General features: G+C 39.2%; 1 protein-coding gene and 1 long non-coding RNA gene across 3 annotated transcripts in view; both read right to left on the reverse strand.

Annotated features, from left to right (window-relative positions):
* The window catches only part of LOC307007830, a 7,167-nt gene extending 2,774 nt beyond the window's left edge, over window positions 1-4,393 (reverse strand). Inside the window, exons 1-4 of the long non-coding RNA XR_013799688.1 lie at window positions 4,268-4,393; window positions 3,934-3,985; window positions 3,128-3,179; window positions 1-2,998 (exon numbers count right to left, since the gene is read on the reverse strand). The exon at window positions 1-2,998 is cut by the window's left edge and continues 2,774 nt beyond it. This is a non-coding gene — a long non-coding RNA (uncharacterized lncRNA). The remainder of the gene's footprint in view (window positions 2,999-3,127; window positions 3,180-3,933; window positions 3,986-4,267) is intronic.
* Window positions 4,394-11,451: 7,058 nt separating this feature from the next.
* Window positions 11,452-37,771, reverse strand: fhdc2 (FH2 domain containing 2). 2 transcript variants are annotated; one of them, XM_079631021.1, is made up of 12 exons: window positions 37,566-37,771; window positions 30,655-31,092; window positions 28,778-28,839; window positions 24,047-24,149; window positions 23,819-23,904; window positions 18,940-19,040; window positions 16,973-17,043; window positions 16,787-16,894; window positions 16,590-16,660; window positions 14,611-14,728; window positions 14,362-14,526; window positions 11,452-13,327 (listed from the first exon to the last, which is right to left on the reverse strand). In XM_079631021.1, the coding sequence occupies exons 2-12, from the start codon at window positions 30,967-30,969 to the stop codon at window positions 11,918-11,920; spliced, it is 2,610 nt and encodes an 869-aa protein (XP_079487147.1). In that variant the 5' UTR covers window positions 30,970-31,092; window positions 37,566-37,771; the 3' UTR covers window positions 11,452-11,917. The 2 variants fall into 2 exon arrangements, with proteins under 2 accessions (XP_079487147.1, XP_079487148.1); XM_079631022.1 differs by having other exon boundaries at window positions 11,770-13,327; window positions 16,590-16,657; window positions 37,566-37,700.
* Between the last annotated feature and the right edge of the window lie 31,412 nt (window positions 37,772-69,183).

Below are 69,183 nucleotides of genomic sequence, written 5' to 3' on the forward strand. Positions count from 1 at the left end.
CGGCCTGTCGTCAATTATTCCTTACGTTGTTAATAGACTTTTGTTCTGTTGGCAAGGTTTAAAAAAAATTATAATTTTATTTACGAGATGGTGCCGTTTCCTCAGGTTTGGTCTATAAAGCGAATACTCACTTTTTTCCTGTTTTCTGATTCTGCATATTAATATTATGTTAGTCAATTGGATACATTTTTGTGTAATTGTTTTTGTGTTGCTGTGAGTTGTGTATATTTACTAATTCAATACTTAACCATTAAACAAGTCATACAATAATGAAAGTATGTTTAAATTAATGTTTACAATATGTAAGACAAGATAAAGTATTGACACACTTTAGTAAATCTTCTTGCCAGTGAAATCCTCATATGTTCATATGTATATTGTCATATAACTCGAGCTCTGTAACATATAGCATAAGCAGCTGTTTATATATTCATGCATAATGATTGACAGAATAACACAAACTAGATACTTTTAAACCGTTATTTAAATGGTTTACTTGGGGATAAAATGGATGAGACTTCGATGTCGAAGGCCTGAAAATACCATAAATATAAAACTGAATGTTTTGATTCAAATTTGATGATACGCACAATTTTATTTAGGCTTAACCCTGGCTTAATCTAAGCTGTCTGTGAAACCAGGCCGTGGGACTTTATTTACAATGGAAGTGAATAATTAGCCTGGTTCTACCAGAGTCTCGTACATTTCATTTGTACAGAGAGTCTGGCCTCTCTCCATTGACAAGCGTTAACTTCCTTGTAGGCGGGTCCTCTGTTGAAGTTTAAAACTATTGGATCTGCCCAGAGCCACTCAGGATCTGCCATAACCAATGGCTAACGTTTGGTCGTGACGTACGTCATGTGAATAATCAGAGGATTGCGTTTAGAATAAGATGTCTGTCAACGAGAACTGCAGGTTTTGTTCTTCGAATTTAAGAATTCACGGAACAATTTCTAAATGTATATTTGACACTAAGGACAGTGATAATGTATTCAGTCAACTGTCGATGCTGGGTCTAATCATTGACAATACGCCGCTGCGCTCGGTTCGGATCTGCCGCAAATGCTGTGTAGTGATCAGTGATCGCTCGCGTCTTTCTCCGCTGCCATTACTCAGTCCCTCCAGAAAAACGCGATTATGCGATCGCATGATTCAATGCAAAATCAGCCAAAGTCTGCATATTTATGCGGGGGGCGCATTTTTTCGATCAGTGATCGCTCGCGTCTTTCTCCGCTGCCATTACTGAACTACAACTCAAACTAACGCACGACATCAACGTCATCGTTCTCAGCCACTCCCTCGGTTCGCTGATTGGACCAGTGAAATTTTGATTTCAGAAAACCAAAGAATACACCACAATCCCAGACCTAGTACTGAGGGAAAAGGAAAATTGAGCGGAAGTACGTAGGAGGGCGGAGCCAGGCTAGTGAATAATGGGTGTTTCTCAAAACCAAGAATGCAAAGAACGAACTTGTGTTCTTGGGGAGAACGCTCTCGCTAGTTGTTCTTGCAAGAATGAACACACAAGGTGACGAGCACACAGAACGCTGCTGACAGTTTGAGACGATGTGTTCTTGCACAATAATACCCCCGCACAGACGCCGTCTGCAATAACCAAACATAATGAGAATTATTGACGATAACAGCCAGGCTTTATCGCCCAAGCCTACCCTCACCTCAAGTGATTAATCTACAACTATACACTACAATGTAATGTATATTCATATAACAATACAATACATTCATTCTGCTTCTGTTGTCTGTGTATCACTAGCCAACGGCGGGGAAAAACACCGGTAAAAGGCAATGGTCTCCTGACTGTGGGGTAAAACGAGTCTGTGAGCAGAGTGGCCGGCTAACTTAACACCCGCAGGCGCTTATGGAGATTCTTCTCACTTCCGAAAACATTTGAGCACATTTGATTCGGCATAAATTTTCATAAAAATGGCAATATTTGATATCTACACAGTTGATTTCTCACATCAAATGTTCTCAGAAGTGAATTTAGTGATGAAATGGCATACGAAATAGTAGAAAAACAACTTTCTGTATTGACCGGCCTCTCCTTCCTCGAAATCTGAAATGAATGCTGGGATATTTCTGCCGTCAAGTTCACAACCGATGCATCCTCGGTAAAATGGACATGTCAAGAACACTTCCGGGATTTTTAACCATTCTTGCCAAAATGCAAACTTGTGTATTGGGACAGTACTTGGGCCACAAACGATGACGTTTCACAAGAACACAGATTGAGAAAGGCCCAATGTGAAATACTATAAATATATAAAAATGTAAGGTATCTCACCTGGTTATAATCCCAATATATTGGATTATTTTTAGCACTTTATTTAGTAGAACATTTTTACTGAAATGTAAAGAGTGAACTCAGTCTAAACTCATCCATTGACATGTAACTATCTTACCAAAGACACTGACAAACTGATTACAAGATAAACATTTACAAAGAGTAACAATCACTTCAGCCTTTATTTCAAATTCATCTCATTTACAAATAGTGCAAAGAACATCCGTTCAGTTTATTTAACATTTCATACACCGAAAACACAAATACAGTGACTATCTCTGATGATCTGCAAGTAAACTTGTTAACAGCAAGCACTGATCATTTAAATAATCAAAATAGTAAAAAGAAAGGGGGGGGGGGTGCTTTAGATCTTCACACACACCTTTCCTACAACGAAAGGAAACACCGTCAAACACACATTACGACATTAATAGTAAATTAAGAGAAGTGTAGCAGGCTTCTTTGTCAGATTCTTGTAGACCATCACAACAAAAATCAGTGCCAACCCTGCAGATGCTCTTCCAAGATTACAGACATCACCACAGAGGAGCGCTTCTGCGATGATGGTATCAGCTTGGGTCTCAACACTGAAGAGCAGATTAAAGGTTACCTGCGGATCTCCACGGGCCTTGTGTTCATCCATCGATCTCTTCCTGTTCATTCATTTCTTCCTGCTCAACCATCGATCTCTTCCTGCAGAGAAGGGGAAAAGCGGAGTCACAACCTGCTTTACTTCCCTAACGTGACCGCTATAGATTGTGCATTAATGAAAGGAGCAAGTTAAATTTCATGCTGACTTTAAAGGGCCAAAACTACACTTACCTCTCAACACAACTGGCCATGTGGAAGAAGGCATCTTGGGGTCTCCTGTGCCCTGTAACAACAGCATTAGCTAGTTACTCTCAGGATCAAGCCAGTGACTGTGAGAAGCGCACACACACGCGAGTGTGAGAGAGAGGAGTGTGGGCCCTCAGACTAGGGCTGGGTCACATGATGAGCTCAGTCCACTCTCAAGAGGGCCCGCTCTGCCAGTGCTGACCCGCAGGACTCACTAAAACAGCCAGACCTGCACCAGCAACAGACGGCAGAGCCTTTCTCTCCCAGCAGAGTAACACTGGCTCAGGCACGGGGTGGCCCGTCAGCTGACTACCGCTGGGTCCACACACACACACACAGAGCAACACTGGCTCAGGCACAGGCTGGCCCGTCAGCTGACTACCACTGGGTCCACACACACACACAGCAGAGTAACACTGGCTCAGGCACAGGCTGGCCCGTCAGCTGACTACCGCTGGGTCCACACACACACACACACAGCAGAGTAACACTGGCTCAGGCACAGGCTGGCCCGTCAGCTGACTACCGCTGGGTCCACACACACACACAGCAGAGTAACACTGGCTCAGGCACAGGCTGGCCCGTCAGCTGACTACCGCTGGGTCCACACACACACACACACACACACACAGCAGAGTAACACTGGCTCAGGCACAGGCTGGCCCGTCAGCTGACTACCGCTGGGTCCACACACACACACACACACACACAGCAGAGTAACACTGGCTCAGGCACAGGCTGGCCCGTCAGCTGACTACCACTGGGTCCTCCACACACACACACACACTTACATTAAAGACGCTTCATCTTCATCTGGGGTCATCGCCCAACACACTCAGCCACCTGAAAGAACAAAAGACCAACAACATGACCAATACATATTAGTGCTGATTTCACACATGAGTTTTAACTATAAGCTTCACGGGAGATATGTGACTTCTAAAACACGGTATTAAAATTGTTAAATTTCACACGGCCAATCAAATTCGAGGAAACACACCACGTGCTACTCAAACCCGCGCACGCACAAGTTAACATTTATCAAACGTCATAGATAAAACTGTAAAACTGTTCGAACACTTGTGTAACTCTACAAATTGCACGCCAAAAAAATCGTTGTTTTACCTTCTGGTCGCCTTCTGACTTCCTCATCTCCGTGTGTTCTGGCTCTCTTCCACTGAGACATCGCGAAGTGAGGGAACGAACAGAGGAGTGCGCCGCTATTTATAGCGCTCCTCCATACCAGCGAAGAAGAGCGAGCGTGACGTCACCCGGTGACGTGTGATTCGTTCGGTCTCATGAACTAACTGATTCATTTGAATCGATTCGCAAACTCAGTTATTTTTTTGGCTCTACTGTAGCGATGACTTTACCAACGTCCAGATAATAAATAACCATATATATACCATTATGTATTGAAACAGTCCGTTGCTGAAGTACATTCTGTAGTTCAGCTGTACAAATATATTTTCAGACACACAGTGCATCAACACTAGTCATTGTTCATAAACGTGGAATTTAGAGACTGAAATACAGTCCAGAGTATGTGTATTGTTCACTTTCAGACAGTAGATGGCGCTGTACCTTTAGATTTGCATTGTTGCGATTAAGCTGAACAGTATCTGTCTGGTAGCAACAGATAAGTGGACAGCATTGCTGAGTATTTTCTGCTTAAAACTGCAGTGAACCAAAGACAGTCTCAAAAACACGGTTTGAAATCGCTGGTGTTTCTAATTTTATAAATGTAAATTATTTCAGAAAATGACTATAAGCTACTACATGTTTTGGTAGCAACGATTTATGGTAACATCCTAAAAAAAAAATTAATAAAATTATAAAATCACATTTAAAAAAAAAAGCCTTTTTAACCGTTGTAAAAAAAAAAGAGTAAATGAATCGGTAACGACGCTTTATTTTACAGTGCCCTTTGTAGCCTACTTACATCTATCTATCTATCTATCTATCTATCTATCTATCTATCTATCTATCTATCTATCTATCTAAAATTGGAGAGTGAGTGAATAGGTAGGCTAGAGATGAATGGATGTTTGTTATTTTTTATTTTTTTTATTTTAAGTCAAAACATATTGGACACCAAAAAAAATAAAATAAAAATTTCAGTTTTGACATAAGCGAGTACTTATATTTGTGCATATTATGAATGAAAACTACATAATAATTGAGTTCAGAGAGGTCTAATGCCCATAGCAGGCCTGTTGTATTCAATTTCCAGCGTCATACATTTCCCACAGAATAATGATGTCATTGACGACTGATCAAACCAGCGACGGCAGAATGACATCAGCCGCAGTTTATTGCCTTTCCCAAGAGTCCTGGCGTCATTCTGTCCTATATAAGGATCGTTCCCACTGAGACGTCTTCCCCCATCCCGAATCCCACTGTTCGGCTGTGGATTCCTGAGCGGGCCTGAAGCGTCACCATAGCAACGGTCACCAGTTGGGAGTGCCGGAGTCGGAGACTGGGATGAGGGATGAGGGCTTCGACTGCAGGATAACAGGAGGTTCGGGAGCCTGTGCTTCTGTCGCCCATCCTGACCTTAAAGATTCGCCTCAAGTCATTGATAGAGTGAGAAGAGACACAAACACAGTAGCTGGCGTATTATTAACAACACCACGAATCTTCACGAAATCAGCTTTTTATTATGGCAGCGATAGAAGTGCAAAAAGTTGTTAAATGCAATTTATACTTGTATACAGTCAAACCAAAATGTATTCGGACTCCTTCAACATTTCTCACATTATCAGTTTATTCGCTATAGTTTAGAAAATGGTGATAAAATATGAGTTATGAACTCAGTGGATATTTGACAGGTTTTGTCCGTCCTTCTGTTAGACTGTCTCACACACACACACACTTTTGTTAGACTGTCTCACACACACACACACACTTCTGTTAGACTGTCTCACATATGAATTATGTTGAATATCTGTCAGCTGGTAAATTTAACTACACAATTAGATAATACCAGTTTAGCTCAACCAGTGACCAAGCAATGCTTCATTGTGTTCAGTGTGTGTGTGAAAAGAGCATTAGCAATTAAAGAAGAAACTCTTCAGCAGAACATGATCAGCTCAAAGTGTCAATTATTTTTGGTCCCAAATGTTCATAATTTGACTGGTAGTCTCTGTATGAAGAGTTTATGGGTATAATATGTGTTGGGGGAAATGCATTACAAGTAACTTTAGTAACATAATCAGATTACTTTTTCAACTAACTATAAAAGTAACACATTACCTTTACAATTTACAACAATATATCGGAGTTACTTTTTCAAATAAGTAACGCAAGTTACTTTGTTTTCCCATTTATTGACTGACAGCTCTCTTGTCCTCATGTTGAGACGGTGTGTGTGTGTGTGTGTGACGGTGTGTGTGTGTGTGACGGTGTGTGTGTGTGAACATGTTTATTGTAGAACTACAAGAAATAATAGAACTTTCTAGACTAAATGTGAGCATTTACTCATCTCACTTGCACAAAAAAATATTCAATATTCCTCAAGATGAATAAAATCAGTGCAATGCAGAATCAGAATAAACCTCCAATAACTAAATATGTGAAATAAAACATACATTTTTATGCATTTAATCTCACTTTATTGATCAATGTGTTTGCTTCTGAGCTTTGATGATTCAGTTAAATAAGCAGAAATAACTATAGATAGATAGAAAGGTTTGCTGGTGTGCTTTCCTCTACTGTACACACTTCCTTCAGCCGGAGGATTATTATTTCACTTTTGGTGTGAAAGGGTCTTTACATTTGCCCAAAAATATAACTTTTGTGTTATAAAAAAAACAAGCCCAGTCCAGGTGGGAAAAAGAGTAACGCAAAAGTAACGTAACGCATTCGTTTTCTAAAAAAGTAACTAAGTAATGCAATGAGTTACTTTTTAAGGGAGTAACACAATATTGAAATGCATTACTTTTAAAAGTAACTTTCCCCAACACTGAATATGTCAGTTTATTTTGCTCTACTCACTTACATAAATGAACTATAGTGTCCTGCACACACTATAAAATATATATAAAAAATGGTGTCTGAATAATATTTGGTTTGACTGTATATAATGCAAAATAATAGTGAAAGATGTGTTCCTCGGTGTATTATAAAACAGTGTACAATAACAACATCATATTCAGTATTTATGATTATATGTATTAAAATCATGAATGGATGCCGTCTTATTAGGACATTTCCGGTCCTCAAAGCCTTCCCTACACCTATAAACTCTTGTATTGTAAATAAACGCCTCTCTGAGCTGATGTGCAGGGAGAAGGGAGAAGAATGAGTTCGGAAAAGGCAGATTCACGTTAAAAGCGAAGCCTTTCCCAGGTTTTGGCCAATTGCACAATCTCCGGAAGTAGTAGAAGATCTGGGTACTTTTAGCCGACAGTTTTGCAGGCATAAGTTGCGTCCCAAATGACATATACACTATGCACTTAGGGCCTAAAGTGTGCACTAGGCATCTTACATCACCGGTTTTGATATAATCGCTGTTGCGTTTAGAGTGATGCAAAAGAAATCTGATTTGAACATCCAGACTGAGATGCATTTTTATGTTTTTTTTATTTATGTATTGCTGTCCAGACTTTCAAAAACCCATCTGGATATGAAAAAAAAAAAAGTCTGAGCATGGTTAGTGGTTTAAAGGTTTCCTCCAGCATTGGGTATTTGAAGTGAAGTTTTCTTGTTGTAAGCTGCAGTGTGAACGCACTACTTGCACTATATTTTCTACAAAACGGCATAGAATAATCTTAAGTATGTGAATTGGGATGCATCTATTTTTTTATCCAATATAGTAAAGAAGTTTGCGATTTCAGATGCAATGAGACTTGGTGCAACAGACATTTACGGTTCATTTTACTTTGGAAACACAATATTAATTAAGAGGAAAATAGGACTTTTTGACCAGGACATGAAGGGTAAAGGTCAAGCTCAACAGCCATGCATCTCAATGGAAATATATATATTTTTCAAATCTACCCTTGTTTGTGCTTAAAGTCCCCTGTGGAGAAAATCCAGCTTTTAATGTTGTTTATGTGTCTATGTGGTGTTTTTATTACGCTTTAAGACAAACCATGTGTAAGTTTATAAGTCGACAGCATTGCTGAGTATTTTCTGCTTAAAACTGCAGTGAACCAAAGACAGTCTCAAACACACGGTTTGATATCGCTGGTGTTTCTGACGTCACAAACTACCTTGACCAATCAGATCAACGTGTGATCGTCAACCAGTGGATCTCTGAGTGAGTGAGTGGGTGGAGGTGGGGCTCATTTGCATATTCATAGAACCGCGCATACTAAATGAGGCAAGGGTGTCGAGTTACATTCAGACCCGAGCGTATGACCAGGGTTTGATCCGGAGCCCAGTCACAATCACATCATTTATCCGGGTGTACTGCTCCAGCTCCGCCACTTGACTCTCCAGGTGCACCAGACGCCGGTCCTTCTCCGCGTTCTGGATCCTGAGTGCCTTTACCTCCTCCACCAGGTCCATGATGGCTTTCTGCTGTAGTTTCACAACAGAAATCTCCTCAGACAAGAAGTCCAAAGATTTCTTAAAGGTGGGGTATGTAATTCTCTTTTTTGGCCATTTTTTCAAAATCACTTAAAATCCTATTCCTAACCCACTTACAGCCACTGAGTTAGAAGCACTGAAATAAAAATTAAGCAATTTAATCATCTGTGGAGCAGGCAGGACTCGAAAAACTCCAGCCAATCATTTCCAAGACCACCTAGAATCATTGGACAGTAAGTGCGTCAATCAATCGGTCGTACCATTGATTGGTCCATGTTCTTTGAATGGGTGGAGTCAAAGGAAAGAAGGTAGGACCATTTGAGTTGTGTATTTTCAAAATCTACCGGCCGTTTTGCAAATCACATACCCCACCTTTAATGTCGTCACCCTCCTCGGCTGTCAATAATACCTTCTTCGGACCCATGTTACTCGAGGTAGCGTCGTTACCCCAGCCGCTCGCTAGCTAGTTTGTCAACTAGCCGCCTTACATGAAGATTTTATTTTAAGGAAAAAAAATTAAAATATGTAATTTTGGTGATCAAAGATGAGTTTTAAGGGATAACATTTTTGACTACAGGGGGACTTTAAGTTTCAAAATATTAACCAGGGTTACATTATCAATAAATTATAACTATTTGGAAGAATTTAAAAAGGCTAACAGCAGTAGACTAAACCAATAATCTAGTACTAGGAGAAGCATATCTCTGAACAGAGAAACAATCAATTCATTCTTTATTTAAAAGTCTTATTTACAAATACAAATATTACAAAGGTGTTTTGACTCTGTTAATTTAACATTTCATATAGAGAAAACACACATGTACAGGAGATTAGCGCAGAGACCTGCCCGCATGAAATCTCTCTCATCTGTAAAGTGCATCAAACGTTGAAGAAGAAGCTCAACATGTACAAATGGAAACTCGCACAATTTTACTTCAACATATTTGCTTTGGGATCATGAATTATAACTTACATGTGAAACTCGAACAATTCATTTATTTCAGTAATTCAACTTAAAAGGTGAAACTAATATATTATATAGACTCATTACATGCAAAGTGAGATATTTCAAGCCTTTATTTGTTATAATGTTGATGATTATGGCTTACAGTTTATGAAAACCTTCTCACAATATTCTAATTTTTAATTTGGGTTTTTCAAAAAGTAAGCCATAATCATCAACATTATAACAAATAAAGGCTTGAAATATCTCACTTTGCATGTAATGAGTCTATATAATATATTAGTTTTACCTTTTAAGTTGAATTACTGAAATAAATGAACTTTTGCACCATATTCTAATTTTCGAGTATTAGTTTTGCGTCATTATTTTTGTACCTGTAACTGAAGTACACAGTTAATTTGACCTGAATCAAAGGGCCAGTTTAATCACCCGGTTGATGTCCTGAGGTCTGTGTGACCCGGGAAGCTCTGACAGTCTAGCGTAGGAAACCAAACCCATGTTGAAGGCCGGTAGTGCCAGGAGCCGGTGTGATGTGTGCCGTTCCCGGCTCAGAGGTTTCCAGCGGTCCTGAAACGCGAGGCGAAACTCAACGTGACCCGAGAGTATTGGTCACTCAGCTTGGGTCCATTTCAGCGCCTGACGGCCCGTTCTGGCCAGACCCGATGAATGGCTCCTTTATGTCCACAGGAGACAACAGTTGACCGTTCACACACCTTTAGCTCCTCACGCATAGGGCTGGGAATCGACAATCAATACTTGAGGTCAGCAATCGGATACTTATAAAATAAACATTTCGATTCCTCTTATCGATTCCTTTGTGAGCACTTCAATATGACTTATAACAGTTTTATGTGCTGAACAATATTCCTGCCGCCGTCTCTATAATAACACTAATATTCCTATAATAACACTAATATTCCTGCCGTCTAATAACACTAATATTCCTGTGTCTCTATAATAACACTAATATTCCTGTGTCTCTATAATAACACTAATATTCCTGCCGTCTCTATAATAACACTAATATTACTGCCGTCTAATAACACTAATATTCCTGCCGTCTAATAACACTAATATTACTGCCGTCTAATAACACTAATATTCCTGCCGCCATCTCTATAATAACACTAATATTCCTATAATAACACTAATATTCCTGATGTGTCTCTATAATAACACAAATATTCCTGCCGTCTCTATAATAACACTAATATTCCTGCCGTCTCTATAATAACACTAATATTCCTGCCGTCTCTATAATAACACTAATATTCCTGCCGTCTCTATAATAACACTAATATTCCTGTGTCTCTATAATAACACTAATAGTCCTGCCGTCTCTATAATAACACTAATATTCCTGTGTCTCTATAATAACACTAATATTCCTGATGTGTCTCTATAATAACACTAATATTCCTGTGTCTCTATAATAACACTAATATTCCTGATGTGTCTCTATAATAACACTAATATTCCTGCCGTCTCTATAATAACACTAATATTCCTGCCGTCTCTATAATAACACTAATATTCCTGTGTCTCTATAATAACACTAATATTCCTGTGTCTCTATAATAACACTAATCAAACAACAAAAGACAAAGAGAAAATTCACTTGTTCTTGATTGAATAATTTTTGTAACAATATTTGTAACATTTTATTAATAAAGTGCGGTGTTATTTTACATTTGATTAGTTTCTGAACCTGAATACCTAAAAATCTTGAAACACTGTTTATTTCAATCGTATCTTTGTTCAGTTGCGTCTATTTGTTGCGATTGCTAACTTTTTATGTTCTTTTTAAATTACTGAGTGTTTGTCTTTGATAATGCTTGAAATATATATTAGTTAGGCTCGTTGGTTTTCTATGGTATTTTTAAACAACAGGCAAAGTGTTCATCAGGCTGTTGATTTTGTTCATGATATTCAGCTGCGATTAAATGTTTTGCAATGAGACTAGCAGGGTCGTTTCAACCCATGTTTGGGTCAAATGTGGACAAACCCAACATTTGGTTTACATTTTTTTTATAAAATTTTTAAACCCAATGGTTGGGTTTGTCCATATTTGACCCAAACATGGGTTGAAACGACCCAGCATTTTTTTAGAGTGCACGTTTATTTATTTTTATTATTGGAATCGAAATTAGGAATCGATAAGCAGAATCTAAATAGTAATGGTTAAAATTTAAACGATGCCCAACCCTACTCATGCGTGTTACGACATTTCATAAATGCACAGAGAACGTCAGCTCAAGAGTGGGCGGGATCAGATATCATCTCCACAGCGGTTGGGCGGCAGCTCTGGGGATTTTAGGTATTCTGGTGTTTGTCTTGGCTTTGGCTGCACTTATGATGGCTGTGCGGATGGTCTTCGCAGTCGTAGCCGCGGCGGGACTGTGTATGGTGTTGTTAGCCACGGATTCAGAGTTGGGCGCTAGCCGTTTGGACACGCGAAGTGGCGAACCCCTCACAAACGGCTTGTCCTCGTCCTGCTTCGACTTTTCAGCGGCGTTACCCTTTAGTTTCCCCGTATCAGACGGCGCGTTCACCTTCTGCCTCGCACTACTATTACGTTTGAGCTCATTTTGGCCTCCGGTGAAGCGTTTCATTAGCGATGTGCGTACGGATGCGGGACGCGATACCTGACTAGCTGATAAACTATCAGCGGGAGTTTTGCTGTGAACTCTTGGGATCCCGCTATAGTTCGAAGGCGCTCCTCGGGGAACCATCAGTCTTTTAGTTGACCCTCGAGTGGGAGTTTTTAGACGGCTATCATCCTTAGCATGGGGTGAGCTAGCGCAATCGCGCTCCTCCGCTTCCCGCTCTTTCCTCCATTTTGAGCAGTGATTATTTGTGGCTGGTCGGGTCACGGTTGGAGAAAGGCTCTCGTAGGAGCGAAGGCCCTTCACTAGCGTGTGGCACTCCAGCGTTTCTCCGACACGCGGGTAAACATGCTCTCGCTCTGCGCTACACGCCTCCCGCGCAAGAGGACTAGCGTCAGACGAGCTAGTCCACGTGTTTCCCAACCGTGTGTCCGTTTTGGTGTCTGTCTCTAGTGTTGCTCCTCTTTGAGATTGAGATTCTTTGCCATTTACACAATCCCTCTTCTCAGGATCCTTCCCAGCGTCGGTCGCAATCTGCGTCAGCCTTTCAGAGGCGTCTTGAACCCGTTTCTCAACTTTCAACACTTTGTTAGGGGATATTCCTGCGAGCGGGAGGACATTCACTGCCCCCTGCTGATGTGACGTGATACTTGTTTTTCCCAAAGCAACAAAAGCGTTATCACTGGGGACTGTCCTCGTATTCGACCTAGAATGTCTTTTCACAGTGTCTGCCGAGTCCTGTTGAAGGGCACATGTTGAATCTGTGCTTAAACCCTGAGTCTCCTCATTCTTCTGCAGTGAGCGCCGCATAAGCTCCGAGTCTCTCAGGGATGAGTTTGGCTGCTGTTGGATGTCAGATGTGCCGTTTCTCTCGCTGAAGCGGAGGAAGTATTGTGAGAGTCTGCGCAGGCTCCGCCGGCTGCCCGTGTAACTCAAGCTCCTCTGCAGAGCGTGATCCAGGTCGTCGGACTCGCGCTCCTCGTCCAGGCCCGTACACAGAGCCAGGGAACGCCGCTTTCCCACGTTCTCACGCTCGCGGGCCACGCGCCGCTGCTCCTGCAACGCCCTCTCTGTGTTCTCCTGTCAGGACACAAGTCAGTGTACACTTCAGTTTCAAACCTACATTTCAATGAGCGGATTCACAGATTTGTGTCACTTAATGTTCATGGAAGAATTTACATGTGTGTAATGTGGTTACACTTTATTTTAAGGTGTCATTGTTACAGTTTAAATATATATTTATGTACTGAGTAATATTAATCAAGTACATGTACTTATAAAGTTAGGGTTGGATTGGGATTAGGTTGAGGGTTAGTTGCATGTAATTATGCATAATTTACTGTTATTACTATAGTACATGTAACACGTAACAATGACACTGTCAAATAAAGTGTTACCAAAAATGTAATACATGCAAGTAAATATATGCCTTTATTTGGCCTTTTAATCTTTATTTTTTGCCTATTAACATGCCTATTGCCATTATCTGTAAGTAGCTTTTTAATATGTTCTAAAATACTTATTTTATACATTTAATATGAATATATTTAATATTTCAAACTTAACATTTAACATTTGAATGACTGCATGGTTGATAATCTTGCAATGGTAATTGCGACTTTTTTTCCATCTCATAATTATGACTTTTTTAAATTGCGAGAAATTCAGGTTTGAAACGACCATTTCAATGAGCAGATTCACACTTAAAATGTTCATGGAAGATTTTACATGTATAAAAAATGTGAATTACATGCAAGTAATTAATAATAATTTGCTACATTTATAGAGCACTTTATATATTTGTATTTATACAAGTAAATATAGTGTATATAAACACATACTGTTGATGGATATTAATAAAATGTATTACATTTGATCAAGTTAAATGCATGCCTTTATTTGGCCTTTTAATCTTTATTTTTTTTAATGAGACAAGGGCGTCGAGTTACATTCAAGCTATTTTAAGGCATGTAGAATTTTTTTTCAAGGAAAAAAAACGTTTAAATATGTAATTTTGGTGATCAAAGATGAGTTTTAAGAGATAACATTATTGACTTCAGGGGGACTTTAAAGTTAATTTGATTGTTTCCATTTAAAGAGACAGTCCCGCTCACCTGCACGGCTCTCTGGAAGCGATGGCAGAAGCCGTGGAAGATCAGACAGGCCTCCTCCAGCTTGAAGGTCTTGTCATCTTCACAGAAGAACTCCACCACAGACTTACTGCTCTCCTGTAAGCTCTCCAGCTCATCCTGAGCCTCCGCCAGCCTCACCTCCGCAACCTGAAGGAAGAAGTGAGGGATTTACACCTGAACAGGAGCATCCGCATCTGTGGACATGACCTGGACACACACACACACACACACCTCTAGAAAGGCTCTGGTCTGCATCTGGATTTCAGCGTCGGCCTGAGCTCGGACTCTGAGCGCTGAGACTCGGCTCTGCAGTCGAGAAAGATCCTCCAGCACAGACTCTTCTGACAACCTGCACACAAAAATACCTGATCGTTCACTCTCTAATATTATCCACAAAAGAACACGTGCACGACTTGCTTTTGTGTAAAGCTGATGAAAATTATGTCATAACAAACAAAGCCTATTTTAACCCTTCATCCTTACTCGGGTCACTGTGACCCAGAAATTTATTTCGATTTTTATTTTTTTTTTACAAATTGAGTGTTCATCAGAGAGGTCCAATACCCCAGGACTTTTGTCGCACTTGAACTTTTTATATTCATGTAATTTTTTTTGGCTTTCTGGGCCCAGGATTCTCATCTTTGATGACAATTTTGAATGTTTAGGATTTTTATTTTATTTTTTTACAAAGTATTTTTTTTTCATAGTTTTGCTGGTCCTGCGACTTATAGTCAGGTGCGACTATCAAAATTAATTCATACTGACTGAGATGAGCCAAGAGAAAACATTACCGTCTACAGCAGCGAGAGGGCGCTCTAGTTAGCAGAGTTGTTCAGAAGCGACACCGAGGAAGAACTCAATGGATTCAGTGTTGAGGAGTGAGATCGGGAGCTTGATGAACTTGATGACCGGTAACTTGTTGGACTCGCTGGTTTATTCAGCCTCCCAGGTAGCCTATATGTTCTTTATGCTATTGTGTAGGGTTTCCCGCAGAAAATGTGTTAGTTAAGGTGTAACTTTACTTAACTTTGTGTTAGCCTACGTGTCGCCACCATACACATCAGCATAAATGCTCCTGATAAATTATTTGTTATTAAAGCATTAACATTCACAAACCACTGTTCATTTAACATAAAAGCAAGCAGGCTGAGTGCACGGTTTGCCATGACTGAATGTACGCTCCCTTAATGATTCTTAAAAAGCTGACATGAGTTCATCGCGATCTCATACATCTCTGTTATCATCAATGAAGCTGACTGCATAATCAATCTTTCATAATATCTTTTATAATCCGAGGATTTGCCAACATGCAGAATTCAGCACTGAACAAAAAGTCCGTTTGAGCGGTGAGGGGATTCTCTCTTAAATGCTTCTGATTGGCCATTGCATTCCAGAAATCAACACATATGTCTGTGATTGGCTACATCGCTCAACGCTGCAAACATGTTACAAATAGAAACTCATGGCCTGTAAATCGTCTCTATTTTTGTTTTAGTTGTTCTTGTTGCTTTTCTGCGACAAATGAATAACAATTTATTAGTTTTTATATGTTTTATCTGAGATATTTATATTTAATCGTTTTATTCTCCCGCAGCCGCACACACAGAGTGAGTGCATTAGGCTACCGCCCGCGCTCGCACTCGGCCATCACATCTAGTCCCGCGCCGCACGTCTCTAGATCACGGGCCGGCCCGAGGATAGCGGCGGGAAATATCGGCAAGGGAGAATCTGAGCTCTAAACAGGACAGAGTAACGCGGCGGATATCGCTCATATACATTTTTTGACGCCGTAGTTAAGGCAGCAGGCGTGTGTTATTAGGCGGCCGCTTTAGTTCCAAAGTGCAGCGGGAAACCCTGTGTTACGCTAATAAGCCGGACACTATTCAGCTGTTGTTCTGTGAGCTAGTGTGGAGCTGAATAACTTGCATTTCCAATTAAATGTCTGTTCTTGGTCTTGGATTTTGTGAAATAAATTTCAAAATAAATGCGACTTATAGTCCAGTGCGACTTATATATGTTTTTTTCCTCTTCATGACGCATTTTTTGACTGATGTGACTTATAGTCCGAGATAATACGGTAACTGTTTCTAAAAAGTATTGTCCGGACCTACGCTGGGAAGGAGATATAGAGACCGGCTTTAATTGAATAACCCTGTTCTGGGCTGATCTACGGGAGCTTAAAAGCTCTCAGAAGGTGTTTGTCTGCTGACCTTGAAGCTGGACCCACGTGACCCAAGCGGCTGGGGAACATCAGCAAGTCTTTATCCTTCTTCACTGCCTCCTGTAGTAAAGAAGAAGAAGAAATCACTCGTGCTGAACCTTATCTGGGGTTTTATCCAACGGATGACATCATCATGTGGTTTCCTTTCACGTGAAGAGGCTCTTGTGACATCATCACGACACTCACCATGGCAACAAAATGGAGGAGGTTCATGCCGGGTTTGTTGGCTTTGGTGTCGGCCAGTTTGAGCAGAGAGGAAATCCTGAATCCAGCAGCATTTCCAGCGTAACCACCCTGAGAGCACAAGAGACTCAGACTGACTTCACACGAGCACACGGCTTATCAAGAACAGCGTGTTGATCAAAGACTCACGGCGTTCATGTAGTTCCCCGCCTTGAGCACCAGTCGCAGGATATAGTGAAGCTCGGGGCAGCTCAGCAGCTCTGCACAAACAACACATGAGCATCAGCACTGATGTACAGACATTATCAATCAACACATGAGCATCAGCACTGATGCACAGACATTATCAATCAACACATGAGCATCAAGCCCTGATGTACAGACATTATCAATCAACACATGAGCATCAATCACTGATGTCCAGACATTATCAATCAATCAAAGCCACTCACGCCACGCCATTAACCCTTGTGCATCAATTCAAAAGTTACACATAGGTCCATAGTGGACAAAAATGTCTGTGTCAAAAAACTGTCATAAAAATGTGAAGCTTAGGAGCACAGACTTAAAGGAACACTCCACCGTTTTTTGAAATAGGGCTTATTCACCGTCTTTCCTACATTTAGATAGGTGGGCAAATGCATTTTTGTCTCAGTGCATGCATTGTTTTAGTTTGGCAGGGTCGCCGCTAGCTTAGCTTAGCATAATCAAATGGAATCCGTTGTTGCCAGCTAGCATGTCCTGAGTAAAAGTGCTACAAAAAACACCTAATTACTTCTTGTGGCCTGCGTATTCACAACGAGTACAAATAGCGATGCAGATTAAGACTAGGTGATTTCCTACGCAAATATTGACTTGTTACTATATTAGGGTGAAGCACAGGCGAAGCACTGCTACTTGGGCAGAGATATCCCGCAGCACCTGAAATCCGTCAACATACCGGCGTGACCTGCACTGAGCATCTTCGCTTTTGGATTGTGTTTATTTTGAGAAGTTACAGCAAACATGGTAATTGAAAATAATCACTTACTCTGTGGACAGCTGTCCATTGGGTCCATTCGGCGTGGGGCGTTTTTTACAGTTTATTTATCGCACCGGAAAAAAAAGTCGAGGACTGCAGAATGGATCAACACCGAGAAATCTTTGGTAGCTGTAACACAACTGCGGGCACGCTCATCTTGATCTGACACGTTGAGCCTGACACGTTTTACTCAGGACATGCTAGCTGGCAACAAAGGATTCCATTCATTATGCTAAGTTAAGCTAGCGGCGACCCTGCCAAACTAAAACAATGCATGCACTGAGACAAAAATGCATTTGCCCACCTATCTAAATGTAGGAAAGACGGTGAATAAGCCCTATTTCAAAAAACGGTGGAGTGTTCCCTTAAGTATAGTCTCATTTTGAAGAAGACCCTTGGCAGATTATTGTTGAAGTACAAAAACATTAAAAAGTAAAACCAAAAACAAGTTATATAGGTGTATGTTTATTTATGAAAATGATTAATGAATATTATTTTATTTAAAATGTATATTTTATGAAACATGTTGAACTCTAAAACTGCTAGAAAATCAAAGCCATAAATCTAAACAATTTGTGTTACACACACACACACACACACACACACACAATCCAATTGGCTCTATAATATGCAGCAGCAGAACACAAGAATAAAGTGAGTATTTTCTTTATAGACCAAACCTGAGAAAATGTCGGCATCTGTTAAAAAATAGTAACATTTTAAATGTTGCATTTTTAAGCATTGAAAGTCTATTAACAAAGATTGCGTAAATTTTATAGTTAAACGATCCTGGGAATTAAAATAGCAGTTTTAATGGGTTTCAAAGGGGACATTTTTGTCCAAAAGGTGCTGAGAGGAACTATTGTGTGTTACTAGTGCAAAATAGATTTTTTTAAAGGAAATTGAGGTGAAATAGTAAAACTCCAATAGAAATGCACCTGTACCAAAATTCATGCAGTTGGCATTAACAAAATTATTTACAAAAAAACACTGAAAAAGACACAAATGTCGATAAGGATGCACAAGGGTTAAACATCGCAGCAAAACTCAAGCACAAGTCTGATGCTGTGACTCGAGCTGCAGCTTTCAGATCTGCCACTGCTCCACACCCAGAGGCAGTTGTGTGAGTGTTTACCTCGAGCCGCCTCCCGCAGACATCTGGCCGCCACACAGAGAGAGGTCACCGCGGGGTCAAACTCCTGCTGGAGGATCAGGGCGTCCAGACGCATGCGGAAGCTAGTGATGATGAGGAGGAGGAGGATTAATCAGCGCTCAGTGAAAGACACACGATGTGTCTATACTAGTGTTGTCAAAAGCACAGAGTCCAACTTCGGTGCCAAGTCAGTACAGAAATTTGAAAAATGTGACGATACCAGCATTTCCCTCTAGCATTCTGAGCACTGTTGAATGGTTTCTTAAACGCCTCTGATATGCCATTATTCTCACATCTATCAGCGGATCCCTAATATATCCACTGATAGACGGATCCACTGATAGACGAAGCTGCTGATAGACGCCTACTTTCAAACGCTCCCATGTGTATCTGTGTAACCGCTCGATGAAGACAACATGTTTTTGAGGCGTTGATCATTGTAGTCAATCACAGACATATGTGAGTGCATGAACACAATGGCCAATCACAGACATATGTGAGTGCATGAACACAATGGCCAATCACAGACATATATGTAGAGTGCGTGAACACAATGGCCAATCACAGACATATATGTTGAGCGTGTGAACACAATGGCCAATCACAGACATATGTGAGTGCATGAACACAATGGCCAATCACAGACATATATGTTGAGCGCGTGAACACAATGGCCAATCACAGACATATATGTAGAGCGTGTGAACACAATGGCCAATCACAGACATATGTGAGTGCATGAACACAATGGCCAATCACAGACATATATGTTGAGCGCGTGAACACAATGGCCAATCACAGACATATATGTAGAGTGCGTGAACACAATGGCCAATCACAGACATATATGTTGAGCGCTTGAACACAATGGCCAATCAGAGACATATATGTTGAGCGCGTGAACACAATGGCCAATCACAGACATATATGTAGAGCGTGTGAACACAATGGCCAATCACAGACATATGTGAGTGCATGAACACAATGGCCAATCACAGACATATGTGAGTGCATGAACACAATGGCCAATCACAGACATATATGTAGAGTGCGTGAACACAATGGCCAATCACAGACATATATGTAGAGCGTGTGAACACAATGGCCAATCACAGACATATGTGAGTGCATGAACACAATGGCCAATCACAGACATATATGTTGAGCGCGTGAACACAATGGCCAATCACAGACATATATGTAGAGTGCGTGAACACAATGGCCAATCACAGACATATATGTTGAGCGCTTGAACACAATGGCCAATCAGAGACATATATGTTGAGCGCGTGAACACAATGGCCAATCACAGACATATATGTAGAGCGTGTGAACACAATGGCCAATCACAGACATATATGTAGAGCGTGTGAACACAATGGCCAATCACAGACATATATGTAGAGCGTGTGAACACAATGGCCAATCACAGACATATATGTTGAGCGCTTGAACACAATGGCCAATCACAGACGTATATGTTGAGCGCTTGAACACAATGGCCAATCACAGACATATATGTAGAGTGCGTGAACACAATGGCCAATCACAGACATATATGTAGAGCGCCTGAACACAATGGCCAATCACAGACATATATGTTGAGCGCTTGAACACAATGGCCAATCACAGACATATATGTAGAGCGCCTGAACACAATGGCCAATCACAGACATATGTGAGTGTGTGAACACAATGGCCAATCACAGACATATATGTAGAGCGCGTGAACACAATGGCCAATCACAGACATATATGTAGAGCGCCTGAACACAATGGCCAATCACAGACATATATGTTGAGCGCTTGAACACAATGGCCAATCACAGACATATATGTAGAGCGTGTGAACACAATGGCCAATCACAGACATATATGTAGAGCGTGTGAACACAATGGCCAATCACAGACATATATGTTGAGCGCTTGAACACAATGGCCAATCACAGACGTATATGTTGAGCGCTTGAACACAATGGCCAATCACAGACATATATGTAGAGTGCGTGAACACAATGGCCAATCACAGACATATATGTAGAGCGCCTGAACACAATGGCCAATCACAGACATATATGTAGAGCGCCTGAACACAATGGCCAATCACAGACATATATGTTGAGCGCTTGAACACAATGGCCAATCACAGACATATATGTAGAGCGCCTGAACACAATGGCCAATCACAGACATATGTGAGTGTGTGAACACAATGGCCAATCACAGACATATATGTAGAGCGCGTGAACACAATGGCCAATCACAGACATATATGTAGAGCGCCTGAACACAATGGCCAATCACAGACATATATGTTGAGCGCGTGAACACAATGGCCAATCACAGACATATATGTAGAGTGCGTGAACACAATGGCCAATCACAGACATATGTAGAGTGCGTGAACACAATGGCCAATCACAGACATATGTAGAGTGCCTGAACACAATGGCCAATCACAGACATATGTGAGTGTGTGAACACAATGGCCAATCACAGACATATATGTAGAGCGCGTGAACACAATGGCCAATCACAGACATATATGTAGAGCGCCTGAACACAATGGCCAATCACAGACATATATGTTGAGCGCGTGAACACAATGGCCAATCACAGACATATATGTAGAGCGCCTGAACACAATGGCCAATCACAGACATATATGTAGAGTGCGTGAACACAATGGCCAATCACAGACATATGTAGAGTGCGTGAACACAATGGCCAATCACAGACATATATGTAGAGTGCGTGAACACAATGGCCAATCACAGACATATATGTAGAGTGCGTGAACACAATGGCCAATCACAGACATATATGTTGAGCGCTTGAACACAATGGCCAATCACAGACATATATGTTGAGCGCTTGAACACAATGGCCAATCACAGACATATATGTAGAGTGCGTGAACACAATGGCCAATCACAGACATATATGTTGAGCGCTTGAACACAATGGCCAATCACAGACATATATGTAGAGTGCGTGAACACAATGGCCAATCACAGACATATATGTAGAGTGCGTGAACACAATGGCCAATCACAGACATATATGTTGAGCGCTTGAACACAATGGCCAATCACAGACATATATGTTGAGCGCTTGAACACAATGGCCAATCACAGACATATATGTAGAGTGCGTGAACACAATGGCCAATCACAGACATATATGTTGAGCGCTTGAACACAATGGCCAATCACAGACATATATGTTGAGTGCGTGAACACAATGGCCAATCACAGACATATATGTTGAGCGCTTGAACACAATGGCCAATCACAGACATATATGTAGAGTGCGTGAACACAATGGCCAATCACAGACATATATGTAGAGCGCCTGAACACAATGGCCAATCACAGACATATGTGAGTGTGTGAACACAATGGCCAATCACAGACATATATGTAGAGCGCGTGAACACAATGGCCAATCACAGACATATGTGAGCGCGTGAACACAATGGCCAATCACAGACATATATGTAGAGTGCGTGAACACAATGGCCAATCACAGACATATATGTTGAGCGCTTGAACACAATGGCCAATCACAGACATATATGTTGAGCGCTTGAACACAATGGCCAATCACAGACATATGTAGAGCGCGTGAACACAATGGCCAATCACAGACATATATGTAGAGTGCGTGAACACAATGGCCAATCACAGACATATATGTTGAGCGCGTGAACACAATGGCCAATCACAGACATATATGTAGAGCGCCTGAACACAATGGCCAATCACAGACATATATGTAGAGTGCGTGAACACAATGGCCAATCACAGACATATGTAGAGTGCGTGAACACAATGGCCAATCACAGACATATATGTAGAGTGCGTGAACACAATGGCCAATCACAGACATATATGTAGAGTGCGTGAACACAATGGCCAATCACAGACATATATGTTGAGCGCTTGAACACAATGGCCAATCACAGACATATATGTTGAGCGCTTGAACACAATGGCCAATCACAGACATATATGTAGAGTGCGTGAACACAATGGCCAATCACAGACATATATGTTGAGCGCTTGAACACAATGGCCAATCACAGACATATATGTTGAGTGCGTGAACACAATGGCCAATCACAGACATATATGTTGAGCGCTTGAACACAATGGCCAATCACAGACATATATGTAGAGTGCGTGAACACAATGGCCAATCACAGACATATATGTAGAGCGCCTGAACACAATGGCCAATCACAGACATATGTGAGTGTGTGAACACAATGGCCAATCACAGACATATATGTAGAGCGCGTGAACACAATGGCCAATCACAGACATATGTGAGCGCGTGAACACAATGGCCAATCACAGACATATATGTAGAGTGCGTGAACACAATGGCCAATCACAGACATATATGTTGAGCGCTTGAACACAATGGCCAATCACAGACATATATGTTGAGCGCTTGAACACAATGGCCAATCACAGACATATGTAGAGCGCGTGAACACAATGGCCAATCACAGACATATATGTAGAGTGCGTGAACACAATGGCCAATCACAGACATATATGTAGAGTGCGTGAACACAATGGCCAATCACAGTCATATATGTAGAGTGCGTGAACACAATGGCCAATCACAGTCATATATGTAGAGTGCGTGAACACAATGGCCAATCACAGACATATATGTTGAGTGCGTGAACACAATGGCCAATCACAGACATGTTGAGCGCATGAAAAACAGCGCTCAAAATGCTCGAGGGAAATGCTGGTATCGTCACATTTTTTAAATAGTATGGTATCGAAGTCGGTACTTTTGACAACACTGGTTAATACTGCATCATTCAGTCCTGAACTCTTACCTGGGTAACTCCACCAGTAAGAGAATGAAGAGATCCGGCTCTGCCAGTAAAGTACGGTCACCGCTGAACTTCTTCAACCGGGCCTCCTGGACAAAAGGAAACGCAGGAACTTAATACTCAGCACTGAGTCCAACAGAAAGAGTTGTGATTGGAGATCGTGTGGAGTAACAAGCAGCATCACGTGTAACTGTCTCTAACATGTGTACGGACGTGTCAGAGAGACGATACCTCTTCATTATCGGGCAGAAGTTTGCAGAGCTCAGCCAGTTTCTCCGCTCCGTAGCGCTCTCCGGCTCCTCGCCGCACGTCCTCCACGATCTCCTCCACCGCACTGAGGACAGAGGACACATCACATCACGTCTATACACATCTCTGAGTTTACAAGATCACTTCAAGATTCACTGTTTAAATCATTTTTGACCACTGCCGAGCACCGTACGCACGATAACTGTTGCGCTTCACTGTAATTTGCATGCATTTTAAACATGTGCACTTTTATTACTGTAATGCTGGAAAGTATTTATAAAAACAACATTCATCACCGCAGCGAACAAAAAGGAGAAAGAGAAAGGCACTTAAACATTTGGAATGGGCGGCAGCAATATATGATTCAATTTTAAAATATATATAGGCACAACATTAAAAATACAAACAATGCTTTCTTTTTTTTACCTCATGTTTCTAATCTCCATATTTTTAAAATTACATCCTTTTGAGATAAAATGCAAGACTATAAGAACCATTTCAAATACACGTATCCACGTGTCCTTCCCATTAAAAAAAAAAGAGATTTAAATAAATAATAAATAAAACATTATTTTCCTATTATTAAATTCAATAAGAATTTATTCGTATTATTCCAAGCATATGACATTTTATTTACAGCAGACTTTTTCTTTTCTTTTTTTTTTTTTTTAATTCAAATGTACAGACAAAATAGGTATTGAACAAACAGTATTAACTTGCAATTCTCAAAGGGCAGACATAATTGCAAAATACAATAAGTAACAGCGATGAAGTCTCAAATCAAATATACAATCAAGAAAGACAACAAAAAATAAATAAGTAAATAAAATAATAAAATTGGTTTAAATAAATAAAAGAAAAACAGTTATGTAAAAGTAAGTCCTTGCAAGGAGTAAAGGAGCTAAAGCTACTAGAAGCTTATTTACAGCAGACATTAATGCGACTGACCACATGATGGTCAACGCTAGTGCGTCATGGTTAGCGCGTCAACGCTAGCTAAGTGTCCATCCACTTGTCAATCGAATTATCTGAAGTTCGGTAAAAAAAAAAGCTGGTGAAAGTGTGTTTCCATCCAACGGCTTTAAAGCTAATAAAAACCTGTGCGTAATGACGTCACATGCCGTTTTGCGATCAAATTGGTATATTAAACTGATTTGAGACATTTTAAGTTGTTGTTTTTCCGCACTGAATCGCACAACATTCAAGCTAACATTTGCGAACAAAGTTTTGCTAGACAAAATGCAATTCATTATTTATTCGACAAATGACGTTCCATCAGCGTTTATCGCATAAGCCGTATATCGATGAAGATAAAATCCGATGAGACCGAACGCATTTGAGTCGATATTCATGAAATACAATCGAATTTTACAGTTTCCATAAGGCATTTTTCACTCGATATCTCTTAATTCGGATAAAAACGTGTGGATGCAAACATAGCTACTGAGGTGCCATGATCATTTATTTTTACGGACATCCACATAAGAAACAATTACTGTCCACATAGGGCTTTAGTTGCATCAGGACTGAAGCTCAAGGGTTTCATCCCGACCCCCTAGACAAAAAAACCCGCAATCTTAGATCAATGCAACAGTGCAGAGTCTGGTCCTGTTGACCTAAAGGAGGTCATATGTACTCGTCAATCCAGTTTCACTTGGACATGTGGATGTGTGGATGTGTGTGTGTGTGTGTGTGTGTGTGTGTGTGTGTGTGTGTGTGTGTGTGTGTGTGTGTGTGTGTGTGTGTGTGTGTCAAACCCACAGCTGGTTCTTTTGCTTGTCTCAAAAAAAAAAAAAAGGTTCACAAGACCCAACTAGTTTATGTTTTGTATTTTTATGACATGTAATTGTTAATGTCAGAGAGTATTGAAGGCTCCTGCGGTTTCTTCGTGGCGTTCAAAATGAAATAATGAAACGTTATTACACAGAACAAAGACCTGCTTTGGCCACAGCGGAGTATAACTCATACTCACACACATCTAAAGTGTGCACTTATGTGAGGTTACACACACACCGGGAAATGTGTTTGTCTGCGCGAGCACTTCTCCGTAATTTCCACACATGTTCTGACAGATATCAGTCCCATGGAAGAGCTTTTCAAACTCACACTCCCATATATTTACTCGGAGAGCAAGTGCCGACACGAAAACGCCAACCTTTTTTCATCAAACAATGGCATTGAGAAGGATGAATAATGATTTATGAACTGCTTTCACTCTGCATCACTAAAACGGATCACCTTTCACTGGAAACACCTGAATTGAAACGGATATATTTAATCTCAGAGCATATTTGGAGAAGTTGCTGCAGAGATCAGGTTTCGTTGCTCATCACGGCTCAGTCGGGCACAAAGCAGGTGTGACCTTTGACCTCCTTCACTGACCATCACAACCAGCTGTTCTGATTGGACGGCATCTCCTGAACACTTGTCGTCAGCCCCCCCGGTTTCATTCACACATCTATCCTCCGTCTGAAGGCAATCAATGACTCGGATAAACACAGCCTGCCGTCTAAAGTGTTCAGACACTTCCTCCAGGACACCTTCATTTCCTATTCGTAACAAATGGCGCTGTAACAAAAACACCCAATACAAATATCTAGAGAGCAGGCTTGAACTGAATTGAGAATGACTCCTGAAATCCAATTCAATTCTTGAATTTGGATTGATGTCAAAAACAGGATCTTGAATTACAATTCGAATTTGAGTTAAAGAAAGCAGAATTGCAATTCAATCAAAATACTAAGAAATTCATATACATGTTTAATAATGAAGCTTTACAGTATATGTCAGATATGATTGCATTATGCACTTTGTGTTATGTGATTACTTTGAAATGAAAATAACATTGGATCAGAACTAATTAAACAGCGTTGAGGGGGTCATTTATTTCAAGAGTTTGAGCTCTTCGGAGTTTGATTTTGATTTTAGGACAAAATGTATGCAGGGTTGAGGAGTGACTAGTTACGTGTAATGCAATTATGTTATTAAATTACACAATTAATGTAATTGTATTTAGTTGTATTACTGAGGTCAAATGTGTAATTCAATTAGTTACTAATCAAAGTAAAAGGAAATTGCTTTGCATTGATAAAGTTATCCAAACCACATTTATAATGGGAAACTTATAACAGTAGCAATTACATTTTCAGAGTAACCTCCGTAACACTGAATGTGTGTGAGACTCAACACACTCTTTCTGTTGTGTGACTGTGTGCAATTTCTTTGAATTGCAATAAATTTAATTCCTCTTCCTGTCATTCAAATTCAACTTCCTGTGGGGCGGAGAGCATTCAATTCAAATTCAAATTCATGAATTGAATGGAGACCAATTCTGAATGTTGCACAAGCCTGTAGAGAGCCGGACGGCCAATATAATACCACTGCATATGAACAAGGGGTGTCACAATATTTCATGTCACAATATATCACAATGAATACACAAATCCAACAATATGTATCGTGGATAGTTGACCCAAAATACAAATTAGTGTGTGAGAAAAAGTTCAAGATTTCAGAGTTTTAGTGTCAGGAATACATTAAACTACTAATATATACACATACACACACACACACACACGAAACTCGAAAAATTAGAATATGGTGCAAAAGTTCATTTATTTCAGTAATTCAACTTAAAAGGTGAAACTAATATATTATATAGACTCATTACATGCAAAGTGAGATATTTCAAGCCTTTATTTGTTATTATTTTGATGATTATGGCTCAGATTATGAAAACCCCAAATTAATAATTAGAATATTGTGAAAGGGTTTTCATAAGCTGTAAGCCATAATCATCACAATTATTACAAATAAAGGCTTGAAATATCTCACTTTGCATGTAATGAGTCTATATAATATATTAGTTTCACCTTTTAAGTGAAATTACTGAAATAAATGAACTTTTGCACGACATTCAAATTTTTCGAGTTTCACCTGTATACATTTACAAAAATGCAGAACTACAAATGGGACTGTAACAAAAACACCAAATACAAATATCTAGAGAACAGGACGGCCAATATAATACCAATGCATATAAACACAAAATATTTTGTAGAAAATAATTATATATTTTAAGGCGAGACACTACAGGCAAAAACTGTTTTTTCATGCATCTGTCAATTTTGAGAATTGTAGGCTTTTTGGCTTATCATAAAGTGTTTTTTTTTTTTTCAGACTAGTGGAAAGAAAACGGTTTTAACTGGATCTTTTAGAGCACTTTATCTGTTTGCGTCTGTAGATTTCAGTCACAGTGTGTATCTTTAAAGGCCGTTTCCTCAAAATGAGCTTTTCCTCCTACATTGAGCCAGAAATCTCCACTTCAGTAGCACTGACATACACCAAACTTTACAGTTTTATATTGATCTTCTAATCTATATTTTCCTGATTTTGTACAACTATTTATTTCTTTAATAAAAAAATTTAAAAAAAAGAGTGAAAATGTATTTATTTATGGCTGTTTTATGGAGTGATATAAAAAGAGATCCAAAATCCCCTCAGTAAAAACCTTTGACTCTAATATATATATAAAACAATATCCAATGTTCAGATTTTTGTTCTAGAAATTAATGCAAATAAGTGCAGATTTAATTAGATAATGCATACTTTGCATATTTAAACTAAATAAATTAAATATTTACAAAACATTTTTTTACCCTATTCACTGGGGTGTCTTGCCTTGTAATATAAAAAAATGAAACCAAAACTTACATTTTCAACTGCCGCAGAAATATCCCAACATTCATGCTGCGTTTTGAGTCAAGCAGTGTAACCTGCAAATACAAATAAAGGTAATCAGCTCACAAACCCACAAAAAACTCATCAAAAAAGTAAGAGTGAATAACATTGCCTTCAACAATAAATGAAGACAAAAACGGCACACAGTATGTCATTCTGTGAAAACATGTCTTTGGCCACTGAATCTCCCTGTTCTTCAGCATCTTGAGCCATAAACATTGCATTTCTGTCAAGTTAAGATAAGTGAAGTTAATACTTAAACACATACCACAGGTAATTTATGACCCTTGACGTCGGTCACTACCCTCGCCCTCATTCATTTTTTAAAGTTAGACATCATCCTTCTTAGTACTCCTAAATTTATTCATTATAAACAAACAAGACAAAAAAAAAATCAACGTTTTTTTTGGTTTTGGAAAAAGTGTAGGGTTGCTAGCGACCCGAGGTATGTAATAGTGCAAAAAAAAAATTCTGTGCAACAATTGAATCTTTTAATGACTTTAAAAGTGCAATTTACCTTTATTCCTCAAGGTGGGAATTTCTGATTCACGATGACCACATGAAGTTTCACTCATAGTTACCGCAGGCATAACACAAAAGGATACACAAGTGTCATCAGCAAAACTCAGCAATTTACTGCAGAGCAAGAACTGTGTGCAATCTAATATTGGTTATGATAGTGTTGAGAATGTGAATATGAGCCGGAAGCTGAATGTATTTGGGGAAATGAGCTCTGACGAAGACAGTGATGATGGTCAAAAGCATCTGCTCAGAATTGAACCTTTCCAAGGTCCAAAAGGTAACAAAAACATGGCAAAATAATATTATTTTGTAATGGTTATTAAAATATCAGGAGACGATGTAGGCCTAAAGACCCGAATATGTAATAATGATTGGTGAACAGCAATGCATTTAAGGCTTTAAAAGTTAAAAACTTCTATAAAACTCTGGAATCTATTCCATTGTTGAGCTCGGTCGTTTGAGCACAAAAGCTGCGGGAATGAGTAACATTATGCTCAACACACACAATCCCACGCTGAGATTCAAGCCCTGGACAGCAACCATACAGCACTCTGGAGCAAATGACTGGAGTGAGTGAGGAGAGGCGGGTGTGTGTGTCGGAGAGATCATGAGAGAGAGAGAGACGTTGGTATCCTGTATCTATTCTGCGGGAAATTAGCGTTTCTGATATTTCAGTATCAATATTTTTGACAACACTACATTGGACTCATTGCCTATTTTAAAAGACTACAATTGAAAAATGAGGCCTATATAAAATTCAACCAGCTAAAGTGGCTAGTAAGAGTGACTGCGTTACACACCACTGATGAAACACACACACATTTGGCGCGTGTTAATGTCAAACCCTGGTCATGACCCTACACAGTAAAAAATGCTGGCTTACTTTTTTTTAACCCAACCGTTGGGTTACACATATTAGGTCACTATGTTTGGTTATTTTCCAAAAATGTTGGGTAATTTATAGTAATAACCCGGCTGTTGGGTTACGTATGTTGTGTGTACACTTTTTTTACACAATTATGTATATTTACATTAAATTCTAGACTCCCCAATATTTAGTTTGTAACTTAAAAATATATTTGTTGAGACATATTGTTTTATACAAATACAGAATCTGTATTTGAAAAACTTTGTATATTAGTGTCATAAAAAAAAAAAAAGTTAACTTAACTGTTGGGTTACTTTTAACCCAATGCATTGGGTTAAAATAACCCACAGTTGGGAAGGTGATATACCACCCCATAGCTGGGTTACTCGTTGGGTTATTTTTAACCCAACATTATTAAGTGAGTTTATATATATAGTTTTGCCAGAACACGTGCTCTTACTTTGTCCGCACTGATCTCTAGTGGAGAGCTGCACCTCCGCAAGCTGCGCCGAAACCCGCCGGCCCGGTCCGGCTTGACGCCCTCTTTACGCCCGAAGAGCTCGTCCAGAGAGCTGAGGTCGATGGAGAGGTCAGTGTCCTCGTCCAGTGAGCCGCTCCACACGCTCTCTCGGCCCTCCACACGCTCCTTCGGGATGCGCTCCCAGTTGAGATTGCGAAGCCGGTGTTTGCGGCCAGAGTCTGTGCGGGTCAGAGGAGGAGGAGGAGGAGGAAGAGGAGGAGGAGGAGGAGGAGGGGGGATCGGGACGCTGGCCATGAGTCTCACTTCCGGCTCCTGGGTCTCATCAAAGTATGTGCCGTGAAAAGTTAGAGACTTTACTCTTCAGAGAGTCGATGTAGTCCAGCAGGAGGAAGATGACATCCGCTCGCTCCAGTGTATCTGCAGACGGACAGAAGATCGACACACTGAACTACAACTTCTCTTACACACCGCAAACTCTCCAACAGCTGAAGCACGGCACACAGACTAAACATTATTAGATAGTAACCTCCAAGTTAAAATCGATTCAGTCTTGCAAGAAGGGAAGTGGTCTATGCTGGAGGGAATGTGGGGAACAGCTGGCAGACCACTTCATGTATTCTGGAGAAGCCCAGCCATCCAGTCACATTGGCAGGAGGAGGCAATACAAGTCATACATGTTATTTTCAGTGATGGAATTGACTGCTCATTTTCTACAATTTACCTGGGTAACTTAGCAGCTCATTTGATGATGAAAAACAAGTACATTTTAAAGATATCATCAGCAGCCAGCAAGAAAGCTTTAACACGAAAGTGGCTACAATTTGAACCTCCAACAAAGGCTGGACATTATGACCAGTGTCCAAAATATGGAGAGGATGACTTTCGCTTTAAACCTACAGAAGGATAAGTATTTGCAGTATTGGGGAAAATGGGTTGTGTTTACGACTTCATGACATGTTTATTGACCAATGTATCATCTGACATATATTATATTATTTTGTCTATTAGTTTGTCTAAATACCCGGATATGTGTAAATGTGGCCTCAACTTTTGCCATTGCGCTAGAACTGGTCACTGTTGTCACTTGCGGAAACCAAATGTCGGTGCTGGTGTGTGTAAACGTGCAGATTAAGGGCTGCTCATTTTACAATAGAGCCTAAGCCCCTCCCCTTCCGGTGGACCATGGGACATTTCGGAAAAATATTGTATGGTAGTCAATGGCGAGAGACAACAAATATTTTGATCTCATTTGAATTGTGCCCTGAATTACACACATGATGTTTGTCAATTTAAAAGATACATTTTAAAGTCAAGAAAGTCGCAGTTTGATGTAAAACTGTTGAGGTGTAAGACTGTGAAAATACGTCATTACAAACACTACAAACCCAAAAGACGTCATACCTTTTCTCTCAATGAATGAAGCTAACTTTACTGAAGCTAACTTTCCTGAAGCTAACTTTCCTGAAGCTAACTTTACTGAAGCTAACTTTACTGAAGCTAACTTTACTGAAGCTAACTTTACTGAAGCTAACTTTACTGAAGCTAACTTTACTGAAGCTAACTTTACTGAAGCTAACTTTACTGAAGCCAACTTTACTGAAGCTAACTTTACTGAAGCTAACTCTACTGAAGCTAACTCTACTGAAGCTAACTCTACTGAAGCTAACTTTCCTGAAGCTAACTTTCCTGAAGCTAACTTTCCTGAAGCTAACTTTCCTGAAGCTAACTTTACTGAAGCTAACTTTACTGAAGCTAACTTTACTGAAGCTAACTTTACTGAAGCTAACTTTACTGAAGCTAACTTTACTGAAGCCAACTTTACTGAAGCTAACTTTACTGAAGCTAACTCTACTGAAGCTAACTCTACTGAAGCTAACTCTACTGAAGCTAACTCTTCTGAAGCTAACTTTACTGAAGCTAACTCTACTGAAGCTAACTTTACTGAAGCTAACTTTACTGAAGCTAACTCTACTGAAGCTAACTTTACTGAAGCTAACTTTACTGAAGCTAACTCTACTGAAGCTAACTCTACTGAAGCTAACTCTACTGAAGCTAACTCTACCGAAGCTAACTTTACCGAAGCTAACTTTACTGAAGCTAACTTTACTGAAGCTAACTCTACTGAAGCTAACTCTACTGAAGCTAACTCTACTGAAGCTAACTCTTCTGAAGCTAACTTTACTGAAGCTAACTCTACTGAAGCTAACTTTACTGAAGCTAACTTTACTGAAGCTAACTCTACTGAAGCTAACTTTACTGAAGCTAACTTTACTGAAGCTAACTTTACTGAAGCTAACTCTACTGAAGCTAACTCTACTGAAGCTAACTTTACTGAAGCTAACTTTACTGAAGCTAACTCTACTCAAGCTAACTCTACTGAAGCTAACTTTACTGACGCTAACTTTACTGAAGCTAACTTTACTGAAGCTAACTTTACTGAAGCTAACTTTACTGAAGCTAACTTTACTGAAGCCAACTTTACTGAAGCCAACTTTACCGAAGCTAACTTTACCGAAGCTAACTTTACTGAAGCTAACTTTACTGAAGCTAACTTTACTGAAGCTAACTTTACTGAAGCTAACTTTACTGAAGCCAACTTTACTGAAGCTAACTTTACTGAAGCTAACTCTACTGAAGCTAACTCTACTGAAGCTAACTCTACTGAAGCTAACTTTCCTGAAGCTAACTTTCCTGAAGCTAACTTTCCTGAAGCTAACTTTCCTGAAGCTAACTTTCCTGAAGCTAACTTTACTGAAGCTAACTTTACTGAAGCTAACTTTACTGAAGCTAACTTTACTGAAGCTAACTTTACTGAAGCTAACTTTACTGAAGCTAACTTTACTGAAGCCAACTTTACTGAAGCTAACTCTACTGAAGCTAACTCTACTGAAGCTAACTCTACTGAAGCTAACTCTTCTGAAGCTAACTTTACTGAAGCTAACTCTACTGAAGCTAACTTTACTGAAGCTAACTTTACTGAAGCTAACTCTACTGAAGCTAACTTTACTGAAGCTAACTTTACTGAAGCTAACTCTACTGAAGCTAACTCTACTGAAGCTAACTCTACTGAAGCTAACTCTACCGAAGCTAACTTTACCGAAGCTAACTTTACCGAAGCTAACTTTACTGAAGCTAACTTTACTGAAGCTAACTCTACTGAAGCTAACTCTACTGAAGCTAACTCTACTGAAGCTAACTCTTCTGAAGCTAACTTTACTGAAGCTAACTCTACTGAAGCTAACTTTACTGAAGCTAACTTTACTGAAGCTAACTCTACTGAAGCTAACTTTACTGAAGCTAACTTTACTGAAGCTAACTTTACTGAAGCTAACTCTACTGAAGCTAACTCTACTGAAGCTAACTCTACTGAAGCTAACTTTACTGAAGCTAACTTTACTGAAGCTAACTCTACTCAAGCTAACTCTACTGAAGCTAACTTTACTGAAGCTAACTTTACTGAAGCTAACTTTACTGAAGCTAACTTTACTGAAGCTAACTTTACTGAAGCTAACTTTACTGAAGCTAACTCTACTGAAGCTAACTTTACTGAAGCCAACTTTACTGAAGCTAACTTTACTGAAGCTAACTTTACCGAAGCTAACTTTACTGAAGCTAACTTTACCGAAGCGCTAACTTTACTGAAGATAACTTTACTGAAGCTAACTTTACTGAAGCTAACTTTACTGAAGCTAACTTTACTGAAGCTAACTTTACTGAAGCTAACTTTACTGAAGCTAACTCTACTGAAGCTAACTTTACTGAAGCCAACTTTACTGAAGCTAACTTTACTGAAGCTAACTTTACCGAAGCTAACTTTACTGAAGCTAACTTTACCGAAGCGCTAACTTTACTGAAGATAACTTTACTGAAGCTAACTTTACTGAAGCTAACTTTACTGAAGCTAACTTTACTGAAGCTAACTTTACTGAAGCTAACGTCTGTCATGTTTTCTATAGTCTTACGTTATAATCATAAACGTTACGTCGTGATGCCGGAGTGTGTTGTACCAGACTGCACACACACGAGCAACGGTGACGTATAGTGCGAGACGAGAGATGTTCATTGAGCGATTTTCACATAAAACTAAACGTTACTCTTCAGTTTTATGACAAACTGCGACTTTCGTGACTTTCATAATTATCTTTTAAATGGACAAACATCATGTGTGTAGTTCAGGGCACAGTTCGGACGGAATAAAAAGATAAGTTGTCTCTCCTCATTGACTACCATACAGATTTTTTCCCGAAATAAGGTCTCTTGGCTTCTCTCTATAAGGTCCTCTTCCTTCGTCAGAAGTGGAGCGAAATCTGATCAGATTATTTTTTGACATGCTTGCAGAGAAAGGCTCACCAAAACAAGGTTACTGGGTCACTTTTCACGTTTTCTGTGTTGGTAGATGCACAGGGGACCCGATTATAGCACTTAAACACAGAAAAAGTCAGATTTTCATAATAAGTCCCCTCTAAATCAAAACAGCCACTTTTTTGGGGGGCCGGGCAGTGTAGATTTTATTACAAAGGCTTCAAGAACCAGTGCTATCATCAAACAGCACCACGGTAATAAGATGACATCATGCAGTTCGTCCTCACTTGCGTGCTTTAAACACACAAGCTCCGGTCATCAACGTACAATGAGGTTGTTTACAGCCATGACCCGAAGTGAGCCTGTGGGCTCGGGCACCTGGCAGCTCTTGTCCCCCAATTAACACGAGGGTGTCTGTAATGAGTGTGTGCGTCCCCGCAGGACTGGTGCCGCTGCCAGGGACGTGTTTAACCGGAGGTTACTCTTTTAAAAGGGCCTGAGGTGTTGAGGTCCCAGCACGTGAGAGCGCTCAAGCACTTTGTGTTTTCCGAGAAACTCCTGCCACATGTGTATCTACACACACACCCTACGTGCGGTCTCTTCCTGCAGTCCAGTTCATTAATGCCAATGAGGCCACAGGACAATAACAGATTTATAAAAAAAAGAAAGAGAAAAGTGAAGCTGACACAGATTCGGGATTCCTGGCAGGGCAAGCAAGCGGTTGCGCTGCCAAAAACATGAGAATACTGTAATCCATGTACTTACAAATACTATATAGCACCATTTTCCACACTAATAATAGTAATCAAAATGATGATAGAATGTAAATTCCTAAAGCATGACCCAAACTGTTAAAAAATTACACACTGTTCATTCCCTCAACCAACTTCATGGTCATGGGGTAAATCCTGGGATGCTTTAAATAGTTCATTCATGCTGGATATGTACCCGAGCTGCTGATATTTTCAAGAAACGGCTGAAGACATATTTTTGGGCAACACTTGATCCATTAATACATACTCTTTATTTTCTTTTATGTTCTCTTCTACTCTATCTATTTATAAAAAAGTACATATACTGGTTACACTGAACTGGGAAGGGTCACACCACTTACACATTGTTGTCATATTGTTAGTTTGACTGCTTCTATTGCTCTCCTTATTTGTAAGTGGATTTGGATTAGGGCTGTAAACGATTAATTGCGATTAATCGAATCCAAAACTAAAAGTTTGTGGTTGCATAATATATGTGTGTGTATTGTGTATAATTATTTTGTATATATAAATACACACACATGCATGTATATATTTGAGAAATATTTGCATTTATATACTGCATATATATATTTTTTATATGATTTATATATAAATAGAACTATTTTATATATAAATAACAATTTTTTCTTAAATATATGCATGCATGTGTGTGTATTTATATAGGCTATATAAAATAATTATACACAATACACATATATTATGTAAATAAACTTTTATTTTGGATTCGATTAATCGTTTACAGCCCTACTTTGGATAAAAGCGTCTGCTAAATTATGACATGTATGTATATAAAAAACTTTTTTTAAGTCAGTTATCAATGACAACAAGGCAATCGGTAGAAGTATATTTAAAGGGTTAGTTCACCCAAAAAAGGAAAGTTCTGTCATTATTTACACGCCCTCATGTCGTTCCAAACCAGTAAGACCTCCGTTCACCTTCAGAACACAAATTAAGATATTTTTAATGAAATCTGAGAGCTTTCCATTGACAGTTAACGCAACTACCACTTTCAAGCCCCAGAAAAGCAGTAAAGACGTCATTAAAGTAATCCACGTGACTCCAGTGGTTTAACCTTTATTTTATGAAGCGATGCAAGTGCTTTGGAAGGACATTAGGTGAGTAATTATTAATGACGAAAGTTTCATTTTTGGGTGAACTAGCCCTTTAAGAGTTTCCACAAGCGACAGTTATCATCATCATCATCATCATCATCATCGATCACCTCCAAAAGCCCCACTAAAGACTCAGAAATCAGTAACTTGATAATGAGAGTGAACCCGATATAGAAATGGACTAGAACTGTAATTAAACAGGATTGTCCTGGCCAGAGAAACACCACCTGAGCGCGCGCTACTGTCAATACACAAAACACGGAGGAAAAACCGCAGATGATCAAACCGTCCACATAATGCTGCACTATCTACAGTTCATGAACGATTCAAGCCTTTTGACTCACTTTATAAAAGGCTTGGGAAGTTGTTTCTGCAGTTAATAAACGTCTTCGTCGTACAAACATTGTTTGATCTCTTTTTCATGTTATAAACCCCTGGAATAAGCTGATCTTCAAACACCAGCAGATTTGAGCAGAACAGAAACTCATCATTTCTCAAACATGGGAAGAAAATGTTAAATTAGTGTCAGTCGCTTTAAAACAAATCACTCTCCAAATTAAAATGGCAAAGAAAACGGCTACGATAAGAAATAATGTTCCGATAATGAAATTAAATAAAATAAACTCAAGACTTGAATTCAGTTTAAAGAGTCAGTCTGTGCAGCAGAAAGACAGAAACACAAATTTAAAACAATACTTACGTTTCCCCTCGTATCATTACGGATGTAATCCAGTTTAGAACAACATAAAATAATTTCCCGTCCAATATGAGGAATTCTCGCGTGTGTCTATGAACATAAAACAGCTCCAAGCACTTATAAACGCCGGGAGTCCCATTGACAAACTCAGGAGACTGGAGAAAAACTCTCTCAAACTCTCGGTGCGCTCTCTAGCACGCGCATGCGCAGAAGCACCCGATGCGCTCATTGGTTTTCCCCCGCTGGACTCCACCAATCCTACTACGGGCAAGGATTAGCTCATGAATATTAAGTACGCAACGCGCATCTCGCCTAGCTGAAGTGCAGTAGTGGATATTTCTACTGCTACATTATTACAAATATTGATTAAATGACCTTACTAGACGCTCCAGGACTGTTAAGAAATGTCAACGTGACTTATTTAATATTCATTAGCTCGGCCTTCTCCGTAGTAGGATTCGCTACAAAAAAAATAGTGTGATGTAGGCTATGTAGTATCATGTATGCTAAATAGATGTTAAATAATTATTGAATTATTTACAGTCTTGAAATTATAATCTTATATATATATATATTATAATATCTTATATATAATGAGAAACCATTATGAGAGAAACAAAAGCCGTCATTTTTCAGAGTAACTGATCTCAGGTCAGCTTCATGCTTGGTTAAAAACTCCCTCCTAGTCCAGTCATTTTAATCCAAAATGGGGGTCACCCTAGGACAAATTGCAACAGAAGCAAACTCAGCTGATTGTGTATCCTCAACATGTCCCGAGTAAGGAAAAAAAGCCCCAAGGAATCCCATTAGAGGAAGTTTCGGAAAAATACCCAAATATGGCCTATTCATACATTCTCTCACGCGAATAAACATTTCAACTTTTAGATATCACCATGAAAATTACTGAGTTGATTACTTACATCAAGTCAAACAAAAAATGTATTACAATTTTTTTGGTAACATGAGCAAACGGTGCATAATAATATATGCGCTAATTTGCATAAATAACACAACATATCTACACATTGGGCATAGCCAGGTGAAAATGTCTTGTAGAATCTCGTTGACATCTGATCTTACAGTAAAAGACTATAGAGGCAAACTAATGTCACCATGGGGCCGAGATTCAGTCATTCATCACTCAACTGTCAATCAACTGTTGAAGCTGTCACTCAAGTAAGAATGATTTCCTTTTGTTTCTCTCCTACATGGATTATTCAAATTAACATACCTGGTGATCAACTACAATTTATTGGGAACATGTGTGTTGAGATGTGGTACGACTATTATTGGTGAAACGATGTCAAGTTTAGGATTAGCAAATAGAGGATGATGAGATTCTGGTGCATTGTGTACGTAATTTGATTGTCCATGTTAACAAACAATAAAAAAAAAACTTGTAATACATTTTTTTGTTTGTCTTGATGTAGGCCTAAGTAATCAACTCAGTAATTTTCATGGTGATATCTAAAGGTGGAAATATTTACCCTAATCACATGACATGAGGAAAATATGACTAGGCCATATTTGTGTATTTTTCTAAACTTTCCCATATTGGGATTCTTCGGGGCTTTTCCCCCTTACTCAGGACATATTGACGATACAAAATCAGTCGAGTTTGCTTCTGTTGCAATTTGTCCTTTTCCCCTAACATGACTGGACTCTCTGAGACAGCATGGGCAGAAGCCGGCGCACCAGTTCTCATCACTGGGACCCGTCACGTGTGCAGCGCTGCGATCTCCTTCCGGTGCTGTGATCTCCTGTGCTTTGATCAGCTGTGGTGATGAGAACACGAGATGAAGCGAGCGGAGACCTGCTCATGGGAAACAGCGCCTGAGACTGAGAAACACACAGTCCCACAAACCAGGAGAAACCTGGAAACGAGAGGCTATCGGGTGACAGAGCGAGTGTTGAGTCCCGTCACCTCCACATCTCCAGCGTCTCTCCAGATCCCGCTGAGAGACACCGCTCATCACTGTGAGGTTACACACACACACACACACACACACACACTGCTGTGCCAGAGGAGGATCTCTGTGTCTGGGAATGGTGCTCTGTTTTTATCCAGAGTTCATGCTAAACACACCAAGCTCACACTCTAAAAAATGCTGGGTTGTTTTAACCCAATTTTGGGTCAAACCCAAATGTTGGGTTAAAAATGTATTACAAAGTGTAACCCAACAGCTGAGTTTGTCCACATTTGACCCAAAGTTGGGTTAAAACAACCCAGCATTTTTTAGAGTGTGCATGTGCCAATTAATGTACAGATCAGATGCGATACAAATAATTCCTACTCACTTAATATTGTTGGGTTAAAAATAACCCAACGAGTAACCCAACAATGGGGTGGTACAGCACCTTCTCAACTGTGGGGTATTTTAACCCAATGCATTGGGTTAAAAGCAATTTGGGTTTAAAGTAACCCAGCAGTTAACTATTTATTTCTATTTATTATTTATATGCATTTATTTATTTTAATAAATAAAATACACTTTGTTTTCAAACACAGATTGTTTATCTGTATAAAACAATAAATGTCTCAACAAATAGTTTTAAATTACAAACTTTAGAATTTAATGTAAATACTATACATAATTGTATACATAAATTCAACAAATGTACATACAAAATGTGTATTTAACCCAACAGCAGGGTTATTACTAGAAATGACCTAACGATTTAAAAAATAAATAAAACATTTGGAAAATAACCAATATTGACCTAATGTGTGTAACCCAACGGTTGGGTTGAAAGTAACCCAATGTTTTTTACTGTGTACATGCACTGCTTCCACAAAAAAATATGCACTCTAAAAAATGCTGGGTTGTTTCAACCCAATTTTGGGTAAAATATGGACAAACCCAAACGTTGGGTTAAAATGTAATGTAAAAATTTAACCCAACGGCTGGGTTTGTCCATATTTTACCCAAATTTGGGTTGAAACAACCCAGCATTTTTTAGAGTGTGGTGTTTTCCTGTTGGACATTTGGAGTAATGAACACAGATATTGGCAGAAGGGTGTTTGGGAAATGGGTTTGCACTAAGAAGGTGTCTAAAAGCCTTAATCTGACATGTTAATCTTGCTTTGATGTACTGGGATGGTTATATAAATATCAGTTCACTGACACCCTCTGGGTGTTGCAGTTTATAGAGAGGATGAGAGAGAGATAAAAGACAGAGTATACTGAGTGAGATGTTTAACTATCAGCAAAGTTACACAGTTAGCGGGGGAAATCCTCCAATTAAGTTGACGTGTAAAGTGACCTGGTTTTTATATGACACAATAATAGATGATAACACTGGCATCAAGGTTGTGACTGTTGGAATAATGTGCTGCTTCATATTTCTGTGGAAACTGTGATACTTCTTTTTCACGAATCTTCAAATTTCTTTATTTAGAAGAGAAAACTATGGTAAGATTATAAATGTCTTTACTCTCACTACTGATCAATTTAATGCATGCTTGCTGAATATTAATTTCTTGAAAAAAATATCTTACTGACCCCAATCTTTTGAAGGGTACAGTGTTACTGTGAAAACTGCTTGTGGGAAGTCTATAACATCAGAAACCGCCACAAAAACACCAGTTACCTGGAATTTAGACATGATGCCATCTCAAGAACTGCTGATCTTTATTAGTTTTTCCACAACAGCTACATCGCCTTGTCTTGACGTTAAAGGAAATATGCTCATTTTCCATCTCCCCTAGAGTTAAACGGCTGAGTTTTACCGTTTTCGAATCCATTCAGCCGATCTCCGGGTCTGGCGGTAGCACTTTTAGCATAGCTTAGCATAGATCATTGAATCTGATTAGACCGTTAGCATCTCTCTCAAAAAAAATGACCAAAGAGTTTAGATATTTTTCATATTTAAAACTTGACTCTTCTGCAGTTACATCGAGTACTAAGACCGACAGAAAATGAAAAGTTGTGATTTTCTAGGCCAATATGACTAGGAACTATCCTCTCATTCCTGCGTAATAATCAAGGAACTGCAACGCAATGATATTACACACTTAGTGCCGGTCACGTTGGAAGTTACCGAGCTGGGGACTATTTTCAGGCGCTGTGTAATATCATTGCGCTGCTGGTACGGCTGCAGTTCCTGGATTATTACGGAGAAATGAGAGTATAGTTCCTAGACATATTGAGAGAGATGCTAACGGTCTAATCAGATTCAATGATCTATGCTAAGCTATGCTAAAAGAGAGATCGGCTGAATGGATTCGAAAACGGTAAAACTCAACTGTTTAACTCTACAGGGGTGTGGTTTATACACAGTGAAAATAGCCGTGACCAAAATTCCAGAATCGGAAGCTGAATATGTAGATAGAGCTGTAAATGTTTATGGTTGTCAATGAATGCGATCTGCTTAAAACAGGCTTTTTTGGGCGGTAAATAATGGCGAAAATACCAGTAAATTGACGAGTGCAAACCATTTAAAGTCCCCCTGTGGGGGAAATCCAGCTTTTAATGTTGTGTATGTGTCTATGTGGTGTTATTAATCTGCTTTAACAAAGTGAGTGGAGGCGGGGCTCATTTGCATATTCATAGAGCCGCGCATACAAAATGAGGCAAGGGTGTCGAGTTACATTCAAGATATTTTAAGACATGAAGACATTTTTCAAGGAAAAGCCGCTTAAAAACGTAATTTTGGTGATAAAAGATGAGTTTTAAGGGTTACAATAAGGGGGACTTTAAACACTTTATATTGCATCAACATTTTTATATAGAAAAAATACAGAAACATATTATATATGTGTGAAATGAGATCCGCAGATATGAATCATAGCAAGAAAAGCGACTCATTTTAAGCTGGAAACGGCATACAGTATTTCCAACCAGACTGAAGCTCTGCATGTGCGTGCGTGAGCGTCCGATCTACTGTACAAACCAGTCCTCTGTGTCATTACATGAAAAGTATCCCATTACATTCTGTCCCTCTGTGCCAAACGGCCCAACAGCAAAACACAAAACACACACTAAGAATGTAGGCTATTGTCTGTCATTGATGTTGAAGTCGCTGACACAAGAATATCTTTTACAAACCTATATGATAAGTGCAAATGAGCAAGACCTATGGAAAGTTTACAACAAAAGCCGATACCTGCAGCATTGATGTTTGTAATATAGTGACTGCATCTAGTGTGTTTTCTCAGAAGTGTTTGAAGACCAGAGACACACCTGCATTTGATCACAGAGTTTTAATGAAAGCCAGGTGTCAGCATTCATGCACAAACAAGACAAAGAACCAGCGAAAACGGCCTTACAATTAAACAGGTGAAGAGCACAGAGCACGAGATACAACACTCGAGACAAACATCATAAAACCATCACTGGAGATCTAAACATAGGCGGACAGACGTGAGAAGTGAGGCTAGAGTTGGTAAATCTGCTTTCTTCATACAGTGCTGTTTGAATACGCCGGTCTTGGCCTGAGGCCCGGGAACTGGAGCTGATAAAGAGAGAGTCGCTATTCTCCTCTGTGTGGTGAGGGCATTGTATCCCGCATTTCCCACATAATAAAGTAGTTCTCTGACGCATTGTGAGATCCCGATCAGAGTATAGCCAAAGCAAGTATGCTCTTGTTTCTCTCAGATAGTGAAGCAAAAAAACATGCATGCTGAAGCATTTCGGTGTGTGCTTCTAACCGGACTGCAGTGTGTGTGTGTGTGTGTCTTCGTTCACACTGATGTGTGTGATGCAACAGCGCAGATGCGATTGATCTGCATGCGTCACGGTTATGATTATGATTATCTGATTATTCATGTGTGGACACATATTCCGGCTCCATGTGGGATTTCATTAAGCGTAATGACGGGATTATTGCTGTACACACACCTGTTAAATGCGCCTTTTTCCCAGAGCAGTCATTATACCACACCCATGGACACAATTAATTACCCCGTCTCAATTTAATTACACCGTTATCTAAGCTTGTGAAACTAGATTTATAAAACAAACTATATTAATGACATACAGTCAGACTAGTGAACTATAAACTGTTAAAAATTGTGGTTTTAACGGTAAAAGACTGTAAAAATGCTATGGTGAAAAATTGTTAATTGGTTAGAAAGTTTCTGTGCTATATACGGCGAATAACTGTGATAGATCTAACTGTGCATTTATTGTAAATTTACAGTAAAACTGTTAAATTTACAGTTTTTGGAAGTGAAAATTACCAAGTCATTGGGTATAGGCCTAATTTACAAAAAAACTTAAATTATAAAAACCATACGGCAGAAAAACACTGAGACATTTCTGAAAACATCTATTTGTTTATGTTTCACAGAAGAAAGAAAGTCATACAGGTTAGGAACAACACAAGTGATGCCATCGCATTTTAATAAATGTAAATATTGTTGGTCAGTCACTAGGGACGCACCGATATAAAAAACTGTCAATACCGATAACCGATAATTCTTTATATTTAAAGCCGATAACCGGTACATTGGCCGATAAATCTAAATCCAAATTTTTATAGACTTTTTGAAAGCCTGATTACAAAACAACATTAAAATCCATGTCCCAAACACACAATTATGATGTTCTCATTATAATTGTATGTAGCCGATATGACAGACTTGCACTGAACTGTATTTTCCTTTTTTTTTTAAGTGATTCATATCATATTTAAAGCATTTTAAAACCATCATGTTGAACAGTGTGAATCTGAAGTGTCTCAGCTGGAGGAAATAATGCATTATTCATCGGCTTTAATATATCGGCCAAAATGTATTATCGGGTTGATAACGATATTTAAAAAGGATCACATATCGGCCGATACTGAAAGGCTGGCCGACATATTGTGCATCCCTAGTGGTCACTATTCACTTAATAATGTTGGGTTAAAAATAACCCAATGAGTAACCCAACTATGGGGTGGTGTAGCATGGGTTATTTTAACAAAAGTTGAAAAAGTTGAGTTAACTCTTTATTCTTATGACAATATTTTATTAAATAAAATATACTGTAAAAAATGTATTGTGATTTTAACGGTAAAAAGGTAAAAATGCTACAGTGAAAAACTCTTAATTGGTTAACAGAAATTTTCCTTACTATATACAGTAAATGACTGTGATAGATCTAATGGTACATTTAATGTAATTCTACTGTAAAATACCGTTAAATGTACAGTTTTTGAAAGTGAAAAAGAACAACTCATTGTATAATTTACAGTGAAAAAACGTAAATTGACATTCCCACAATTCCCTGCGTGAAACTTCACATTTTATGTGTTTTTGTTTAAATAACTGTTTCTTCATAGTTTCTTCGTTTTATTTCTAATCAGTTATGTACATTAGGGTTTTATGTTACATTTAATGTTGTTAAATTAATGTTTATTGCATTTTTTAAATTTCATGTGTTACCATGATGGTGTTTAATGTGTGTGTGAATGACACTGTGCAGCTTCTCTATATTTGTATTATCTTTTTTGTAGAAGATCTGCTCTTGATGAGCTTTGATTGATCATGTGACTCTCATCTCTACTGTGATTGGTGGTTATTAGTGTATTACAATGGTACATAATATCAGAGAATGGAATAGGTTTTTTTACTGTAAATTTTAAGTTAAGTCTGTAAAACCTAAAATGTTGCTACTGTATTTTATACGGTAAATTTCTGGCAACCACAGCTGCCGGTATTTTACCGTAAATTGAACAGATTTTTTTTACAGTGTACATTTTGTTTTCAAATACAGATTGTTTATTTGTATAAAACAATACATTACAATACATTACAAATTTATGTAGATTTTACTTTAGGAGTGTAGAATTTACTGTAAATATATATTTTGTGTACATAAATTCAAAATACACAAGTGAACACACAACACATACTAAATTCAACGCTTATGCAAATAGGCTACCTATATTTAAAAACTACACAACAATCTACATAGATTATAAACGCATAAAATGTATATACAGCCCACAAAAATAACAAATCAACACTAAAATTAAACCTGGACATTAAATTAAAAACCTATACAAATATGGACAGAATACACAAATTCATAACATTAAATCCTTCAAGAAACAAGCATAACTTTATTATATGCATAAAACACATGCATGGACCAGTGTGTGTGTGTTTTAAGTTCAGCATGGCTGGAGATGTAAAAGCATCAGGGCAGAAAGCCAGCGTTCGGCTGTGGACCGCTGGGCAAACTCAAGGCTCCTCGGGACACTCGCGGGGAAGAGCAGAGACTCCCATGTTCCCCAGCGTTTGAAGAATGCTCCTTGTGTGATCACACAGTTAATATTCAAAGACCCATGCCTCGTAAAGGAAGTCTTTTAAAGTGTCTGACAAAGCGTGGCCGGCACACAAAGGGACAGGCGATGTATAGGGCCGGGCCGGGAGGACCGAGGAGATCATGTACATTCATTAACACAGACATCGTCCTTCCCCTCGACTCCAAACCACTGAACACACTGTTGCGTTCGGAGATTTCACAGATTATGTTATTTCAAAGTATTATTGGTTTATTTCTAATTAATTTACCATTTTTGGTCCCACTTTATGCTTGGTGTCCTTCTATACTTACTATGATGAGGTGTATATAAGGTTGGCCACAGTTCTGGTGAGTTTAATGTAAGTTGAAATTACTTAAACATCCAAGTTGATTGTATTTAAAGTCCCCCTGTGGTGTAAATCCAGCTTTTAATGTTGTTTATGTGTGTATGTGGTGTTTTTAATCTGCTTTAACACACACATGTGTAAATTCATAAGTCGACAGCATTGCTGAGTATTTTCTGCTTAAAACTGCAGTGAACCAAAGACAGTCTCAAACACACGGTGTGAAATCGCTGGTGTTTCTGACGTCACACACTACCTTGTAACCAATCAGATCAACGTGTGATCGTCAACCAGTGGATCTCTGAGTGAGTGAGTGAGTGGAGGCGGGGCTCATTTGTAGGGCTGTAACGATACAGCAAACCCACGATTCGGTTCGTATCCCGATTTCTGACCCACAATTCGATACAAACCGCGATTCTTGCGAGGAGGGAGGATTTTAAAAGCCAAATAAATAAATAAATAGCTAAAGCTAGAACTCTGTTTTCTTGTAACAAAATACTTTTGAAAAACAAACAGAACTATACTCCATTGTGGAGATGATTCGAGCATGTTAAAAATTCTTCTGAGGTAACCGAGGCTTACTGTCTGTGCTGTAAACCACAAATAATATATTGCCTATTCCACATGACCCGCATCTCAAGCGCAGGAATAACGCTTGCCACAAAGTGAACGCGCCTATATAGAGAAATGCACACTTCCTACGAATTAGCCTAAGCAGCCATTTCTTTATGTTTTGAATTAACATTAAATCAAGTAAAAGTATTTCAAGCTTTCTATATAAGTTTCGATTCGTTCATGAGGTGAGCTCCAGTTCACGCGCGCGCCGGTGCCACACACACACACACACACACACCGCGCGCTTTGCTCACTTGCTCTGGTGTTTGCGTGTGTGTGTGTGTGTGTGTGTGTGTGCGTGTGCGCGTGCGTGCGTGCGTGTGGGGGAGAGGTGCGATTTTTGAATAATAATCAAATGATACCCAGCGATCTTCGAATATTATTTTGCTTGAAAATCCCATACCTAATATGTAAAAGACCCCGTCACAGCCCTAGGATCTATTCTGGACGAGAAAGATAAGTCTGGGAAGGGGTGTGTCGATCGCGATCTGCCTTCTCACACCGCGACACAGGTTCGTGGATCTGAGTGTCGCGATTTCGGTTTAATATTGTAAATCGTTACAGCCCTACTCATTTGCATATTCATTCATATTCAATTTTGGTGATCAATGGTGAGTATTAAGTCTGATCAATTTAAAGAATAAAACATGTTAAATCAGAAGTGGCTGGAGGTCTGAATGTCTCTTGAAAACTCATCAGATTGTGATGGTCTGTTAGAAAACACACACCCGCCCGAACACAAGTTTGATGAATGAAGCTTGAGCGTTTGGAGAGGTTAAAAGCAGAAACGCTGGCCTCTGTTTAGGGATTTGGAAAAGTTGTTACAAAAGCAGTGCTGTACTTGTCAAGCCAGTGTAATGAAAGTCTCACCAGCATCCACACACTCATCACTTCCTTACACAGTGAATGATTCATTGAGCCTGTGTAAACGTCACCCGACTAATGTCCCGAACAGCCTCTTAGATGACCCAAAAACAACACACAGGTGTGGACCATCAACAACAGGATGACTGAGCTCAACACCTCCACGCTCCCTGCTGGTTTCCACAGTCTCCCGCCGGGACAGATGTGTGTTTCTGCCGCACACACACAGGGCTGATGTTGACATAGCTGCACCCACAGAACCAATGGCTGATATAAAGTTACGCATGATAACCTAAAGCCTTTCAGCTTAACCTTCTCACTGAAGCTCCGGCTCCGACGGGTGTGTGTGTGTGTGTGTGTGTGTGTGTGTGTGTGTGTGTGTGTGTGTGTGTGTGTGTGAACAAGGACACATGGCTCACATTTAACAGACTTTTCATCTAGAACTCGCCATCCCTTATGATCTGAGTTTTAGGAGGGAAACAAACGGCAACAAATAAATGCTAACTATATGTCTTGTTTGAGAACACATGCTAACTGTATTTTTGCCGGATCAGTGGTGATAGCAAAAGAAGAAACAAGTACAGATTTTTTTTTTATTATCTCAATTGTTTTGTGAAGAAACTCATGGAACAAATGGAGGCTTTCACTCGAGGCACACGTTATAATCTCACGCGTCTCCTCTTGGGTTTCAGCCGAGATCTGAACAACATGTCCGACTGAGCTCACATTCAAGATCCCACAGTCTTCAATTTAATATCAACTATTTTCAGAATGATTTAAGTTGCTATTCACGTTTATTTTATGGCTATGTAATCATAGGCTAATCTGTATTTTAACATTTGACTCATTTTTGTCTGTGCTGTTCTTCTTCATGTCCCTCTACTTTGCAACAGTAGAAATACACTTTAAATACAGATAAATCATAAAATATTTGCATATTTGTATTCTGTAGGGTGAAAACTATTTGTGCAATGTTAAAAGATTTAATGTAAAAGAGATTATGTGCGTAATGAAATCTGGCTGTTCCCACCACTATATAACATTATAATAACAATATAAAAATTTAACACAAATAAAGTGACCGCAATGGTTGCAGCAATGAGAGTTGTGAGGCCGGATCTAATCGCGGCAGTCTTTTTATTTAACAATACAAATAAAATAACAAGAACAGGATGAATGCAGAGTAACACAACCAACTTCACAGACAAGAACTGAGAAAGAACTGAAAAGGAGGGCTATAAATACTCAGACTCTGCGAAGAGAGAAAACAAGCAACAGGTGGGGTTAATCAATTAACAAATGAGTAACCATGGAAACAAATGAGAACATATACCTAGGCCCCGTTTACATGTACATGGTTATTTTGAAAAACGGAGACATTTCCCTTCGGTTGTGCCCCTCGTTCACACGCAAACGGAGAATTCTCCTCTGAAAACGATTCTTTCTAAAAACTCCGGCCAGAGAGGAGATTTTGGAAAACTCCGTTTGCACGTTTGCATGTAAACTGAGAAAAACTGAGTTTTAGGCAGTCGACGTCACAGTATGCGACAGAACTTGCACTGCGTCAAAAGTGCGACCTATATTTTCGGGATTCTGATTGGCTAACGTGGGCTTGAGCTTCTCGTTACACTGCCATCTATAGGTTTGGCATGCTCTTGACAGCATATACACGGGTTCGTGTAAACGAACACTTTTCTGAAAACGGAGAGGGTGAAATGTCCGTTTTATGAATTTATTTATAATTTAAAATTTAAATTTATGAAAATAACCGGCCACGTGTAAACGTAGCCCTAGAAACCAGGACAAATAATGAACGGGGACCAAGGAAACAGGAACTAAGGAGCCGTTTACACAACACCGAAAACTGGTTTCAAAGCGCAAGCTCGCCTCATAAAACGTGAAACATAAAACCTTCACAAAAACGTGAATTTGTGAAAACGTTGACGTCTTGTATATTACGTGTTCAGTGTATAGACACGCAGTGTTTCTTTACAAAGTGACATCGCCATCTACTGGCCTGGCAGAAGAATACAGCACTTTTTTCTACACAGATCCGTGTGAACGGGGATCGGTTTGACAACGTTTTCGTCTGTACACGAAAAAACACAATGGAAAAACTTTTCAGTTTTTGTATCGTCAAATAAACGCACCCTAACACAGGTACAGAAGAAACCTCATCTGACATAAAGAGGTTATTTTGTGTTACATAGACTTTATTTAGTATGTAAAATGTAATGAAATCGTTTTTTTTTTTAAATATGTATATATATATTAATTCCTCAAACTTTGTCTGTGGTGTTGCAGAAATGGATGTCGCACCATTAATTTTCACACATTTTGCTCGATTTATGACAATTTCATGTGTCCAATTTTAAAAGTCTGTGATGTTACACTGACAACTTACAGATTTGACGTGTTTAATCTAAATTGGGATACATATCGTCTAATATTTCCAAAATGTCTTGAAACTAAGATGCCCCTGTTTTAGAAATAGTGTTAAGCATTAGTAAAAATCTAACTATCCTTAAGCTTCAATTTTACTGAACAAAGTTTACATACGTATCAACAAACATGAGTATTTGTGCAAATGCTGCCACTCTTATTTGTGCTTTTAGGAGGAATATCAGAGGCGAAGTTAACGGGACATCTCCAAACCCCATTAAGTCAACCTGTTAGCAATAAACTGTTCCTGCGAGGAAACAACATGGCCTTGTTCAGCAGAGGAGCACTGGAGGGTCAAGAACAGAGACGGGAACTGCTTTCATTGGCTCCGGTCAAACTCGCCTAATTTTAGCAGATTCTCCAGCAAGAGAGCAGGCAGGAGGCCGGGTATTGTTGCTAATAATGCTAATTAGCATTGATTGCTTTCTTTACTGTCTGCTTCCAACGAGAGCTTAGTCTCCTCTGTGTGCTCAGCCTGACAAAACAGCTTGGCAATGATAAAGTGAGTTTCCGCTCATCTCCGTTCAGACCACCTTCACTTTCTCTGGTCTGGACAAACACACACTGCATCTCGATCATGCTCGTAGCGCACACACACACACACACACTCGGTCTGTAACTCCACATAATACACAGTGCTTTTATGTCCTTTCATTTGGAGGAGTTCGCTCAAATGTTTTTTCAATGACCAAAATTGTACATAGAGTAGAGTAGCAGTGTGACATTAATTACATTAATCATTTTTTGGTTAATAATTTGCGATCCGTAATAATCATAATTGACATTAAAAGAAGTGTTTGCAGTGAAAATAATGACAAATACATTATTTATATATTTATGCCAGCAGTAAAACACTGAGACATTTCTGGAAAAATATGTTTGTATGTTTCACAGAAGAAAGTAAGTCATACAGATTATAGGAACAACACAAGTGATGCCATTGCATTTTAATAAATGTAAATATGGTTATAGCCAGCAGCTAATTCAGTCTCTTTTTTTTTTCTTTTTTTTTTTTTGCATAGCACATCTGTTTAGTGAATTTGCCCCATATTGTATTGATTGATTGTTTCTGCATCGTTTACTTTTGTCACTGAAGCTTTTTGCAAACGCACACTTATTGAACAATGTTTATATGTCAATTAAAGCCTAAAATAACCCTCTGGTGCTCCTCGGGTGGCGAAAAATATATTTTTATTATATTATTATTTCAAATAAATGAATGTACTATTTTTAGATCTATGTTTAAAAAATTTTGTATTTTTAGGAGATTTAATAGTACTAAGTTATATTCCATGTATTGACTTTTTGAATATAAACCTAAAAATAACATTTCCAACTTATTCTGTGGTAAATCTTCAATGCTTTGGAGCACATACTTAAGTATTGTCTCTTTTTTAAAGACGACACTTGGCAGGTTATTGCTGAGGTAAAAAAAAGTTTTTAAAAAGTGAACTTAAAAAAGTGATAAAAGTTTGTTTATTGTGAAGAAAAAATTAAATTTTTAATTTTTATATGAACTCTATATTTTTCTAAAAAACATGTTATAGTCTAGAACTGTGAGAAAGACAAAGCCATAAATCAAAACAAGCTCCAAATTTGAGGTTGATATCTCAAAAAATTAGCTTCCGTTAATAATCTGTTTGGCCGCAGTACCAAACGCTTCCACTAGATGAAATCCATCTCCCATTCATTTCCAATGAGTCAAGTCAAGTCAAGAATATTTGTATAGCGCTTTTCACAATACAGATTGTATCAAAGCAGCTTCACAGTATTAAATTAAAATAATAATAAAACGTCCATGTTTGGTAATGCTAATCAATAGTAATATTGATTGATTCATTAAATTGAATATCCCCAACTGAGCAAGCCAAAGGCAACAGTGGCAAGGAAACGAAAAACTCCATCAGGTGACCTAATGGAGAAAAAAAAACCTTGGGAGAACCCAGGCTCAGTCGGGGGCCAGTTCTCCTCTGGCGGTTATGAACTAGAGGCCGGATTTAACTGTAAGATTAAAACATTTATATGAATGCCTGGTTAAAGAGATGCGTCTTTAATCTAGTTTTGAACTGGGAGAGCGACTCTGAGCAACGAACAGTATCAGGAAGGCTATTCCAGAGTTTTGGAGCTAAATGTGAGAATGCTCTCCCTCCTTTGGTGGACTTAGATATCCTAGGTATAACCAAAAGCCTCGAATTTAGCGATCTTAAAGAGCGCGATGGATTATAGGGCGATAGAAGATCCGTTAAATAAACTGGAGCTAAGCCGTTTAGAGCTTTATAAGTCAGTAACAATACCTTATAATTAATACGGAACTTTATAGGTAACCAGTGTAGAGATGATAAGATCGGTGTTATATGATCATATTTTCTTGATCTGGTAAGAACTCTAGCGGCTGCATTTTGGACTAACTGTAGCTTGTTTATTGAGGATGCAGGACAACCAGCTAATAGAGCATTACAGTAATCTAGTCTCGAGGTCATGAATGCATGAACTAACTTTTCTGCATCAGAAACTGATAGCATATTACGTAGCTTAGCAATGTTTCTAAGGTGGAAAAATGCCGTTTTTGTAACATATGAAATATGATTTTTAAAAGACAGGTCGCAGTCTAGTATGACACCCAGGTCTTTTACTGTAGAGGATAAAGTAGCAGGACATCCTACTATGTTAAAGTTGTATTGTGAGAGGTTTTGTGGGCGTTTTTTTGAACCGATGAGTAGTACCTCCGTCTTGTCTGGATTTAATAGAAGAAAATTACGCGTCATCCAATCTTTTATATCTTTAACACACTCTGTCAATTTTGATAATTTAGCGTTTTCATCCGGCCGTGATGAAATATATAATTGAGTGTCATCAGCATAACAATGGAAACTAATTCCATGTTTCCTTATAATATTTCCAAGTGGCAGCATATATATTGAGAATAATAGAGGGCCTAGCACAGATCCCTGCGGCACTCCATAGTTTACTGAAGTTATGATCGATTTTTTTCCATTTAAATAGACAAAATGGTAGCGGTCAGATAAGTATGATCTAAACCAGCTTAATGCTTGTCCTTGAACGCCAGTATAATTTTGTAGTCGATCTAAGAGTATTGTGTGATCTATAGTATCGAACGCAGCACTAAGATCAAGTAAAACTAGTATTGAGATACAGCCTTGGTCCGAAGCTAAAAGTAAATCATTAGTGATTTTAACGAGCGCAGTTTCAGTGCTATGGTGCGGCCTGAATCCAGACTGAAACTTTTCATAGATGTCATTTTCTTGCAAAAAAGAGCTCAGTTGAGCGGACACAACTTTTTCTAATATTTTAGACATAAATGGAAGATTTGAAATGGGTCTGTAATTTGCTAGATTATGTGGGTCTAATTGTGGTTTCTTAATAAGAGGTTTTATAACTGCCAGTTTAAATGTTTTTGGAACGTGACCTAAAGATAGAGACGAGTTAATGATATTGAGAAGAGGCTCTTCCACTACAGGTAACACTTCTTTCAGTAGTTTAGTTGGTATAGGATCTAATAAGCACGTTGTTGTTTTAGATGAAGTGATAAGTTTATTTAGCTCTTTTTGTTCTATAGTTGTAAAGGACTGTAATTGTTCTTGCGGGGTGATAATTGAGGCTGATTTATAAGGCGCGATTGAAGATTGAATGTTTACAATTGTGGTTCTGATGCTTTCTATTTTCTCAGTGAAGAAGTTCATGAAATCATTACTGCTAAACTGTAACGGGATATTTTGGTCAGGTGACGTTTGTTTATTTATTAGTCTAGCCACGGTGTTAAATAAAAACCTTGGATTATTTTGGTTGTTTTCTATTAGTTTGCGGAGATGCTCAGCCCTTGCCGCTTTTAGGGCCTTTTTATAACGTGACATACTGTCTTTCCACGCGATTCTAAAGACCTCTAAATTAGTTTGTTTCCATTTACGCTCTAATTTACGGGTTTCTCTCTTTAGAACATGCGTAGTATTGTTGTACCATGGTGCTTTACTTTTCTCTCTGACCTTTTTTAATCTAATGGGTGCAACAATATCCAATGTTCTAGAGAGAATGGTGCTCATAGTGCTAGTTACTTCCTCTAATTCGTCTGTTTGTTTGGGTTCAGGCAGTAACTGAGACAAATCAGATAAGCAATTTGAGAAATTATCTATGGTGGATGGAAGGATTGTTCTGCCTGGTCGGTAACGCGGCGCAGTATGACATAGTACTGTAGTCCGTAATATACAAGTTACCAGGAAGTGGTCACTGACACCATCACTTTGTGGAATGATATCTATATCGGTTGGATCGGTTCCGTATGATATAATTAAATCGAGTGTATGATTAAGACGATGAGTTGGTCCGGTGACGTTTTGCTTGACCCCAAAGGAGTTTAATAAATCTGTAAACGCAGCCCCTAACGCATCATTTGAATTATCTACGTGTATGTTGAAATCTCCAACAATTATTGCTTTATCGACGTTGACCAATAGATCTGAGAGAAAATCTGCAAACTCTTTTAGGAAATCAACGTAGGGCCCTGGCGGTCTATATACGGTAGCCAAGGCTAGAGATAATAGGGATTTTTTCCTTACATCTAAGAGCGTAACATTTAATACAAGTACTTCAAACGAATTAAATTTGTCACCTGTTTTCTGAGTAACATTAAGAATATCTCTATATATTGTTGCAACACCGCCGCCACGACCAATCAGACGGGGCTCATGCTTATAACCGTATCCTGGTGGAGTGGACTCATTTAGACCGAAATAGTCATTTGGTTTAAGCCAGGTTTCAGTAAGGCAAAGTACATCGATGCTATTATCTGTGACTATTTCATTTACAATAGCTGCTTTAGGTGTGAGTGATCTAATGTTCAGAAGACCTAGCTTTAGAAATTGTTTTTGTTCACTAATAGCGAGATTTTCTGTTTTAATAACAATTAGATTTTTCCTAGATCCTACAGTAGATTTATTATTTGATCTCACTAAACGAGGAATAGACACAGTTTCTATTAAATGTTCTACACTAGTATTTATATCAATTAATTTGGTGCAGCAGAGCCTGTGATTTGGATTTTTGGTAACTATTCAAACGGTCTTTAACGTCTTGGAGATGTTGTCCGACAGAAGATCCGCTCCATTTCTACTTGGGTGTAGGCCATCAGCGCGGAAGAGCCTAGGACGCTCCCAAAACAGATTCCAATTATTTATAAAGAGCAGTTTCTGCTCATTGCACCACCATGACATTAACCATTCATTTAGCGCGAATAATCTACTGAACTTCTCATGCCCTTGTCGATACGTGGGAAGCGGCCCAGACACGATGATCGTTATTTCAGGCGATGCGGTGCGTACCGTCTCGATTAGGTTCCTATAATCCTTTTTCGAAACCTCCGTCTGCCGCAGCCTGACGTCGTTCGCTCCTGCGTGCAAGACGACAGCTCCGACGCGCTCGTCACCGTTCAAGATCTCGGGTACTCGCGCAGCGATATCAGAAACACGGTCATCAGGAAAACAGTGGCTACGCACCTTACTTTTACCTGACGTAGCGTGGACGTTCCGAACAATTGAATCGCCGATAATCACAGCATCGCGTTCCGTTTCGCGAAGAGGGGAGAAGCGGTTCTGAGTGGAAATCTCGAAAACCGGGAGGGGCGGAGAGATTCTTCGCGTCTTCCGCTGCGAAACAACCCAAGCTTCGTGACGGCGCCTCGGAGCCGGGGTGTATGAAACTTGTGAGAACCGCCTTGGCGCACGGGACCAATGCTGAGAGACGCACGGTGTTGACGCAATCGGAGTCTGCGGATTATTAACTGATTTGTGTGCATCGACGCGAGATGTTTCAAGAGCTAAACGCCGGTCTCTTAGCTCGGCTTGTCTCTCTAAAAGGTCGCGGATCTGCTTCTCTACAGCTTCCAGCTCAGACTGCACCGCCTGCAGCTCGAATGTGTCCTCACCTGCACCAAAAGGTAGACAACATAACGTTACATTTGATATATTCGCCATTTAAACAGATGGACAGTAAGTTAGCAACGACGCTACCAGTGATGCTATCAATATTAACGCTAATTTATAACTGAAATCTTGGATATAATCTGTCTTTTTAATGGTACGGGTGTGATGTAGACGCACGATAGGCGAGAAAATGTTAGTTTGTAAGTGAGTGTAAAGAAGACGCGCTCAGCCGTTCGACCCACAGGTGTAACGGACCGGTATTGGGTCAATCGGTTTGAGACGCGTCTACTCAACAGTCCGCGTTGTAACTACGATATTTTGAGCGTCAGTGTTTCTCAGTGAGAAAAAGTAGAAAATATTAGTTGTAAGTGAGTTTAAAGAGAGAAATCCCGGATTTTGAATCAAATCGACGGAGCTCAAACACAAACACACAGCTCATAGTCACACATGAGCTGTGTGACTATGTGACTATTTTTTTCAGGACCATTTAACCTTTTCAAATCATATCCAAATATGTTTTGTGTGTGTTCACATAAGTGCAAAATCCTTTACCAAGCTTCTGACCATTACGATGAAGCAGTGGCGTAACGAGTCAACACCGGGCCCTTAAGCAGGATTATCAAGGCGGCCCCCCCACTACAACACGTGATGACGCTACACGCAAAAAAAAAAAAAAAAAAAATGGTGACGGCGCACCATAACACATTGTTACTGTTACTGTCACTGCTATATACACATAGGCCTAAGTCCAAATACATAAAAAATATGCTCACTTACATTATAGCTGCATTTTCCGGGCTTTCCTCTGTACGAAGCTGTCAGGTCATAGGTTTAGTTACCTATGATCACGCGCGTGAACTCGACAATTGACTACTTTGGACTTCAACCGAAAACAGGAACTAAATACAGGTATTTGCGCTGGCTGATATAACATCATTTTTATTCATATTTTTCACATCTACTGCAGTCAGATTCACTCGTGTTCACTCTGAAGGAATCACTCAACATGGCTGGGCACTTGTATTACACATCAAGGATGATAAGATAAAAGCAGGTTTAAAATTAGACCCCAAGTCGCAAATTTTAAAAAGAGGATAACACGGTGTAGGCAACACCGATTTTTGTCGTTGTTCTCTGTATTGACAGCACTCCAAATTTACTAAAAATTGAGCTCAATGTTAAAATTGACCGGAGTTCTCCTTTAAGATCCAGATAGCGCGCACGGGCATTCTCAATTGACAGTATGGCAAGTCCAGAGAGACGACTTTGTCCCATTGAGCTCCTGAGATAGCTTTTTATCAGTTTCAGTTTAGAAAAAGAACGCTCTGACAAAAAATTTGACGACTCCATATCTGTCTCAAGTTCACTGGTTTTTACTGTTTTGCACGCAATGCATGTTCACCCGGGGATTCCCCAGTCCCAATTCGAAACAAATTACACCAAATTCATCATTGTTCGTTTCAAACATTTATTTAATGATCAGTCAAATATGTTGTTGTCATTATTTATTCAAATCAATAAGCAAAAAATTAAAATGCGATCAGACAGTAAAATGCGATAGGGGGACCCGCCTGGGCCTGTCAATCAATATCGTCCAGTCACGCGGGCGGGCCCCTGATTGGTCCGGGCCCGTAAGCAACCGCTTACCCTGCTTACCGATAGTTACGCCCCTGCGATGAAGTAAAAAAAAAAAAGACGGAAGAACACCAAAGGGTTAAATCTGAAGCGATTGTGTCTCTTAAGAAGACTCGGATTAAACCACTTGATTCATATGGACATGATGGTTTTAAATTGCTTGAAATATGATTGAAATCACTTCAAAAATGAAAGTGTAACACGCCCATATAAGGAATGTAAAATTATAATGAGAACATCATTATAAGTGTGTGTTTGGGACATGGCTTTTAATAATGAGACTTTTGTTTTTGTATTATAGGCTCTCTAAAATTATATATAAAATTGAGTATAGATTTAGGAATTTCGGTTATCGGCATAAAGACTTATCGTTATCGGTTTGACTATCGGTAAAGGTTTAATAACGGCCCATTCAGTGACTGACCAACCATATTTACATTTATTAAAATGCAGTGGCATCACTTGTGTTGTTCCTAACCTCTATGACTTACATTCTTCTGTGAAATGTATGACTATAAACAAATGTTTTTTCAGAAGTGTCTCAGTGTTTTACTGTACACTTTTACACATTAAGGTTATTTATTTGGTATTGATGGTTCCAGGAAGAAACCCCCCCCCAAAAAATTTATTAGTTAAAAATGTTTGTTTTTTTAAAAGATTTTCATGTTCTTCATGCTAAAAAAAAATGCATGATTACTTTTACAATGTCGTTTTGAAATTTTTAGTTGCATGGATTTTCAATGGAGGGACAAAATGATGAGCGAATATCTTATAATATCACAAACATCTTAATTTGTGTTTGAAAGATGAACGGCTCTAATGGGTTTGGAAAGGCATGCGAGCGAGTAAATCACGTTTAGCTTTCTCATTGCTGCTTGAATGGTGTTTTTCTCACTTTTGAGCCCCTGGTCACTCTATGCTTTCATTATGCGCTGAGCTTTTGTGTTGTACAAAAGAAGAAGAAAAAAAAAGGTTGACGCAAAAATGACGCAATTTAAATTTTTGGGTGAACTATTCCTATATAGAGTGAATGCACGTGACCGACAGCTTTATGGTCTCAGTGTCACCGGATATCCACATATAGCGGATGTTTGTGGGAACTCAGGATCAAGTGGAAAGCCTATCCCAGTCCGTCAAGCAGCAGCGTGTTGTTTAACCAACATCTTAGCAGTCCGTGCTGAAGGTATATTGTTATGCGAGAGTTTAGTGGCGATGAATAGGCGCGGGCGCGGGCCCTGCTCGAGGAATAATGGAGGGTTAATCCCGAAAGCAGCTCCTCCGATGCCCAGCATGTCTCCCATTCAGGCCTGGACACAGAGGACCTACCCGAGCTGGGACGGGGTGAAGGGGGCCTTCCAGTTCTGTGCACGCTCTGACGGGGCCCTGAACCCTAGGGGCCGAGCGAACCCCTCTTTATTAATATTCCCCGGCCTATGCGAGGTCCATGAGGATGACATCATCCGCTGGCTGGGCGTAATGAGGTTGATACGGCGCACAAACGAGTGTGTGTTGCCTGAACACACAGAGCAGAGTGTGTCGGCACGAGTAATAAGGGTTTACACGACACAAACCACGTACGCTCGTTTCCCACATCTAAAATTAGGAACTGGTTTTGTTTCTGCCGTTTGTCTTGTTGACGGTACAGAACGAGTTGTAATAAGCCCGGCGGGGGAAACGTGCACACTTTTAAAGTGCACAACGACACTGAGCTAACTGGGGTAATGAGACGAGTAAGAGTGAGTAAATAAATCATTAAATTAAAGAATTGGGTCCCACTACATTAAGAGTCTTTACAGCATTTAAATTAATCATTTGATGCAGTTCCCTTATACATGCTTTTACATTGTACACTGTAGAAAAAAGGTTGAAAAGTCCCCCAGTCAATCATTTTATCCCTTAAAACTCATCTTTGATCACCAAAATGACATATTTAAAAAAATTATATATATTTTTTAGCAAACATCTGTCTAGAACCGTTCATAAGTGCCAATAAGACCCATCCATGTTATTTGCTGAGATAAAGCAATACCAGCAACACAAAATACTGTAGCAACATTGCTCCTGACACCACAGATCTACTGTCATAAACACACACTGTTCTACAGTCTGGAGTTGAGACGGGTGTGCACACAGACTTTACTCATAATAATCCAACAGATAGCGATCCATACAAAGAACACAAACACACAACATGTTAACAACACCGGACCAAGAGTGCAGGAGAAGGTGAGCTGTATATACACAAACTCAGACTATAGATGATTAAAATAACACAGCTGACACGGATTAACTAATAATGACGGTAACCAAGGAGACTGATGATGATGAGTGACGGTAACCAAGGAGATTGATGATGATGAGCGACAGTAACCAAGGAGACGATGATGATGAGTGACAGTAACCAAGGAGACTGATGGTGATGAGTGACGGTAACCAAGGAGACTGATGATGATGAGTGACGGTAACCTAGGAGACTGACGATGATGAGTTGTAACCAAGGAAACTGAGGATGATGAGTGACAGAATCAAAGAGACTGATGATGATGAGTGACGGTAATCAAAGAGACTGATGATGATGAGTGACGGTAACCAAGGAGACGATGATGATGAGTGACGGTAACCAAGGAGACGATGATGATGCGTGACGGTAACCAAGGAGAAGATGATGATGAGTGAGGGTAACCAAGGAGACTGATGATGATGAGTGATGGTAACCAAGGAGACAATGATGATGAGTGACGGTAACCAAGTAGATGATGATGATGATGAGTGATGGTAACCAGGGAGACTGATGATGATGAGTGACGGTAACCAAGGAGACTGATGATGATGAGTGACGGTAACCAAGGAGACTGATGATGAGTGATAGTAACCAAGGAGACTGATGATGATGAGTGACGGTAACCAAGGAGACTGATGATGATGAGTGATGGTAACCAAGGAGACTGATGGTGATGAGTGACAGTAACCAAGGAGACTGATGATGATGAGTGACGGTAACCAAGGAGACTGACGATGATGAGTTGGAACCAAGGAAACTGAGGATGATGAGTGACGGTAATCAAAGAGACTGATGATGATGAGTGACGGTAATCAAAGAGACTGATGATGATGAGTGACGGTAACCAAGGAGACGATGATGATGAGTGACGGTAACCAAGGAGACGATGATGATGCGTGACGGTAACCAAGGAGAAGATGATGATGAGTGAGGGTAACCAAGGAGACTGATGATGATGAGTGACGGTAACCAAGGAGACTGATGGTGATGAGTGACAGTAACCAAGGAGACTGATGATGATGAGTGACGGTAACCAAGGAGACTGATGATGATGAGTGATAGTAACCAAGGAGACTGATGATGATGAGTGACGGTAACCAAGGAGACTGATGATGATGAGTGACGGTAACCAAGGAGACTGATGGTGATGAGTGACAGTAACCAAGGAGACTGATGATGATGAGTGACGGTAACCAAGGAGACTGATGATGATGAGTGACGGTAACCTAGGAAACTGATGATGATGAGTTGTAACCAAGGAAACTGAGGATGATGAGTGACGGTAATCAAAGAGACTGATGATGATGAGTGACGGTAACCAAGGAGACGATGATGATGAGTGACGGTAACCAAGGAGACGATGATGATGAGTGAGGGTAACCAAGGAGACTGATGATGATGAGTGATGGTAACCAAGGAGACTGATGATGATGAGTTAAGTGAATCAGAACAAAGAAGACAAATGAAAACAAACTGAAAGTCCATGAAAACTAAACTAAACTGAACAGAATGGTGACACGAGTCAGTAAGAGTTTCAATTGTAATGTTTTTGAAAGAAGTCTCTTCTGCTCACTAAGGCTTATAATTTTTGTGAAATCTATCTATCTATCTATCTATCTATCTATCTATCTATCTATCTGTCTGTCTGTCTGTCTGTCTGTCTGTCTGTCTGTCTGTCTGTCTGTCTGTCTGTCTGTCTGTCTGTCTGTCTGTCTGTCTGTCTGTCTGTCTGTCTGTCCGTCCGTCCGTCCGTGAGCATCTTGACTGATCAGGAACACTTATATTTAAAATCTATTGTTATAATTACTGTAACCTTTATTACATTAATGTTAAATGATCTATACAGCCTGTACAGCCTTGCTGACATAATACTAAAATGAAAGTAATTTTAGAGGCAGAGCAAGTTATGAAGTTTATGAACACAATGAATTGGACACAAAAGACCAAGAATATGCAGGTAAACATGGTCAGTTTTGATGCCGTCTTTTAATTAAAATATTATATTTCTATGTGCTCTGTGTGCATATAAACTGACAGGACAACAGGAAGAAGTGCATGGGCTGTAAAGCTGAGCCTCCACTAATCATAACATGTAGGCAGGACATTTGTCACCGGATATACTGGAAAAACTGGCAGCAAAAGTCCCATGGGTCTTTAATGAAGTACAGTATATGTACACACAATAGACAGTGCTTTAAATGGAGCGTGTTTAACCGCACTGACTAGACGAGTCTTTCAAACTACAGACTGCACAAACACAGAACAATACAGCTGCACATGCTGGACCTCTAAAGGCAATGAAGAAGCCCTGATGTTCACGAGATACAGCAGATGACAGAGCTCATCGAGAGACACCAGCTTATTCACAGTGTCTTAAACTGCACATGTTATGCTCATTTCAGTCCATCACTTTATTCATATTTGGGGTTCTTCTGCAATACATTTTCACAGGGCCTAAAACTAACTTTTTGCTATTTCTGCCAATGGCCAGTGACTTACCGGCAATAAATATTTTTTTACCATCCATTAAAAATAGATTAATCCTTATAAAATGTACAAAAGTTATTCAGTCAAGAGCAGTGTGTGATTTTTTCTGTGTGATTAACATTATAAACACAGACGGCAGCAGGAATATTAGGCTTCTGTCACTTTAAGAGCAAATGCACGGATCTAATACACTGATACACGCGTTTACTTTCTCAACTGTTTACGTTCACTTAAAGTCCCCCTGTGGTGAAATCACTCTAAAAAATGCTGGGTTGTTTCAACCCAATTTTGGGTAAATTATGGACAAACTCAAACTTTGGGTTAAAAATGCAATGTAAAAATTTAACCCAACGGCTGGGTTTGTCCATATTTGACCCAAAATTGGGTTGAAACAACCCAGCATTTTTTAGAGTGCAGTTTTTAATGTTGTTTATGTGTGTATGTGGTGTTTTTAATCTGCTTTAAGACACACCATGTGTAAGTTCATAAGTGGACAGCATTGCTGAGTATTTTCAGCTTAAAACTGCAGTGAACCAAAGACAGTCTCAAACACACGGTGTGAAATCGCTGGTGTTTCTGACGTCACACACTACCTTGTAACCAATCAGATCAACTTGCCATTGGGCTTTAGCATATCATTAACAGCAAACTAGCAGGGGAGTCTCGAGAGAAGCGGGTTATCCCGGTATATTTTTCTGATATGAAAAATCGGGCAGATTTAGCAATATAGCGGGTGTATGATGTACTGTATATTACAATGTTATGATGAACTATTTGTCTTTCTGTTGTTCACAGCGTTTCTGATGATTGTTAGAAGGCAGACTGAGATGCGAACGGGAACATGGTTTGTTAAACATTAGCAACACATTATTAGCTGTTTGATAACATAGTCAAGCGAAAGGCTAATCATATTAATTACCGTTATGAGTGAGTGGAGGCGGGGCTAATTTGCATATTCATAGAACTGCGTATACTAAATGAGGCAAGGGTGTCGAGTTACATTCAAGATATTTTAAGACATGAAGACATTTTTTTCACAGGAAAATGTTTAAATATGTAATTTTGGTGATCAAAGAGGAGTTTTAAGTGATACAATTATTAAGTCCCCTGGACTTTAAGACATAACTGACCATGTTTATGAGTGGGCTATGCTTGCCAAGACGGGTATTTTGACATAATTTAGCTTGAATTCCGCTTGAAAATGTCCGCTCAAGCGTAAGAAGATGAGAAAGAGAGCTCAGTTCAGTATCCGCACGCTGTCTGAGACGCGGCTTTCTGGCGCACGGGTGTTGTTCACATTTGTCACAATATTGCATTATTAGAATTCATCAAAATGTTACCGGCCAATTAGCGATCAAAACTGTTTCATATATACTCGTCAACACTGATTTTTCACATTTGGCATTTGGCGAGTGTTCATTTTAGTCCCTGCATTTACATGATTTAAAAAACACATTATTTTCCTCTTACTGTACTCGTTCACTCTCTGCTTAAGTCCGCCTTTCAGAAAAGCCCAGTCTGCTCTGATTGGCCAGCTGGCTCAGTCTCCTGTGATTGGCCAGCTGGCTCAGTCTGCTGTGATTGGCCAGCTGGTTCAGTCTGCTGTGATTGGCCAGCTGGTTCAGTCTGCTGTGATTGGCCAGCTGGCTCAGTCTGCTCTGATTGGCCAGCTGGCTCAGTCTCCTGTGATTGGCCAGCTGGCTCAGTCTGCTCTGATTGGCCAGCTGGCTCAGTCTCCTGTGATTGGCCAGCTGGCTCAGTCTGCTGTGATTGGCCAGCTGGCTCAGTCTGCTCTGATTGGCCAGCTGGCTCAGTCTGCTGTGATTGGCCAGCTGGCTCAGTCTGCTGTGATTGGCCAGCTGGTTCAGTCTGCTGTGATTGGCCAGCTGGCTCAGTCTGCTCTGATTGGCCAGCTGGCTCAGTCTCCTGTGATTGGCCAGCTGGCTCAGTCTGCTCTGATTGGCCAGCTGGCTCAGTCTGCTGTGATTGGCCAGCTGGCTCAGTCTGCTCTGATTGGCCAGCTGGCTCAGTCTGCTGTGATTGGCCAGCTGGCTCAGTCTGCTCTGATTGGCCAGCTGGCTCAGTCTCCTGTGATTGGCCAGCTGGCTCAATCTGCTGTGATTTGCCATCTAGCCCAGTCTGCTCTGATTGGCCAGCAGCCTCAGTCTCCTGTGATTGGCCAGCAGCCTCAGTCTCCTGTGATTGGCCAGCAGCCTTAGTCTCCTGTGATTGGCCAGCTGCCTCAGTCTCCTGTGATTGGCCAGCAGCCTCAGTCTCCTGTGATTGGCCAGCTGGCTCAGTCTCTTGTGATTGGCCAGCAGCCTCAGTCTCCTGTGATTGGCCAGCTGGCTCAGTCTCTTGTGATTGGCCTGCTGGCTCAGTCTGCTGTGATTGGCCAGCTGGCTCAGTCTGCTGTGATTGGCCAGCAGCCTCAGTCTCCTGTGATTGGCCAGCTGGCTCAGTCTGCTGTGATTGGTCAACAAAGAGCGTGTTGGGCATATAAATTCCAAGGATTCATGAGCAGCTGTAAACTGTATAATATCTATGGTAATTATGTCACTATTGGAAGTCCATACAATGTTTTCTCCTCGAAATAGCAAAATCACTTACCCAACTGTTCTTTGAGAGCGGGTCAAAGCAGCCAGTAGGCAGGCATTATGCAAATATGTAACATGATGACAGCAAATCATGGAAATAATGGCAACAAACGAGGCGTTTCGGGCAAGTGTTTTCTGCCTGCACTCCCTTTGGTGTGAAATTTGTGTTTTAAGAGGTTGCTAGGGTGTTTTGAGTGGTTGTTAGGTGGGTTCTTGGCTACCCTGAAGTGATGTACCCACAGATAATAAAACCTCCTCTGTTTTATCACCTGTGCAAGACCTCCTGTAAAAGCTGCAGGCGCTATAACCCTAAACAGACTTCATCTGGATGAATGAGGTAAATAACGTAACCCTTGAATGAATACTTCCCTGGATGGACCGCTTTATGTTTAGTCATTCGGTGCACATCAAAGAGCCTCTCTGGAGAGCAATGGGACTCAGACAACGGCAGGTTCAGTCAACAAGCCGGCAGCACATCCACTTAAACTCTGTTTCGGAGAAATCTTGTGTTGTGTTATACTTGCATCACTTATAAACAGGGTTTCCAGGTCTACATAACAAAACTAGCCCAATGGCCAATCAAAACCAGCCCACAATTAGCCCAATAACCCACTCCCACATACCAAAACTCAAAATATGACAGGACGGCGGTCTAAAGTCCGAGTCCATCTCCGGCACGAGAACCAGCGCTGAGACGGTGGAAACTGGATAACACACAGACTAGTTGATTACACTTAGGCTACCTGAATGTTTAAATTTTAAATTTTTACTTCTGAAATGTTTGTTAAATGAGTTTAAATAGGCAATATTGTATACATGTTAAAACAGTGTAAAATATGCTGTATTGCTACTCATCGAAATAAAGGCAAATGTCATGTAGCCTATACCGGTGGTTGTATGGAATAGGATACTCTTTTACAAAGGTTTAGAGGAAATAAAAAAGTGAATATTACTCATAAATAAAAACAGTAAATATTACTCAAAAATACATTTTTTTTTACTTGCATTTACTCATACAGTATATTTCGTTGATTTCACAGCTTTAAAAATTTACTCATTTTTTTTGTGTAAAAATGTTTTTTGTAAATCATAGTTAAACGTTTTAGAGTGCATGATGCCTAAAATACATACTTGAAAATTTCACCTTGAATTTGAGCTTGAAAATCACTGGTAATGACACAGTCTGGTGTCGTAAAGGCTTCCTATAGTGCCCTTCCTCACAAACCCATCATCTAGCACAGTTTTATCATTGGTAGAACAATATTTCAATACAAGGGTGTCAGTCAAATCAATGTAACTTGTGTCAAACAGTTAACCCACCAGCAAAACCTTCCTCTTGACATCCCTGCATATAAAAATGACCTGCAGAGTCACGGCAATCCAGGGTTTCTAGGATTTCAGTATTAGGGGGACTCCACCAATGAGGGTATGAACCTTTTTTTTTTTTTTTTTTTTACATATATATTGTTAGTATACCTATTAACATGAACAATACAGGTTCTACACTATCAAGTCAATCCCTGAATTTTGAATTAATTTCTAATCATTTTAAATGGCCTGCTAATATTAATTAATATTCATTAAGAATACTCACTTTATATTACTGTAATTGTCTTGATTGGAAATATGTTGAAATATGTATTTCAACACATGTTAAGATTTAAACTCTATTATTTACTCTTTACATTTGTGCAGTAAAATGAACTTTAAAGAAGATCTTCATTTATCATTTTCATTCATGGAGATAACATGGAAAATGTGCCATACTTTAGTGGAGGATTTCTGTCCCCTGGTGGAAAACAAACACTTTTAACATGAAAATGACATGATATTACCACTATGACCAGTAGATGGCAGCAGCATTAGCTCAATTGCCATTTCTACACCCGTTTATAGTTACTTTTTTTGTTGTTGCATGGTTTGCTTTTGGATTTATTATAAAATTACAATTACAATTTTTTTTTTTGCTATTTTATTGCACTGAAGTATGAAGTTTAGCAAGAGAGTCACAAGGTCTCATGCCAATGGTGCCATTAAGATGAAAGGAATTTCATTATAAATAATAATTATTTAATTATTAAATAAATTAAATTAAATTAAATAATTATAAATACATAAATGAATGAATGAATGAATGAATGAATCAATGAATCAATGAATCAATCAATCAATCCATCAATCCATCAATCCATCCATTCATTCATTCATTCATTCATTCATTTATTTATTTATTTATTTATTTATTTATTTATTTATTTATTTATGTATTTATTTATTTATTTATGTATTTATTTATAATGAAATTCCTTTCATCTTAATGGTACCATTGGCATGAGACCAATGGTGCCATAGATGAATGAATGAATGAATCAATGAATCAATGAATCAATCAATCAATCCATCAATCCATCAATCCATCCATTCATTCATTCATTCATTCATTCATTCATTTATTTATTTATTTATTTATTTATTTATTTATTTATGTATTTATTTATTTATTTATGTATTTATTTATAATGAAATTCCTTTCATCTTAATGGTACCATTGGCATGAGACCAATGGTGCCATAGATGAATGAATGAATGAATGAATGAATGAATGAATGAATGAATGAATGAATGAATGAATGAATGAATGAATGAATGAATGAATGAATGAATAAATAAATGGAAACCGGTCTTGAATTGCACCCTGCATCATATTATATAAACTGCATTTATGACACAGAACTAGAGATGCAGATATCATCACAATCTATCAATAAATGCACACACATTGTAGTTGTGAAGTTTTCCTATATCTTAGCCCGGATTGATCTTACCCCATCTTATACTTAGTTTGCAATATTTAACTGCAGCGTTCATTGCAGTTTGTTTGTCTTTCACTTAATATATCTGCAGTTCACTACAGTACAAACAGAATTCATTTGCAGTTTCACAGATAAAGTTCAGTACAATGCACCATTTCACACACACATGTAGGCTATCTGTATTTTATATTTACACAGCGCTGAATTGCAGGAACTGGAAATCTGGATAGTCTAAGATACGGTTGTTGTCATTTAGATGTAGAAGAACTGAAGCAGGATTGTGAAGTCTGGATGCATTATTAGTACAACTTTATTATTCACGTGGTTGATATTTTGAGTAAAGATCAGACGTCTGCTGTCTCTCTCAGTGAAATGCACAACAGAGTAGAAATGTGCTTTCAGTATTGCAGATCTAGTGATTTGCATGCAGTATTATTGATGTTTTTTGACTGAAAGCACGGTGATTTATAAAATTAATAAGTGCTATGGTGCTCTTCGGTCACCGAAAAATGTAAAAAAAATAATTTAAAAAAATAGTTTTTACTTCGTTGGAATGGTAGCCTACTCGGTAAAGGTTTTGGCAATTGCTGTGTGAACACACAAAAAATCAAAGACATGATCCAAAAAGGTTAAATGCTCCTGTAAAAAATAGTCACACGTGTGCTCCTCGCGGTGAAACATGAGCGCATTGGGAATCAATGGGAGACGAATTTTACCTAGTGAAAACTTTTGGTACTGCAGCCGAACAAAATCTTTTTTTGAGATATCAAATTTAAATTTGGAACAGAACTTAGATTTTATGGCTTTTATTTTCTTGCAGTTTTAGAGTAAAACGTGATTTTTAAAATATATATTTCATATAAAACTGACAAATTTGTGCTTTTTTCATAACAATACACATGCATTTCTATAACTTTTTTTAAGTTCACTTTTTTCACTTCAGCAATAATCTGCCAAGTGAACGACTGAAGTCTGCCCTCTAAAGCATTCAAGATTTACCACAGTTTAATTGGGAAATTTAATTTTCAGGTCTATGCTCAAAAAGCGAATAAATAGATTATAAATACAGCGTAAATATAATCTAGTAGTACAATTTAAATCCCCTATAAATACAAAATATTGAATAAAAAACATTATCAAACTAAAAAATAGTACATTACAAAACCTTGGTCATTTTTGACAGTCACGCAAAGAGGGTTAAGCACAAGACCAATTCAATAATAAATCAATATTATTATAGGATTAAGGAAGGAAGGAGAGCATGGCTACAGTTCAGACACACTGTCTGCTAAACTGATACTCGATCAGTTAAAGGTCATGACCTCCTGCTGATGACCCCGGGACGGGCCAGAGATCGCTGGCGGTCTCCCCGTGTG

Source organism: Phoxinus phoxinus, assembly GCF_949152265.1.
Source record: "Phoxinus phoxinus genome assembly, chromosome: 12".
Taxonomy (NCBI): domain Eukaryota; kingdom Metazoa; phylum Chordata; class Actinopteri; order Cypriniformes; family Leuciscidae; genus Phoxinus; species Phoxinus phoxinus.

Coding starts and splice junctions, on each gene's coding strand:
- fhdc2 (XM_079631021.1), bottom strand. CDS start 30,969: ATGGCCAGCGTCCCGATCCCCCCTCCTCCTCCTCCTCCTCCTCTTCCT. Junction 28,840..30,654: donor TAGAGATCAGTGCGGACAAA/GTAAGAGCACGT, acceptor TTGTATTTGCAG/GTTACACTGCTTGACTCAAA. Junction 17,044..18,939: donor TCTGCGGGAGGCGGCTCGAG/GTAAACACTCAC, acceptor TTGTTTGTGCAG/AGCTGCTGAGCTGCCCCGAG.